Raw genomic sequence first — 71772 nt, forward strand, 5'->3', positions numbered from 1 at the left:
TTTGATATCTATTTACATCTGTGTTAGTTTCGCTAGCAGGATGGATGTTAACCTGCTGTTTATGATAGTTTAACTTGTTTCAGGTGCAATATATCAAATGTAACACAGTATTCTTATTTTATATTTCCTGTCAGACAGCAGGTTTGTGTTTAAGATGGCACTTTACAGAAGAATTTCTATTATTTTTGACTTGTAGATCTTCAGTGACTGACCGGTTGTTAGTTTATTTTTTATTTTATCTGGTCACACTGTACAGAGCATCTCTGAATCGTTTTAATAAATGCCAGTGTGGAAATATAATTTAAGTGTATTAGGAATTACAGTTTAAAGGTCTACTGAAACAGCAGAGACAGGTCAGTTGTGCCTGTAGCACCATGAATTATTTATTTATAAACTAGGAGGACTTTGTTTAAGAGCCTTTAAAGAAGAAAGAGCGATTGTGCTTTTTAAATAAAAGCACATAATAGTTTTTTTTAAATAAAAACTATTAAATAAGCAAAAAAAAAAAAAAAAAAAATCACTTTTTGCATTTGTGCAACTTTAACCTTAACCTTCTGTTAAAATCAGAGCAAATGCTTTCAGTTTCTCCTTTGTCTTTTTTCAGAAAGGTAAGAACCGACCTGCTGTCTGTTCTAGTTAATTGTGCAATAGTTGAGAAATCATCAACAGAAGAGGAGTAACAGTTGATAGTCTCAAGATGTAGCCCATTAAATACTTACACGTGTTTAGCTCTTTTTATCACCACATGGTGTGCTGTTGTCCGCTAACAACTGTCTTTCTTCATCTTTCTTCAAAAAGGGAACATTATGAGGCATCTTGTTTTCTCTGCGCCTCAGATAAAGGGATCTCTGGCATTCTTGAATTTATGGGAGGAGGGTGATGGTTTTTTTTTTTTTTTTTTTGGACCCTCCCATCATGTATACAACCCTATTTTTAGAAGAACAACAAAAAAAAAAAAAGGTCTGGGCTCCAATTTGCTTTTGTTTTGGAGCTAGGCCTCCTTTTGTATACTTGTATGGTCTTGTAAATGAAGTCATTTTATGTATCTTATTGATCTATTTTTGTGGACAGCTGGCATGATGTAAAAAAAAAAAAAACTTTTTAACTCTTGGTATTTGCACACATTCTCTTCCGTGCGCGCCTTTTGTGAAGACAACAAAAGTTTGTCTGAGTTAAACATAAAGAACACGAACTTATAAAAAAAAATGACTCAACATGTATAACATCCCTGCTAAATGTTTAATCCCTGGTAAACTATAAAAATACTTTAAATCTTTTTTCCACGTGATTCCAAATGTTATCAAGCTTGTTTGAGACTGTACCGTACTTGTCCCTTCGCTTTAGATCGAGTAACCTAAAACATGAGCAGTTCTTATTATAGGAAGCAGGAAATTAGACAAAGCAACGAAATGCGTCATTATTATATGAAGTGATTTATAGAAGGGAGCTGTTTTTATTCCCCCAAACGTTTCCAAAACCTTTGCGTCTTGCAACCAAAAAGAAAAAGTTAAAAATGCTGCCTTCAAAGTGTAGTGTGGCTGTACGTCTCTCGGTGATGTGCGTTTGTTGCAGTGTATGGTGTGTAATGAGTGGCAGGGCAGCAAGATGAGAGCAAGCGAGAGAGACTGAGATGTGTAGATATTTCTTAACAAGCCACGCGCACACTGCTGCTGGCAGTGCACCACAGTAAAGAGAATTGAGGCTTCAGATTAATTAGAAGCATCCATGATTTCCTCTCGTCACGGCATTTACCACAGATGAAAAACTTCCGCTGTCACACGGTTCCCACGCATTGTCTCACCACGTGATCGCTTTATTTATCTGGGAGTGAGTGAGTTAAAGTGAATTATCATACACTATGGGTGTTTTTTTTTTTAAAAAAAGAAAAAGCTTAGGAAGAGATTGAAAAGGCAGGGAAGTTGTAGCAGGTTGTCAAGAGAGATTTTCTGTGGATGGCAATGATGCTCTGTTTTTTTTTGTTTTTGAAGGTAGATGCATGAGAGGATGTGGAAACAGCGCAAAGCATGTGGAGCTTGGTAAGCTGCGTTTCAGATAGTTATATATAGTACTAGCTTGAATCAAACAGGACATACAGCACATGTCTGAGCTGAGATTTGAATGTAAACCCATGCGCTTGCTTGCTTCCCCTCCACGCCGAGCGTCCTCTAACCCCATTTTATCGCGTGCGAGGCTTTTCTAACGTATCTTCAGTCAACCTGAATTGTGCTATGTTAAAAAAAAAAAGTATTTTATTTTTGTAAGGAGAGCGGTATTATTCAGTCAAGGCGGAGGTCGAGTCAGAGAGGCGGTGTGGGCACAACCTGCCTTTAGATTTTCGGGAAAAATGAGGGCTTGTTCAGTTTACAATGGCCTTATTTCGTGCAGGAGATGTCGCTTCACTGTTGTAGCACACAACTGAAAGTTTTGACAAATGTATTTTGCTTGAAATATTGTACTGAAGTCATATATGTGTATATGTATAGTTTTATGAATGTATTTCTTAATCCTTACACCAGAACTGAGTGTAATTTTTCTTTTTTTTTTTTGTCATCTTGTTTGCTATACTGTCTCTTTGAAGACTTTTTTCCAGGGACCTCACCTGCATTGGTTCAGGTGGCCCCAACTTTTACTGTACTGTATACTGTACGTCTTACTCTTTGTGTGTTCATTTAAACGAACAGCGCTGTGGTTGAAACAAGCATGGATTCCGTCTGGCGACATGCATTTTTATTTATTTAAATCGCCACGATGGGTTTCAAGCAGAATGGAGCGCGATCCCCCACCCCCGACCCCCCGCACCGATTGATTACCTACCCACTTATCTTATCAAGCTGATGAAAGTGGTATGATTTTTGTACTTTGAACTAGAAGATATTTGCCGCATGGTTACTCTGATGACTTCTGTTGTATTTAATCTCTCTGATGGTGATTCTGAAAATATCTTAATAATGATAGTAACAAGTTATGAGGTGAACTCAGTTAGACTGCGATTTCAGAGGGAACTCTGTGTGGCGAGGCAAGACGTTTATCAAAAATGCTGTATCTTTACGTAGCATAGACTTAGCCTTCCGTTTTCTGAAATACATCTTCTGGCAATAACAATTGGCTGTAGCCTCTTACTTTTGCTGGGGCCTTTAATCGTGGGCTCTACCTTGCTCTTAAGAGTTTGAGATGGGGTGTATCATGATGACAAATGAAAAGTGAAATCCCATTTTCAAACACTAGAAGCAATTTAGACTCACCAGAGCATGCAATGCATTGTGAACAACTGATATTCTACAATAGCCCCCATGAACAACAATTCTTAGTTAATTTTTTAGTTTTATTTTCACTTTTCTGATGAAGCATGCATTCCATATGTCTGTTTGCCAATGTAGCAGCTGCCACTAGGAGAACAAAACAGAAACCACTGCTGAGTTGATGGGCAAATTGGAGCTTTTGCCGCTGATTAACGCCAGTTTGTATTCATCCTCTATAAATGTTGGTAATCACAGCACAAGTTTCCTGAGTAGCCATTATTGTCCTTTTTAGATGTCTGTCAGATATGTTAAGGCCACTGTAGCTCCCCTCCCCATCACGTTGTCAAGACAACCTCTATCTTATCAGGCCCAGCAAAGCACAAACTCCACACATACAACATGAGCTAATGGAACCTCATAGGTTTCTAGTGTTTGATGATATTTAAAAGACCACAATAGCATTATCTAGCTCATGTTGCAAATGTATGCCTTGGAATCAAATGTAAAAGTGAGTGGGAGCATCAAAACATTCAGCCCAGTTAAATTGGATTTCTGGTCCTGGTAGATGAGAGGTTGTCTTTTCTTAACTGGCCTTAACGTTTCCACCAAGGAGTGTTCACAGAGTACATTCTAAAGGGCAAAGCATAGCAGACTGTCTGATGTAAGGCTGTGGTTTATGGAAGTGAAGAAAAAGGGAGCTGTAATTTTATACCTGTGCTTTGTAAATGTTTTCTATGTGCAGTATTTGATAATGTAAAACTGGTATTTTTGTGGTTTGTACGCTGCAGAATTGATTACTTAAGGTGCACGTAGTTTTGTAAGAAAATAGAACCAAATTGAGGAAGAGAAAAAAAAAAAAAAAGCGCAATTTCGGATTCAGAAGCCTGTATTTGCATGCCCTGGACGCAAAGTCAATAAAGTTTATTTGAATCACAAACATATCTCAAATGTGTATTTTATTGTCTTCAGTTCTACATGTAACTTGTGTCTTTATATTGTTCACTTAATTAGATTTTAATTATGTTTAGACATTCTTACTGATCAATACTTTACTTGACACTAGGCAAAAATGAGTGGTTCAAATCTTTAGCATAGCATTTAATCAAAATGGTGTTTATTTTGTATGTTTTCAGAGAGACAAATATGAGATACACATTCTCAAATTCAATTAACTAGCCTGTGAGAGCATGAACTCCAAAGGGGCAAAACATAGAATGTAGAACTAATACAAAGTACATGTTCATCAATCTTGTTTAAGAAACGTACATATATTCTGATAAAGAATAAAATACACAATGGCTTGATTGACAACTACATAAAAAGATATATTCCTTTATTTGCTTTAAAAAAAAAATGAACTCATTACAAGCAACTTCAAATTAATCACAAAAGAAAAAGCCCAGGTGAGGCTTTTCACCCACAAAAAAAATCTTCACTGCTTTTCCAAAGACTCCTCATTTCAAGCTGATAAATCTGCTGCTACAGTGCAGAGACGATACATTCTCCCGTGGTAATATTGCTCTCGGCAGAGGAGGTGACTGCTGCTGTCACACTGTTGCCTCAAATGCCACCAAGAGAGAAGAAACAACTGTAAGGAATAGATGCGCTGTGGTTTCTGAGTTGTGAAGACTGTACTGCCTGTTTGTTGGCAACACTTGGAAAGAATTTTCTTATGCCAGAGAATTTTAATTTATTTCTCTCTTAGCGGCACTTTTTTTAAAATGTTTTTTTTACATTCTTAAACCTCACATTCAAAGTGGCAACAGCAAAGTGCTTTTAATAAACAAAAAAATAAGATTATTTGCACAAATGGCATGCATTTAGAAGAATTAATATATTTAGAAACACTTCCAGAGAAGCCAGCACTGAGTGATGCCGGGCTTGTGTATGAGAAATGTGCTGAAGAAAACATGAAGAGGTGACATATTATGGTTGTAGAATCACGTTTTTTGCTTCACAATGTGGAATTAGAAAACTCCCCACAGCGACCTGGCAATGCCTCAGCCTGTATGGTCACAGCTTGGTCCTGTCTTGAAGGTAAGACATTCATGGTAGAACTCGGATGAGCTGAACAATTCACCACACTGACCACAGAAAAGACACAAGTGCACACTGCTTGACGCAGTCAAAGAATATCAAAAAGGAACGAACGCACCCCCGACAACACTCAGGTGCATGCATTCAAAACCGAGTCCACATTCGTCGATCTTGGTCAAAGGCTGATCCACATGTACAGCAAGAGAGAAAGATTCAGAATTTAAATAATCCAGAGACACATTCAGGTATCGTAATAAACATACAGTACATACAGTCAGAGCTAGATAAACATTCCTCCTCATGCAGTTCAGTGGAAGCATTTCAAATGTGACACATCTTAAAGTTAAGTTTTCTGTGTCTTCATCTCTCTCTCAACTTCTCCATTATTTACAGACATTCAACATTATTTGAGGCCTCTAATTGTACAAGGTAGTTTCTTAACTTGAGGTGCGTGAGCGCTTACAGTGATGACATTGCATGCAAGTCACTTTTTTTTTTAAAGTGTCCCCCCCCCCCCCTTGCTGAGTATATATATGTAGGTAGCACAGTGGATTGTAAGACCACGAACGCCCAAACATACTGTTAAAGGACTGCTGAGTTAATTCGTCACTAGTCACTCGTTAAGTGGATATATAGTAAAGCATACTGGAACACTGTACAACTGTAATAAAGCTAGTTTTGATCTTTGGTCTTCCAAAATCCAATTCAGGACTTACACCATTTAAAGTCCAGATTCATTCTGTAAAAAGCCCTCTGTTAATGAAGTAGAAGACATCGTAATTAAGGACTGTCTAGGTTGTTTTTGAGACAGTGAAGATCTAGGAACTTATCTTAACATAAAGGGATCTCTTAAATTTTAATATCGTTGGACAACATTTTAAGGGACACACAGTTTTTATGGACTTTTACTCATTTCCCGACTTACACGGAGACAAATCCCTTAACTCTCGCTTTTAAGTGCAGCTTAAAGGTGTAATGAAAGGGTTGATAAGCATAGCATAGCTTGATTCCTGGGTGTTTATATTTGAATAATTAGCAGGGAAATAAATTTAAAATGACACTCCAGTGCAAATATGGTAAATCAGGAATGAGTACTTTCTAATGTCATTAAGAATGATATCATATTGTAGCTATCAGGTGAACACAAAGAGTTCTTATTGTAAAATTTAAAACGCAACATTAAAAACATTTTTAAACAGCTGCTAGTTTTTAAAAGCTGTCACTATTATTATTGTTAGAAGTCTACATCCAATGCAAAGATAAATGAGATAAATGATGTAGCACCAGTAACTAAGGAGGACATTTATGAGAAATTATAAATGATTAAAGTACAAGCGAAAATGCGCTACTGACAACCGAAACAACAAATTATTTTAAGCACACCATCCAATGAAGCAATGCTAGGCTGACCTTCAAACTACACAAAGATAAAGAAAATGCGACCTTGTATGTTTCTGATTGCGACCGATTAAGAAAAACGCTAAGATTCTTAAAAACAACAAAAAAAAACAAAAAACGAATTGTTCTTTTAAGTCCAGCGGTTAGTGAACACTCACATACAGCAGAAACTCACATAAAGGCTAGGTACAAAGAAACGTGTGTAGCCCTAACCTGTGGCCTCTCAACCCTGTTGTCTAGGTTGTCGTACAAAAATGTTCTGAAGGCAAGCATGGAAATCTGCGAAACATGGCCATGGATGACACAAGAAGAGGAAGCTGAGAGGAGAGAGAAAGAGAGGTAATAGTGGTTTCCAAACCATCCTTTTCACACCTGTCTCCTCCTCCTCCCTTGCATTAGAAAAGGTCTTATGGAGAGTCTAATCCACAGATTCCTACCACTCCGGTTCACCTCTTATTGTCGCTTTATTGGCGTCACATCACTTCTTGATTGAATGAGTTCATTTCCAGATGTTTGCTGTCATGTGCGCTGCACTCTGAGTTGTTGAACCTCCCGTGTGTTGACTGTTGTATCCCATCATGCCACTGGTGTTGTAGAGATTAATGCCGGCCATGTGCTGAGTCATCTGCAAGCCACAAAACACACATTCCTGAGAACCGTTTCCATTTTCAACACTGATAGAGTCCAAAACAAATATACACACACCTGGGCAATGTTCCACTGCATCTGATGAGCCTCCTGCACTCCATACACCTGCTGGTGGGGTAATGTGGCCAAACCTCCAACCTGTTGCTGTGGAGTCATCCCACTCTGTTGCTGTCCCATAATGCTGTTTTGCTGATGTGCCATCATTCTGCTTTGCTGCTGTCCCGTCATGCCCTGGGTCATCCCTGCCATGTAGGGTGAAGCCCCGATGCCGCTAGGCTGAGCCATGACACCCTGGGTGGCCATTAAGCCATTCTGCTGTCCCATCATGGTGTTCTGTTGAACTCTCATCATGTTGTTTTGTTGAATCCCCATCATGCCGCTCTGTTGCTGTCCCATCATGGCCATGTGTGATGGCATCATGGGCCCACCCATTCCTCCTGCCTGGGCTAAGGAATGGTACGGACCGTATGGGTGTGTCGGGTATCCTACTTGGTTCATGTACAACCCTATAATCAATCAGATTGAAAAACAATCAGAAAAAATAACTCTGAATTCACACTTAGTCGTTTGATTACTGACAAAGAAAATATTGAAACGCAAAAAGAGAAGTCTATGTAGATCTCACCGTGAGTAGCCATACTGCTAGCATGCACAGATGGGGTGGAAGCATACAAGGAGAGTATAGAATCCTTGGACAGTTTTTTAACAGCGCCCTCCTCTGTTTTGGGCACTGGATCCAGGAAAAGACTGAGGTTTTCAGGTACAGAGGCAGTCACCCTGCTCTGAGTCATGGAGCTAGAAACAGGCTAGAGAAAAGGGTGGCAGTGTGGCAGGGACGCAAAGAAATAAGACGGAAGGTTATCAATGGCAGGATGTGGGAAAGTGCATGCATAGAGTGTACAGTATGTACAGTGTATTATCTCCTACTGTTGTTTTAGTGGAGGAAACAGAGGAGGATGTTGGCAGAGAGCTGAAGAGATCCAGTGCAGAATGTGCCAGAGGTGGATTATAGACTGCTGGGCTCCCATTACTGTCTGGAACACATCCTCCCCCATTAAACACGGCAGGACTAGGAGCAGGAGCATCTAATAGAGAAGAAAGAGGAGCTTGGTTATCTGTTTCAACAATAACCCGTGAATTTTTACAGCAGTTAGCTGTCTGCAAACAAGCAAGATACTTTAAGAGTATCTCTACTATGATACGAGGCAACAATAACTGACATAAATTGAAAGTAATAAGACAATCCAAAAGCAAATGTTGCCATCTGGAAAAGAACATTCATAATGCTGACAGTGTAATGTAAACTGATTTAATCTCTGTCTGTACGCTGTTCAGTAGCCAACTGGCTGTATTAATAATAATCCATGCAGGCCTTCCAGCATTATATTTCAAATGAGTGTTAGTGTGTGCATGTTGTTTAGGTGGAATACCTAATCCAAGCAGATCCGTAACAGACTGGGTATCTGCCTTCGGACTGATGTCTTTTTTCTGTCACAATAGAGAAAATCAATAGCATTAATTCAACATGTCTTTAGAGATGAATGAGCCTGAATCCAGAAAGTGTTTTTCTCTGGATTCCTCGGTGGTGAAAAGACTGTCCCCCCTTGAGTCAGAAAAGCAAAAAAGCAAAGTTACATTCAATTTCCCTCAGCTGGCTGAAAACTCACACCTTGTGCCAACATACCTTATCAATTCTGACAATATAAGGACAGGACGAGGTCAGTTCTACTCTCCTAATGTTGTCATAAAACAAATATGAACATGTACTCACCAGTTTCATCTTTTCAAACACAACCGGCTCCTTGGGTATATTGTCACAACTCTTCTCTTTCTGCACAAAGAAAACAAATCTTCCGAGTCTGTGATCGACCCAAACATATATTTTTGTTTACAGCTGTATGTGTGCAGACTCACCCTGAGCATCTGGATGTCAATCACTTTATCCATGTACTTCTTCTTGTCATACTTATCCCTGATGAAGATCTCTGCAGACTGATCTGTCTCGGGGCGCTGGAAGCACTCAGGTAAAAAAGCCTCATAGAGACGCTTGGCCTTGGCATTTCCCATCTCTTGAACACACTGGGGACGCCAACACACACAGTAACAAATCAAGTAGTTTTGATAAAGCTACAATATTTAAGCTTGCACCAGCATTAGATCAAATGTCGCTTATCCGACAAAGATGATATGAACTGCAGAGATTAGAAAAGTTTGTAGTCTAAAACCAAAACTCAAACGTAGAAGTAACAGTCCAAATACATTTTCTCCTTTTTTATCTCTATGCTGAACTAATCAGCCGCTGGGTAAAGTTTCATATTTACGGAGAGACATGAGAGTGGTATTGATCTTCTTTAGACTATTCCATTAATGTTCTGAATACCTAGAAGTGCAGATTCCTTAGGTGCAAAGAGCATCAACTGGATTTAATTGCTGTCACATGACACATTTTGGAATTGGTCCATGACATTGAGGGCTGTCGGGTTTTGAAACACGATATGTACAGGTAATTTTGTACTGTAATCAGAGTTGGTTGTTATAAAATTTGACAATCCAGTCATTATATAATCCTTTAACGTCTGTTTTGTGGGATATCATATCCTATTTCACACAATAACATGTACCAAATGTCCCTATCTTATGTTTGTATCTGTAGTGTGACCTCTGACCTGGACCTGCTCCTGTGTCCACTGATCCAGGTTGACGGATTTGACCTTGGAGATGTGGACCCCCAGATTTCGATGGATACCAGCACAGCGGATGCAGATGAAAATGCCCAGATTCCAGGAAGCCCATCTTGGACCTGGTACGCGAAAACACAATGAGAAAATAAACAAAAGGGAGTAAAAACACACAAATGTTTGATAGCTAGAGAACGTGGGAGAAAGACTGGGCAATGAACATGAAGAATGAAAGCACAACTCTTCGTCATTTTAAGTCCAATTATAGAGAGACAAGCCTGAAACCTCAATTAGGAGTTTGAATTCAGTTGGGAACACGTCTAATCCTATGAAAGGATCCAGAAGGAGAGTTAGCCTACATAACTGAGAGGAGAGAGGGAAAGAAGTCACTCAAACACACACACACACACACACACACACACACACACACACACACGAAGAGCTTGGATACCTGCAGGGTATGATTACTCATTTGATCATGAGCCTGTGTGTGTGTGGGTGCAATGTTATCTGAGTGGGCCATTTTGTCCATCTCACTGCCGTGCGTATCTTAACGGATGCGCCGAAGTACTGTATACTCCACATTCACGTTCATGCTGTGTTGGTTTAAGCTTATTGTGTTGCGGTTGCCTCCTTCTGCAGCTGTCAGGGACCTGGTCAGGGGCCAATATAAACTCAACTGTCAGGCTATTTTTTGGCTCAAATTATGCAGCCATCCTCTTCAGAGAGTACTGTTAGCTACAAAGAGACTCCTGGTCCTTGCCTTGCTCATTCCAACCGGCCATATTGCTCAGTCTTCACCTTTCTAATGCCTTATAAGTCCTTACTTACAACCTTCCTAGCACAAGTTGATGCACTGCGGCTTTTCCACCACTAGGTGGAAGAGCAGCTTTTGATTTGGCTTTTTCTCTCCCGTGCAGCATTTTGCAAAGGCCATTCTATGCAAATGATAAGAGGAAGTGGAGTTTCAGATGCGAAAACATTCGAAACCTTCCTCTATGTGGCAGCTGCGGAAACGCGGTGTCTGGGTGCAGAGTCAAATAATAGACTCTTGACTTGTTTGCATCCTGAACTGTGAATGCCAAAAGAAAAGGTCATACTTGTTTGCAGTTTTAGGAGGCAAATATTGGACTGGGTGTAAGGTTTTCCCCCTGTTTCTGGTTTGGAGTCCATCATCCCGACTGTCTGTCTGCAGCATTAGTTGTTATGCCAGCTAATAACAGTAGAAACACGAAAGCCTGTTAACAGCTGTAAACACTGATACTGACTCAGAGAATGAATGCCATTTGTGTTGAACTCCCCCAATGCTGGAATTAGTTTGTCCTTCTCATCCTCTTTCTAGTACTCCCCCCCCTGTCTGGTCACCATTTCTTATCTCTCTCCTTCCCCTCAGTTGCCTCCCTTCTTTTCTCCCCTGTCAGTCCATAATCTTACTCTTTCAGTTGTGACTCTCCCTTTTTTCTCCACCCTTATTTTCTGGGGTTTCACCCAGTCGCTGCTTTTTTCTTCGACCTTTTTTGTTTTTAAAGGTCAAGAACAATGTTAGTGGTGAGGCTTGGGGAATGGCAGTGTTGGTCTATCACGCTATCGGATGGTTGGTTGAGACTATTGCATGGATTGCCATGACATTTTATACAGTTGTCCGTGGTTCCTGGGGGATGAATTCAACTGACTATGGTGATTCCCTGGCAGTTCATTTAGCACCACCACCATCTCTTTTCTATCTATTTATCAAGCACTAATTAACTAATGTCAGCATGCTAACACACTAGGGTGGTACCAAATTAAGCACCATCTAATTTGCATGCAGTGGGGTATTATCACTGTTTTAAATCCTGCACCATAGCATCCTCTTTGTTTCCAATCCTTGCAGTGCTTGAGTAAGAGCCCATATACAATATGTCTGTCCAGCAGCAGTCCACACCTCCGGGTACTTTGAATAGATATAGTAGGACGAGAGTAGGAGGACTAGACATCTAAAAAAGGAAGGAAAGATTGAGCAACTGAGATTCTCTGTGTTACAACATGTGCATTGCTCATTGTCCATTTCTCCACTGTGGAGTGGTGAAGACGCTTCCCTCTTTCTGTTTGTAATCAAAGAACAAATGGCAATACCCTTCTCGAAGTATTAAAAACAACTCCTCCAGGTGTGAATAATAAATCTGTCCTTAGTTTTTATAGGACAAACTATCCAAAAGCAGAGGATTTACAACAGACGACTGATGAATCATCCTGGCAATAAATTACTGTGGTTGTGGTTGTCAAACATGCAGTCTGAGGCACATCAGGAAAGCTGGGGCACAAGCCAAAAACAGAGACAAACAAGAGGGGATTTTATAGTCATAAAATGTTGGGCCTTAGCTGTTTGATGACCTGCTGGGATGTACAGGATCTATGATGAACCTTTCTGTCACTTAGCCACGCAGACATTTACATTGTTCATGAGAACAAGCATTATTTACCACTTTACCCAAAAATACAATATGTTATACTACACATCCAACTTCAGGACTACTGTCATCCTAATGTTCTAGTAGTACATGCTCATCAGTGTCCATCAACGTTATGGTACTCAACTGTCCACTGAGACCCCTGGAAAAGACCATGCCTTCCTCACTTTGTGATGCTTCTGCCGCAAATTAATTCCTCTGCTTCCTCCTTGTCGAACAGAGTTTCAGGTTGCATTTCTGGATGAACTGGCACTGTGTGTTGTGACAACAGTTTTCCAAAGTACGCTCAAGCCCATGTGGCTATATTCATCATTGTAGCATGAAGGTTTCTCATGCAGTGTCGCCTGAGGGCTTGAAGGTATCACACAGTCAAGGGTGGTTTGTGACGTTGGCCTTGATGCACTGAGATTTCTCCGGATTGCCTGGATCTTTTCACAATATTATGTACAATAGATGGTGAAAGACCTAAAGCCATTGCAGTGTTGAACTGACTAATATTTCTTTTGAATTGACAGTTCTCTAACGAAGTTTGGTACAAAAGCTTTGGTTATTTTTCCCAGCAGCTCTGGGCTTTTGCAAGAAAAGCTAACTCACTTGATGGAAGAAATGTTATGACTCTCCTGATTTGATTTCACTGGTTGACTTCACGGTTCGAAAGTCTGTGAAATAAAGCAGCTCGGCTCAGTCTTTAGCTCTAACAACTGTGTCCTTGACTATTTCAAAGACACAGGAACACACAAATTTGAACATTTACCTTCCCACAGGTGGTTTTCTTGATAAGCACCTACCCACGTATGCTTAGGCGCAAAAGTGCACGTCACACACACACACACACACATTTGTGCATGACTTGCGCACACACGTGCACAAGCAGGTGCATATGGCTCATTAGCCTATATCCCACAAGGATGAAAGGTGCTCTCTGCGTGCACCCAGTTAATCCCACAGAGCCTCAGTCATCAGTGGATCCTACACCCTCCTACACTACCACCATCACACAAACGCAACATTTATGTATACAAACTTGTGCTACCCCCCCAGGTCCATTAAACCGATCCAGAACCCTGAAGCCACCCGGTGACCCAGTCCCGTTCTACAGTATACAGATGGACGCCTATTGATAATTTACTAAAGCACGCCTACCATCTGCTGGCAAGTATCAAACTAATCAAAAGATGAATGAGACAACCATCACTAAAACACGTTTGAACATTTTCTGACTTGTTGTTTTGCTTACTGATACTATTATTTGTACCCTCTGTAGTCAGTGTGACTATTATTTATGTAAGGTTTGAGTGTCTTCTTGTTTGGAGCATGAGATTAGAGATTTATAAACTTTCAAGATCTGCCATGCCCACCTACAGCATTGCACATAAACTCATCATTGCACCCTATAATTTACTTGAGAGCCTCTGCTGGTGATGTGATGGTGTGGTGGTGGTGGAGGAAAATAGGCATGACATCTCCAGGTTATATCTCCACGGCAACAGGGACCCAGTGTGTACGTAAACACAAGTACAATGGAGACAATAAACGAGGTTGGGTTTTATGCAAGTGCAAACACACACACACACACACAAACACACACACACACACACACACACACTCACACAAACGCAAATGCAGCCCCTTGAGACTGAAACCAGAGGTGGAAGTGTGCACTACATTATGCACTTGCCTCACTCTCTCTCCTCTGTGTCTTCAGTTTTTCCTGACAGCATTAGGGATCTACAGCAGAAGTGTCACATTGTGAGGACATGGTAACAAAAATAAAATAAAATAAAGAACACAGCTCTGTACAGTAGGTATAGATAAGGATTGGCCAATGGTATTGTTCATATTTCTTTTAATGGGCTGGTGTAAGCATCTCGTAGCTCCATACATTTTGCCACTTCCTCTTCAATCATCCAGTGACTTTGATGTAATCTGCATCAAAGCAAACAAGATTAGACCAAACATTGAGCACGAGCCATATGGCCACAAGCCTAAACTGAGACAAGGAAGGACAAGGGACAAATGCATTTAAGGTGTGCACACATGTGAGTGCACGTGGTTTAAAAGTGCATGCTTACATAGAAAGATGGGAAACAAGCATGGAGTCTTATGGAGCCACATATTATTACGTAATTAAATATACGATGATCATGTTGAGGTTGTAGTATTAGACAACTAAATGATACAGGAAAAAATCCCCTTTTAGTGAGTTTAACGTGACAGCTTCAGCGTCCTTGATGTGTGTCTGTAGCTGCTAATCTCATGTTAAGTCTAATTAGACCAATCTGTTGCACAAAAAAAAAAAAAAAAAAACACACAAAGCAGCAAATCATGCCTGATGACCACGTGAGAATTGTGAGAAGTGAATTGTGACAAGTATCAAATCAAAGAAGGTTCATGCCACAGCAATCCAAGTTCTGATTTAAATAAACTTTGCCTCCGCACATGTCCCTGACTTCAGATCAGAAAGATCAACTGCATCACAAATGTAAAAATTCTGCTTCATAATTCATTTTCTGCGCGCATCGACTGCAATCTAGTGCTAAAGAACAATCACATCTTCAGAAAAGTAGCAAGAGCCTGATCAAACTGTGCTTTTTAAAAACTGACTTCTGAACAGTCACAAGTGTGTTTGCCTCAAGACTCACAACATCTGCCGCTCTATTTATATCTTATTAAAAGACCATCCAAAGGCCTTTAGACATGCAACAATACACCTTGTATTATAAAACGCAGCATTTAGAGTACCCCGATGTACTGAATGAAACCAAAACTTTGACAATTTATGTTAATTTAACAAAGTACGGCGCAATCTTTACCACTCTGTCCATGTCTATGTACCCTGTATATACGTTTGACTAGATGTGATCAAGTGTTGTTTCTTCTGGGAAAGCTGAATTTTTTATTTTTTTTTTTATTGTCTACCTTCTTTACTTCCACCATCTGTTTGTCAGGAAATATTTGCCACGGCAGCATCTGCATCATCATTTTTACCTGCATTTAGCAGCTAAATTACCAGCTGCAGAGTCAGCAGTAAAATAAAAAAAAAAAAACAGAACAGTGACACAGGCAGACAGAGAGTGAGAAATATAAAAAGAAACCCACATATAAAAACCTTAATAGTAATGTCCTTCATCTGCATGAGCAATAAACATCAACTGAGTGGGAGCCTTGACATTAAGGTCAGCCCACTCAAAAAGTGCCTGTTGCACCACCTGTGTGAATTGTACCAAACATTAAAAATGTTCCATCCATCCATCCAAAAGGGCAACAATAGTTTATTAATTTTAACGTATTCCCTCCAGTCATGAATCAGAGACCCACATACCGATCAGAGGGGAATATGTAAGATGTGACAGAACACTTTTGCACGTCTACTATGTGTTGTCAAGCGCTGGAGCTGCACATTAACTGCTTACTCAGTTCACATTTAAAGCTTTCAGAAGGAATCCTAATGGTGTCTCTATCATGACGGTGTGCGATGACGTGTGCATTCAGGGACCTCACGTAAGAATTTATGACTGACGTAGGAGCGTCACCAGCAGTGTGGAAGTACACGCTGAGTGGCACGCAGCTGCCCCCGTTGAATCATTTCTCGGACAAAGTATGGCGTCACGACTCGCAAGGACAATTTCATCCGATCTCCAACAACAAGTTACAAAATACAGATGGTCCATATGATATGCGTGGGCAAGGGTAGCAACGAAAATGTGAAAAAATACTAACCCTAACCCATTACCTATCAAACCACTCACAAGCTGCAAAACATGTAATCATTTTTCACTCTGCGCTGAGATTTGTGCCCAGGAGCACGGACGCACCAGTGAGGTGATTTTACAGTCATACATGATATCAACTTATTGACAATTTATCCTAAAACTAAATGAACACGATAATAATAGATTATAATATCATATGAATCATGCTTTCCCAGATCTAGTAACATGATTTTCTGGAGTATTGGTTTGTTGATTCCAACTCAGTGTATTTGTAACCAAAATAGCCGTGTTTACCCCCCAGTATGGCAAAACAGGTTCAGCAAATATCTGATGACACAGTTCAAGGCCTCACTGAGGCCCAAAGTAGACAGAAGAGCAAGTAGACAAACAGAAACACACAACACTACTGGGCTGGCTATTGGGGATTTGTATGAAACAGTTCTATAGTAAATGATAGATTGTGTTAAACTATCCCCCCCCAAAAAACAAACAAACAAAAAAAAAAGAATGAGGGACCATAGTAAAGTTGAGACATTACTCTAGATCTAGTCATACACATCTACATTATAACTTATATTGAGAGGACATAAAGATTCATATCATACATATCATAAGGTCATAGTTGGAAATAATGCAGTGTCTTTTGTTGGGCTTTAGGGTTCTCTGTGTCCCCCATCTGCACTGAGGCTCCAAGAACAGTCTGTTCAGAATAAGACAAAGTCAGTAGATGTCTATCTGCTACTCCAGCGGTTTCCAAACTGAGGTTCACAGTGAACTCACAGTTAAAAGGCTCAGGACAGATACATGAATTCTACACTGATCATCACCTGGGCTCGTTTCCCCCTTCGATAGAGTTTGTCCAAAACCTCTTGAGAGACATTTCCCATCACCCCCCCCCCCCCTCCTCCTCCTCCTCCTGTACCATACCTACACAGTAATTGGTCGAGGTGATGATAAATGCAACGCCGGATTTTCCAGCGTAGTAAATGAACAGGAGGGTTGATGCTGCTCTCCATGCTCGGACACTGACTCAGGACGAGCGACCTACCTTTTGATTCGCAGTCGGCGCAGTATTTGTTCTCCTCCAGCGCCAGTAAAGAGTTGAGGACAGCCTGGTATCTGTCAACGTCTTTCACAGATTTGCCCGTCATCATTGCACTTGTCCTCCTCCTCCACAGCCCCCCTACGGGTCCCGCTGTCAAACGAGCCTCTTTATTAGACGAAATGAAAGCAAGTGCGTTTGCAGAGGCGATGCGCTGCTGTTCCTCTTCCTCCTCGGCGTGGAGCGCGGCGAGTTTTGCGCCTCGGCACGGTGGGGTGACTGCCTGCTTCTCAGCCAGCCAGCCAGCCAGCCAGCCAGCCAGCAGAGGTGCAAATGTCCTAATGGGCACGCGTAAACGTGGAGGACAACGAGCATGTGATCACTAAGATTTCAAATCTAACGTCGACTCTGAAGCCCAGCTGGAATCTATCACTGGCTGGTACTGAAGCTCTCAGCAGACTGTCTCTCTCTCTCTCTCTCTCTCTCTCTCTCAATCACACACACACACACACACACACACACACACACACACACACAGTGCAAACAGTGTTGGCATTGAAGCACGCAGCACAGATGCACAGGCAATGAATATTCATTAATAAAACAAAAAATGAAAAACTGTGCTCGTCCTGCATTATAAAGTAAAGTCGTCACGATACATTAACGCTTAGATTGCTGTCAAAATCTTACATATAGCGCCATCCTGTGGCCAATCGTGAGATTTTTTTATTTTTATTTTTATTTTGTGCCCCTGTTGCCCTCCAGGACGCTGGACGGCGTAAAACCTCTCACCGCAGAAACAGCTGACTGACGACTGCAGCAAGGCAGATCAAATGTACAGCAGCACTGCCGGAAGGTGGACGAGCAGAGCTTCAAAATAAAACAAATAAATACACATCAAACTAATTCTTTTTATATGCTTTATGAATGTTTTATCTGCTGACTTATTTCCATTTGTCATTTCATTTGTCATTTGTCTTTTATCTATGTTCTTTGTAATATATCATTTCCTTAGTAATTGGTTTTTTGTCTAAAGTAATACCGGAAGTTTGCTTTATTCTCATTAGCTTGATAATAGTGGATGTGTGTGACTACTCTGGCGATTGCGGAAATAACTGCCTAGCCAGAAATCAAATAAATAAAGGATTAACATCGAGTCACCACCTGTGTAAGCTTGTAACACTGTCCACAATGTCCAGGCAATCCAACCGAACAACAGACAGCAAGAAGATGGTAAGCGACTTCCGCAGGATTAACTAAGCTAGCGTTAGCTTGCCTAGCTGCCAGTATGCTAACCAGTAGCCACAAAACAGTGTCAATAAGTAGTTGGTTGTAATATACCTCTGAGAGCTACTTGTCAGTCGTGAATATTTGATCGACAATCGTGCTAGGATTGCTCATATAAACATTCAAATCGGTCGAATAAGTATTCATTTACAGTTGTAATATAGTGACTTTGAAAGGGAGTCTAATTCATTCTACTGCATAAGCTAAGTAGTTAGCTTCCGCAGCTGTGTTGCTAATAGCACGTTCAATCCTGACACCTATTCCAAATAAAATGTGTGATTTAGTAAAACAGTGCAACATTTATTGTCAGCATGCATTTTTATGTGGACAAATTGAGAAAAAAACAAGAAAAGAAGCAGCGTGACCTGTGACCTGTGACCTGAACCACAATGCATGTTATAATAATATAACAATTTAAGCATTATACAGTTAAACACTTTATAAGTTTATGGAATAAAGAGATCAGCACCATCTATAACGTCAGAGATTTGTAATTAATTTCAGTTTAGGGACATGTGACACTGGAGTATAAAGTGTACATCATGTATCGTAATATCATTAATTTCACTTGTTGTCTGCCTGCATGTGGAGATTCTCAGTCATCCAGGTCATGGTTACCCCAAAGATGCTGTTCAGTGGCAACTGGACTTGCTGTATGTCCCTAAAGGCGTTTCACCTCTCACCTGAACTGATGAAATGCCGTCATTTCGCTGGGTTGCTTTCTACATGCTTGGAATATTTCCGTGGGTGGTTTGGTGAATGCTGTGAAAGGAGATGTAAAAATGTACTAGACTTCGGCTTCACTAGAATTTTATTGCTTTTATCCGCAGAACTCGGAGCTGTTTACACTGACCTATGGGGCTTTGGTCACCCAGCTTTGTAAAGACTATGAGAATGACGAGGAAGTCAATAAACAACTGGACAAAATGTAAGTTGCTTGTCTATTTTCATTCCATATGTCCATATCCAATTGTAGCATGCTCAGACCTGCTGGTGTGAAAACACCAATTAGTTTGAAGCAGTGCTGCTTTAGTAATAAATTACTAACTTTTGAATCATGCATGTCCCTGACTGCAGCACATCTGACCTGCAGCAAACAGACAGACCATGTTATTATTTCTGTATAGATAGTAAATGGTTTTATATAGCGTTTTCTACCTGACATCCACACACACACACACACACACACACACACACTCACAGAGCGATGGCAGAGGAGGCAACTTGGGGTTCAGTATCTTGCCCAGGACACCGATCCCATGATTGGCAGACAACTACTCCACCTCTTGAGCAACACAAGCTGCTCCTTCAATGTGAAAATGTGACGTTCCCTCTCTAGAGCCAGTGTTTGGTTTGCCCTTTCTGGAAACATGGCGACCTCTGCATATATAACGGGCTCAACCTCAGATAAACAAGATACAGCAGTTCTATTTTAAAGTGATCAGTAATAAAAACATAGTTCATTCTAGTGTAATTCACTTTAATGGTAGCTAGCTGGTAAAATTTGTTAACATTACATTATATAACTATATACTGTACTTTCAACATCACACTGAACCAATCATTTTCTCCAGCATGTTTTGCTTGTCTAACCCAGGAAATGGGAAGGATTTTTACGACCTCCTTGGTGTCTCACTTCATCTCACACTTTCACACTACTCCCGACAGAATTTGGTTTTATTTCCTCCCTGTACTCCTGCAATGTTATACAATGTGTGGGACCTGTGAAGAGGAGGATGGGAACAAAATGTCTCGAAGGCAACACTGGATAACATTCTGTCAGAAAACGAAGATGAAGAGAAAATGATGGGTTTATGACTCAAAAATTCAAACTTTGGAGCGTATGTACTTTGCTTTCCTGGTCGTGTAGCAACCATAATCTGTGTGAGATGGGACTTGTCTCTTGTAGCCATAGAAGGCAGCGAGTGTACACTGCCCACTCTGGCCAACTGGTCAGAGACGGACCATTTTAGGACTGGGCTTCATACACTGTAGTTGGATGAGATGACTTGACCTTTTAATCGGAATCATTTTCCAAATGACCAAAGATGTCTTGGAGGATTTGAAACCATCTTCACCTTTTTGCGGTGCATTACTGTTTAACCTGTTGCTTTTTTTTTCCCTCAGTAACTTCAGTTTACAATAAAGAGGAAGAATAACATTTTCTCCCCTTTCTCTTGCTTCTCTTACCGTCTTTCTCTCTTTCTCAGGGGTTATAACATCGGAGTGCGTCTCATCGAGGACTTTCTGGCACGCTCCAGCATCGGAAGGTGTCAGGATTTCCGAGAAACGGCTGACGTCATTGCTAAGGTAACTGAAAGGTTTCAGGCCAATCAGAGCGTGACTGCACACTTCTTCTCTTAAGATTCTGGGAAGAAGCGGGAGAAGAAGAAAAGACAGAAGCGATAGATGATTGATGATTGATGAAACCTTTTGTAAAACGATGAGCAAAAGATAGAGGATTGTTGTACATTGTAAATTCATGGCTTCTTGCAGCTGCTTCACAAGTCAAGCTTTCCAGTGGCAGCCTGAGTGATAGTCACTGTATTTGGTTGGAGGATCAGTCACCTGGTTTGGCTGTGATCAGCAACTTTGATGTTCAGAGACAACAGCAAGCAGTAAAACCTTTGAAAAAATGTTGACACTGCACCCTATTTGAACAAGAAATCATGTTGGGGCTGTCAGACACACTTGGTTTGTGTTTTTTATGTTATCATTCTTTGTAGCTGTTATTCTTCTATTTTTTGTTTTCAACAACCATGAAGCTGATTCTGATTGTGACATGTCGGAGTAGAGAGTTTGGCCTGGAACGCCGTTTCATCTTTTCATTTTTATTTTTTTTTTTGGTGCTCATACATTTCCTTTGGAGTCATAGTAATTAGTAAAAAGTTGCTGAGTTATCCTGCATTGTTTCCTTATTTGTCCACTTCTAAGTGTATTATGGTTGTTGTCGTTAGGTTGCATTCAAGATGTACCTGGGAGTCACCCCCAGTGTGACCAACTGGAGCCCAGCAGGAGATGAATTCTCCCTCATCCTAGAAAACAACCCACTTGTAGACTTTGTGGAGCTGCCTGATAACCACAGCACACTGATCTACTCCAATCTGTTGTGTGGGGTCCTCAGAGGAGCCCTGGAGATGGTGAGGTCAAAGCACCAATATTTACACTGCTGATATGCTATACATAGACGTGATTTTCTGAAGGTTATTGGAAATACACTAAACACAGTAAAAGTGCTATAAATGAATACGTTTCTTTCCACTAAAAACTTTTTGCACATTGAATTGGAACTGAATATGAATGTGCTTTAGGTCCAGATGGCGGTGGACGTCAGATTTGTCCAGGACACACTGCGAGGTGACAATGTGACAGAAATTCGCATGAAGTTCATCAAGAGGATTGAAGAAAATCTCCCAGCTGGAGACGAGTAACTGAAAATGAAGGAAAGCCTTTGTTTACAGACTGAGAGGGTGAATAAACTGGACTCGAAACATCCAGCTGAGCGGGGGACATCCCAGTTGCTCAGAGCGTGTTTCTTCTTTGTATTAACACAACACTCTGGATTTCTTACCGTAAAAGTTTAAAAGGGATCATGGCTGGAGTTATTTAAAAAAAAAATCGAGCGTCATTCTCCAGACTTTTACCCTTCGTGTTGTTAAAAGAAGAATGGTTGAGTTCAGAGAGACTATTGAGAACTATCGCAGATCAAAGAAACACTGTACACTATTAAAACACAAGATCATAACACAGCCCTTCTACTTTAAATATCATAGGGATGGGAAAAAAATCTAAAAAAGCTCATTTGGAGGGGGGTGTAGACGGGCAAAAATATGCATCAGTCCATTTATCTGCCACCATCCCTCATGAAAAATCCATCTTTACTTCAGTGTCACCTTAATCGACGTGAGCCCCTACATTGTAATGTATGTTTTTATGTTTGTTTGTTTTTTTTTGTTTTTTAACACAATCACATTGTATATTGCTGCCAGTTGTTTGGCATGATAATTTATGTAGACGCCATATGTTAAATAAATGTGACATATTTGATATGGCACTTGTGTTTGTAATAATGTGGCTGTTCGGAGACCTTGGACACATATGCGCAACATACTGCACCACACCACCTTGTCAGCATGCTGTGTGGGTGTTAGACTGCAGCCGCCCTGCAAATGCAAATAATAACTGAGCCTGTGTGTGTGTGTGTGTATGCGCTTGGTTCTTGTTGTCACACCTGTGAATGGCTTTACATCATCGAGCAGTAATGAACAGAACTTTTCATTTAGGCCTGCTGCACACCTCGTCAATAAGTGAAAACACAGACGGCCGTTCACACACATACCCACACACACACACGCACACACACAGATACTAATCATCCCTGGTTGATTTATAAAAAGTAAGGATCTGGTCTTGATAATACATTAGCCATGTTTTTGTTTTATTCTTTGCCTTTTTTTTTTTTTTTTCTTTTATTGTGTAGAAGAACAAAAACGGCACTAAACTCATGAGTCTGCTGAAACCACTTAAAGGATGAGATTGTCAGATAGGGCTTTCCTTTTTGGAGAAATCTGTCAGCTATTAGCTGCTGGAAACCTTCAGGCTCTACACACATCCTATTTTATAGCTGCTATTACATGAGCCCATTTCTTGTTTTACAGAGTGAATATTTAGGGTCTTGACGTTGTGTTCTCCAACTGGCCACCAGAGGTCGCTGTGGGCATTGCTTTCCTCACATGCAGGCAGTATTGCACCAAAGTACGTGGCTTAAGTTATGTACATTTAGCATTCTTTGGCCAAAGATGGGTATTGTGGGAGAAATATATTTCCTTATTGGTAGGAGGAGAGGCGAGATGGGCCAGAGAGCATAAAAAAATAAGAATAAAATAAAGAAATTCACATTGCGAACATGGAAACGAGAGAAAATTTGCACTAGCAGATGCCAGTTTGTTGACTCTAGTTTAGATTTGGCTCTAGATTAGACAAACAATGACATCATGCAGTCTTTGTTCTTTCTAATCCAGAAGAAGATGTATTGGGATGGGATTTCTCAGTGTTATTTACTATCTTAGGCCTTTGCCCACTCTTGTCTCGGGGTAGTGCTCATATAAAAGGATGAAGAGTGGAAAGTGGAAGCGCGGCGAGGGCATTGAGCATGCACTAAGCCTGGCGGGCCATTAATCGAGCTCTCAACGCGTTGCGTTCACATATCTATGCGCCCCGTAGGGCCTGCGTCGCACAGAAAGCCGAGCAGGAAATAGCTTTTGTGCAGAAGCTCAATGTTAATGACTTGGCAGAATTAGAGCTGTGTACCTGGGGGACGGATGGCCAGCTGGGTTTGTGAAAACCTGTATTACTCTGCCATATGCTTGCAGGGATTAAACCTGACAAAAGGCCAACACGTATGCACACATACTGCACATCGAGGGAGAAGTGAGGATGAATTTATTACCACCATCCTATTCATAAATAGGAGTTAATACATACTAGAAGGATCGTGTCCAAACACGTAAATCTGCGCTTTTGTGTTTCCCAGTTTGGCCAGTGTGAGAGTTTTACGTTGTTTCCACCGTTTTTACCCATTAGAAACACGTGAAGGCTAAAAACCAAGCCTCCGTCATGACTTCACTCCTCATAATCTATGCATCTGCAATTTCTATTCCCCTTTCGAGACGACTGATGTTGTCACATAATAAAAACACGTGGAGAGAGAGAGAGAGAGAGAGAAAGGAGATTTGTTGCTGAGGCACTTAAGAGTCTCCCTGAGCCATGAGGAACTGCTTCGAAGATGCTATTTTTATCTATTGTTTTCTCCCCCCCCTCCCCTTTCTTGGTCTCATAGTTGTTTAAACCACACATGTGCACATTGCACTCTGTCATATCCTTGACAGTTTGTTCACGGTCTCCCATGTCCAAACACACAGTTTTTCTTTTATGTGTTGTTTTATGTTGTAATTATTAGTAGGTTATTTATTGCAGACGACTGTATTTTATTATTATTATTTTTTTAAATCTTTATTAGGACAGAGCTGGAAAACAAGTAGCAAATGTTAAGGGACCGAGACAACGTGCGCCGATCTGCTTTGAGCCAGCTAAACGCTTCCATGTGGTCTTGATGGGAAACAAATGGTGAAAGGCACGCTGTGACAGTAAAGCCCAGTGCACAGCCTGGTATTGACCTGCGCTCACTGCATACTGCATCCCTTTCTCCAACCTCTACACTATCCATTTCCAACCTGTTTCTCAGAGTTTTCCCCCCTCAGTCTTTAGTCCTCTTTCATTTTTTTTTAAACTAATGTTTTGCTCATGTGCGCAACGTAAGCCAGTACTCTCTAAATCAATGACAGGATGTGTGATAGTCAACCTGTTGGGAATGTCCTCTGTCTGATGGGAAATGTGCTGTCTACAGGTGACGTAAGGGCCGACTGGAGATGCGGTCACCCAGGATTTGCAGAGGTTTCCGGAGCGTGTGCTTTTTTTTTTTTGCGGCTGGTCAGCAGAAACAGGATGGGCAGCACTTCTTTTTAAAAAAAGAGAATGCAGTGAGTCAGAAAACAAGTGTGTTTGTGATAAAATATAAAAAAAAACACACACACACACACACACACACACACAACTCCAGACAGCCTGAATAATGTTCCCAGGCAGTGGAGCGGTGGGAAGACACGCTTGATTTAATGAGCATGTCCCCACTGTGCACCTGAAAGGATGCTCACATGAACAGAAAGGCTTGTTGTTACATAATTTGCAAGGCTCTCCACTTGTCTTTACTAAAACACACCCTGTTACAGTGGGTAACAGTGTGATTTATGCAGCTCGAGAGGATGTTTCTCTTGGATTTACATATAGAAACACCTCAGTAAATAAACGCGGATGTGGTTTTTGGGAGACAATTATGAGTTAATTTGGTGCTCATTCACAGTACATACCCACTGGAGTCTGCTACGGCATCTGCAAGCCATTTGGAATATGAATCATCACCCACTTCCAGATAAACTGTTGAGCACTTCCTATAAATCAAATAACTCATGCTTCGCTCAGCCGTTTAGCAATGACTGTACATCCAGTAGAACATTTCAGAAGGATTTTTAGGCCTTTCCAAATCTGTGTTTGGGTCATCGAGAGGGTTGGAAAGGAAGAGCGAAATGACAAAAAAAACTAGTAAAACCTCTCCACAATTTAAACCATGGATCACATCCAGTTAACTAATAGAAAAATCTGGATCACCAAGTGTCACAAGGAATTTGTGTTACCAAAAGAAAACACATTTTCAGCAGGAAGACATGTCAGGTTGACATCAGGCCAAAGCTGGGTCTCCTTTTTCTGTACAAGCGTTTTCTCCACGAGGAGAAAACGCTGGACGACTCCGAGCCATTTAATGCCTTGTTTTGAGTTTTCCCTCCTTCCTTTTCTTCCAGGCTTTTTGGATGGGAGCTGCTAAAGCTGCCTTCACTCTGCTTCCAATTTCCTCCTGCTCTTTTGTTCTTCCTCTTCTCTCCGGGATCTGATGAAGAGGAGGTTTTTAGACCGATGATACCGGTTTTACTCGATCCAGATCCTTTTTGCACCTCATTTTCCCACAATATGCTCAGCTTTTGTTTTGTTTCTCTCCCTTCTTTCTCTCCCCCCCCCCCCCCCCCCCCCCTGCCCGCCCCCTCCCCCCTTTTTTTTTTCTCTGACCCCGCAGATGCTTAAGCTTGAGTTTATGTAACAGTGGCAGAACTTTCCAGCTTGGAAAGGCCTCACTTGAAGACTGAGTGAAGAGAATCGGTGGGAGAGAAAGAAAAAAACAGTGTCATGTGTAATTTTCTGTTGGCTAGCCCGGAGGATGAACGGCACCTCACCTTAGACTTCATCATTCCAGGGCCTTTTCCGCCTCATGCACGTATGTAAGCATATATTTATATCAGTCTCCCAAGCAGTAACAAATATGTTAATTCCAATTGAAAAGCAGGAATGTGAAAGTCCTGGTTTGCCCTGGACTAAAATCAAACCAGGCTTCCCTCCCAGAGCACAGGGCTGCCTAGAGGCTGCACACCAGCTGCACTTGATGGGATATCACCGCTCACCACTGCCAAAGCTGAACAAACGGTGTGTGTGTGTGTATGTATGTGTGTGTGTGTGTGTCACATAAAAATCTAAGTGGCAAAATACACACCCTTGATTAGAGCAAAGCACTTCTGATGATGCATGTCTCCCTAACAGGCCATCTATCCACCTTTTAAAGCAGGATGGGCGAGATATTATCACAGGCTCGTACCAGGCGCCAACTCCGAGCTTTATGTCTTTAGCAAGTCATTCATAATCTGCCCACTTCAAGCATCTCTCACGCCAGTTAGTACGATTGTAAGGGGTCTGGATGTCCTATTATTCTGGTTAGATGTTCAGGTCTTTGAGCATGACTTTCCACATAAAACACCTCAGGCTGTCACACTGGAAACTGAGACTGAGTGGAATTTGAAGGGTGGACTGGGATCTATGGCAAATCTCCAACATAGGAGACCGATGATGAGGCATTATTTCGATCCAAATATTGAATGAAATTTATAGAATCTTGAAAAGTTGCAAAAAATAAAAATACAGTAGTTAGGAAGCGTGTTTCCATTGAATCCTACCAACGCTAAATCAAACACACATAAATGTAATACATAAATGTAATACATAAATGTAATACAATACTCACAATATGACTACACACATGAATTCTTGCCCGTCAACTAGTCAGCACTGCCTGCTAATTTCCTAATTGCAAAGGCAGCAATAGAACTGTCTGTTGGGCATATAGTTAGTAGACAGTCTGGTCTGATCACCACAGGCTGATTTTATCTTTCCACCTTCCCAGTTTTCGACCTGATTGTGGTGCCACGTGAAAAGTCTGGAAATGATTATCATTCATCCTGCGAGAATGATATATTTCTTTACTAATGCTCATTCGTGGTAAATAGTCTAATAGTTCTTTAACGTGTTAAAACGTGTAACTTCACTGTTTATAATCTTAAACATTTTGTCATTATACTGACGATGCCAGACAACTGTTCAATACATTTTCGAGGGATCTGGTGTTTCCCAATTTCAATTTTGCTGGGGTCTGTGGTGGTACGTCAGCCCAGCTGTCAAAGTCTTTCTGTTGTTGCCAACTTGAAGACCTCTTGTTCAGCCGCTTGTCAGAGACACAAAGGCCTCTGGGTGATGAGAGATTTATGAAATGGGTCATATTTATCGGACATGCCGGCATTTGCAGAGCATACCTCTTCGCTGATCCATGATGGTTCCAAGGGTCAAATGAGAGTAGAGACAGTGGACTTTAAATTGATTGGAGAAGATGTAGTACTCACACATCCAATAAAGCTAAAGAGGTTTAACATGGAAGTTTTGTGTTTCCAGGTCCAAAAACATGCAGTCATAAAGAGATGTTAACAATGTTGCTTGTAAAATTGAACTTAGTTCCACATGTGTCTGCAGGAGACAGTATTTACTGTCCTTCAAATGCAACACATGCATACATATATTTGGGATGCCTAATGTGAGAGTATTATTCTCAAATGGCAACATTCAGGCCAAACTCGTAGCTAAATGTTCAGCGCTTTCTTTTCCAATTTCCTCACTCGTGTCATTCAGTAAATGTGAGCGCTGGGCCACAGTTTTTATAGCCTTGAATATGTGCTGTTTGTATCTGTGTTTGTGCAGCACACACTACACTGTAGATGATTTATCCCAGCACACATGTGTACTGTATGTGTGTATTTGCTTCACCTCTTCGCCTCCCTGTGTGATTTTGGTTCGCATTCATCGCAGAGGTGCTGAAAGCACCGTCGGCGGGCCTCATACTGTACAAACCTTTTTCCAATTAGCTGACCAGGTTGGACTCAGTGGTGCTTAGATGTAAATCTGCCGCTGCTCCAAAGGGACACGCAGAGATAGGAAGAGGGAGGAAGCTGTCAAAAGCTGCGTAGCATTTTGTGGGATGGTTTCCGGGCCCCTCATGCAGCAGGTCAGTGTCTGGCCCTGTAACTGTCAGCATCCACATCAGTTAGCCGGTTACAGGACAGTCATATGGTTTCATGCAGGAAAAAAAAAAATAAAAAAATTAAAGAGCCAGACAGATTTTGATCTCTGTGGCCAAGTTGCAACCACTCACACGGCCACAAACAGCCCCACGCGTAAATATCAAGTCTGTTCCCTCTGGACTAACTGGACGAGAAGCATGGATCATTTCTTATTTTACTATAAACAGTGAGTAGATGATTGCCACCAAGTGAGATTCTCTTTGTGTTGTTTAGCCTTTCAAGCCGCTGTCATGCGAGCTGCGGTTAACGTTTCACGGTAAGTATGAATCAGTTTTGTTGCTAATGTGTTGTGAGACCATGTATTTATTTTCCACCCCCACACCCCAACCCCCTATAATTCCCTTGAACGTGTTTCTTTGATTCAGAAATTCTACCATATCATCAGTTAAACCAAAACTGTATGAAACAAAAGAAAGTGAAACATAATCACTGAACTCGAGCTGGGGGAATGAGAAAACCTGGATGTCCTCGGGAGATGTGCTCTGGAAGACAAATGCATAAGTCAGACTGTGAGCATCCAGTCTTTCTCTCTCTCCCCTGTCCTTCTCTGCCTTGTTTCTTTGCAGGAGAGAATGAGTGCAGGTAGAAAATGCTGCGTGAAAAATGAGAACACACTCCATAAATTGCTTTTACAACCATTATCAAAGTGCTCCTGATGCATCTAGCTAATTATATATCATTTGAACCATTTTTGGGTCAAAACATTAAGTCTGCGCTAACACCTGAGGCCAGAGGCACCAATCATCCTGGCGACACCCCTTGCCATGAATGCTTGATCTGCTGGCGTGGGCCTGGTTATAGAAGCTGAAAGAGTGGACTGTTCACAGGCACAAAGGCCATTCACAGCCAGCTGTGGGGCTGTGGAGGTCTGGTTCGACTTTACAACATAAAGGGGGGGTCTTTAAAAAACATGCCCTGTCGCTACTCAACCTCCAAAAAATGTCATCGATTTGCTTTTTTTTTTTTTTTACGCACACCTGCCCACGGCTCGCCAATCTTTTGACATGTGCCCGGAGATAGGTGGAACCGCAGAGGTAGCAGGATATTTGGGATACTATGACATCATCAGACCAGGTGATGAAGTGCTGTGTCATACTTTGTTTGGTTTTCCAGCACTAACCATATTACCAATCATACCGGCTCTGGCAAAACACATTATACGAGGATGTGACTGAAAGTGTAGTAGTGAGGAAAGTAACACACCTTAATGACCCCTGACCCTACCTCATGATCATGTGTTTATGTGTGTGTACCGGCCCCTTTGCTTTGCTTATCCAGATTAAAACCTAGTGAATCCTGTTTACTTTATTTTTCTTGAGATGTGTCTAGAACTGAATTGGAGATCATCAATAGCAAACTGAATTGATTCAACATAGTTTACAAAGCTGTGTCTCTGCTCTGCTCTGCTGTTTTTGTGTTCAGCCCTCTGTCCTTTCTGCACCTCACACTGATCCACAGCCTGCTCTGCTACACACCTGCCTCTTGTTGTAATTAAGCTCTCTGAGTACAAATCCAGCGTCTTCCCAAGCGCGGGTTTCTGGTTTGTCATCGCTCTTCTCTGCCACGCTCATCCTCTGTCTTCCCTCTGGATCGGTGTGGTATGCTGGTTTGATTCTCCCTTGGTGATTTTCTCATAAGTTGAGGACTTAAAGCTTAAAGTTCAGTTTGTTTTGAGTTACTCTGTTATGTTACAGCACTCACGGAGCTGGTTGGGAAAGGCCTGCAAAAATTTTGAACTAAGTAAAATAACCTGAAAGCCCCCTCTGTCTGCATTTTGATCCAATTAAAAACCCTGTGTGATACCAAACCAAATTTTTTTCTTACATTAACCGAGTGCAGTGCATGCCTAAACACAACCATAAACAGCTTTAATAATGCTGTGGAAAGACAAACTGGATGATGTAATGGAAGGTTGTCTGAACACATTTTATTGCTATGTTAAAAGGAAATCCGGATAATCCGGTATAAAATTGCATTCCCTACAAAACCTAATTGGCAATTGCAGTTTACCTGCATAGGAATTTCATGTTTTGGTGAAGGGGTTGGATTCAATACAGTACATTTAAACGTCAATGAACTGGATTCATAAAAAAAACTCAACAAAACTGAGAAATGCATCAAGCAAGTTTAATCATTTTGCAGTTTACAGCAATGAATAATAAAACAGAGGCTGTCTAGAAGGTAGCTATTTAACGTGATTTGTAGCTGATGCAAACACCCTCCAAGCCACTGGTATGTCCTAAGTCCATGAACAGGATTTATAGTAAGAGAGTGCAACAGGAGGATGTGAAAGGCTGTTGTGGGGAGCGAATGAATGAATGGATGGGTGAATGTAACCCAGTGAGCTTTTACAGTCATTATATTATGTCTTCATTGCATAATAAAAGCAAGGTAGAAATTAGGACGCTGAGCATGAACATCAATATTTATGGTTGTGATTGAAACAGAACGTCTGCTGTCAGTGGTCATTGGTGCAAGGTTTGGATACTGGAACCAGCAGGGAAAGAATGACGGGCGTGTTGGAGGGTTCAAGAAATGTGAGTCATTCGTTAGCAGCTTATTTTTCAAAAGGTACACAGTGACTAAAAATAGAAGAAAGTAGCAGGCTAGGATGTGATGTTTCCATTTTCACATCTTGGCCACTTGGGTATGTAAACAGAATCTATGTGATTACACACCACACTACCTGTTAATCCACTGTCATTACCTGTGTTCCAAATGCCAAGAAGGCTCTCAGCCCTGACCGGCCGCTCCAAGGAGGTGTATAGTTAATCTGCAGCATTTACCGTATGCAGCCATTTGCCAACATCACTGATCTTTCTATAAGATATTTTAGCCACATTTTGGAAGAGCAGTAGGATGGTAACAATATTTTCCCGTCTGATGTTTCCGTTTCAGGGCACCCGGGGACTTTGACATGAGAAAACTGACAGATGAGGTTACTACAGGAAGAGGATGTGGGATGCACTTGTTTGACCTGCCAGCTGGGCGTAGGAAATGTGAGTAATCATTTAGGGCCATGTTAGCCCATCTCGGTGTGTCTCTATGTTTTACACCTTAAACAGCTTCAGATAAGTGTTGGTCAAATCTGATTCCATGGAGAGCACTTCTCATTAAGCCACGTGAAATATCTCTGAAATGTGTTATAGAACTGAAGAAGAGAGTTTGAGATGGCCTCTAACCTTCTCAACTAACAATTGGTTAGTCGCTTTGGATTGCTGTAGAAATAGTTTGATGTGACTTGTGAGATGTGAAAGTGTGGGGTAAGATAATCCTTCATCCATCAAGCACTTCATTCAACCAATACTATGTAAATCCCTTTTTTCCATTTACAGAAGGCAACAGGTGCATCTACAGTAACCGAGGGTCCTGATTGGTTTCCCTTGACAAGTTAATTTAGGTACCCATCTGTCCTAGAGACTATCAAAGTAATTATGAAGTCAGTGGTGCAGGATAATTGGCTTCTATTATTCTTGTCTGGATGAGTGCAGCAAAACAAAGCTGTCCTGCAGCAGAGGCTCGCAATGGTCATCCGTCTGGCCGTACACCCATATAACCCTAAGCCACTTTTTGGAGAAGACATTACACGCCACGCCACCTTTAGAAATGTAATATTTTACTCTATTTTCCTCTCCTTCTCACTCAGCTTCTCCTATGTATCATTTTCTCTTACGGTCTCGATGTGATAATTCCAGTTTACCTTCACAACATAAATCTTGTTCACTGGGCTCCAGTATGGGCTCACCACAGCATAGCACACCCAGCCCAAACACACTTTCCTTCATAAACCTCTCCATCCTATTTCCCAGACTATTATGCTTGCATATTTCAATCGGCATGGAGCACAAGTGAAGGGTGGAGGAGGAAGCGGAGAAAGGGAGGGTTGGAGAGGGGGAGGAATGAAAAACACAAGGAGGTCAGAGAGAGACTTTTCTTTCTTTCACACCATGTGTTACTGTAAGATATTCATTTCCTCTGCGATTCCTCTGCGCCTCTCCAGCTCTTTGTTTTTCTTCTCCATCACTGTCTGTATGCACTGTCTGAGGTAGTCCAGGTCGCATCAAGTCCTCTGGATCTTGTCTCTATCTTGGATCCATCCCTCCAAATTGGTTTTCCAAATTGTGAACCATAGAGAGCGCAGCTGCGGTGACTCGAGAGCCGTCTGTTGTAGGTCTGAGCCGAGAAAGCCCATTTAAAAATGAGCATGTTTGACTTCTGAGCTTGGGTTTTTTTAACTAAAGCTACACTATTATTTAGTTAATTTAATCTAATGGGAGCGATCGGGTGGCTTCTTTTGAAATTTCAAGTCAGACTTGGATTCATTCCGATTTAGCAGCAGTGAGACCTTTTGTTTTTAAAGGAATGAGATCTCCTTAATAATATGTGTCGTACAATAATTAATAGATTTTTCTGCTTTTCTTTCTGTCTGTTTGAACTCCTTGCCTGGCCTGCACTGCCTCTTCAATGAGCCTGAAGTAATTTAACAGTGCAGTATGGCTAAAATGCATTCTTGTCATAAAATCCTAAAAAACATGATTGCGGTTGTACTTCAAAATGCAAAGTATTCAGACAATCTGAGATTGAATAGAAGTAATTCCCTGTCTGAGGCTGCAAGCATCTCGTGCTTAAGTTGCAGCTTTTTGGTTCCCATGCACAGAAGCTAAAGTCCCCCAGTAAATGTTTTCATTTAAGATTTAATGTGCTGTTGCTGACTTATTACATCATTGAAACACATCAAAATAAGGAACTGGATGTTTTTGACATTAAACCTATTCCAAACATGAGCCATCTTTTCACCAGATGTGCAACCTGTGATAAAACTGACAAAACAAAAACAAATCGCCGTTTGAATTCGCAACTCAAACCCCTGAACGCAGCAACTGGGCTTAGCAACCTTAACTTTGGCACATGAGCATAGTCAAACCTTTGGATTTCTCAGCAGGGTACCTGCACAGTTTACAACCCATAATGGTAACCAAGTGTTACTTTGCAGGGCCAACAGGCACAACATTAACTAGCCATATTAGCTTGTGGCACAAAAGTCCTATTAAGCACATCCAATGTGCGGTGTGTTGAAGCCGGTTTTGGCAGCATGTGTTAGGGATCTCTTCTTTTGCTCTTTACTTTGAGAGATTTTATACTAAGCAATGGCCAAATGTAATGCTCAAATCAGAAGAATGAGGGTTATGTCAAAATAACAGATGTTTTGTTGTTGTCATACAGTACTTTTAATACTTCTGAAGCATGAGAACATACTTTTCTTTTCTTCCTTATGTCTTGGACATGGATCATCACATGGTAAAGATGCTGATGTGGAACACGCAGCTATAGCCTGTGGAGGTTTCAGACTCCTTTTACAGGCATGGTGTTCATGTTTTAAAATGACTGTGGAATGTGGAAACATTGAAAACCGTCATCAAAGGTGGTGAATACCGTCATGTTTTCTAAGGACGTCACCAAAGCGTTGCAGATATTATATTTAGCCATGTGCCAAATGCGGATCGGGAGACGTTTATAGAGCTGAGTGCTTTATGGAATCCATATCCTTTCTCAGCGGGCCCTCTTCAGGATCAGAGGAGGATTATGGAGGCCTGTCTGCACAATGTGCCCCAAAGACGGGCAGAAAAAGAGTAATGGGGGAAAATGCAGTGAAGAGGAAAAGGAGTAAGACGCAGTGATGGAGAGAGCGGAAAGAAAGTGAAGAGCAGAAATGGACAGCGACAAATACCCCTGTGTTTGATGGTGACGGTCAAATCCAATAATCTAAAGCAGTGCTGTAGATGAATTTGTAAAGGAGATAATCACATTTTGGATACAGAGAGCTCCATGCTGCGGTGAAATAGAACTGAAGAGCTCTGCTTGGCCATTCCTGACTTTGGAATTTGAATTCCTGTGTTTAGAGACATATGCTTTATATACGAGCCTGGGCAGGGCCCATGCGCTGCTTTATTTTCTTAACCAGACACCCTCGGACACGTAATGTAGCTGTAGTAAAAAAAAAAAAAAAAACAGGGAGAGGATTTTGCAATGTCCAGACCCCACCCCAGCAACTGTCCACGCACCGCGCCTCATCCCACATGCTAAGCTTGTTCATATGTGCCCGTGAAAGTGAGAGAGAGTTTTTAGGAAGGTGAACAAGTAAGATTTGGGCCCTAGCAGAGGGCCACCTCGGCGGCTAGGGTTACCTTCGTTTATTCTTCCCTCCTTTTTTTCCACATGAGCATGAAAAAAACCCTGGCTCCCCCCTTCGTCTGAATAGTTGTGTGTAACTTGTGTCTATGAGAGGAAGGTGGGCCAGGCTGCGTTTGCTTGGCCTTGGGGAAACCACACTACAGCGTAGCCGGCCTCGAACATTGCTTCCCACTGAGAAACACACATCTATAGTCCCTTCATAAAATCGGCACCTCACTTTCATCTCAGCTGTTTTTCTTTGTTTCTTTGTGTATCCCTCCCGTTCTGTCTTTTATTGGTTCCCTTAGGTTTCACCAAATTTAGCATTCTTTCTTTTCTTCCTTCCTTTTCAAATGTGCAAACATGTCAGTGGTAATTCATGCTGATAGCGGCCTTTTGTCCAAATATTTCCACTGTAACTTTAACCAAGAAATCAATGGTAAATCCTTTTAATCGAGCTGTTTGCTGAGGTGGCCACAAAATCCTGCTTTCCTTGGCTAGCTGGCATAAACACACGCCCATTTCTCTGTTTAGAGTGGAGTTTTGGATTTAACCCCTCAGCCCAGCAGTCATCACACCTGATGGGAACAGGCTGAATCTGCGGAAGCTGTCAGTCACCCACTTGAACTTGCCTGCATGTGTGGGTGGCATGTATGCACAGTGGATCTACAGTGTGTCAGTGTGGGTATGGTATGTAGGCAGGGGCAGACTAGGACTGACTTTATCTCCCATACAGGCCCACAAAAATCTGTATACATCTTTTTTTAATTGCCCAGTTATTAGTCAGTGTTGGTAACTCTCTGTCAACAATGATGTTACCTTTCTGTATTTGGAAAGCTTTCTTCGCAGTGATCATTTTTCTCTCTGCACTTTGGTCCGGACAGCCGTGACCTGTTCACCTGCCCGTGCACCATCTGGAAGTACAGTGATTACAGTGTTAACATCCATTGTTTAAAGACACATAATGACAGATGAATTGAATGCAGCAGAATATATGCACAAAAATCTAACTCATAAAAAGTTTGGAAAAAATTTCCAACATCATTTTGAAATCCCTCGGCTGCATGAACAGATCTATCAATCAATTAGCTGTGTCAATTCGGTTGTTGCTGTGTCAGTGTTAATTAACCGTCCAGTCTGCTGATGATGCGAAACACACGCCTTCTTTTGCTCTCTTCACAGCATATGATCTCAATTACAGAATTCCTTACTTTCCCCCAGTGACTGATGACTGCGGGATTTCAGGCAGTCAGAGCTGTACTACTTGATGGCACACACAGATACAGCGACAGTAGTAATGCTAGTAATTAGGTGTCCACAGTAGGACGTATGCATGTTGCACGTACATGAACTTAAACACTGTTTGACATAAATCATAACCGACCCACCTATTCGTTCAACCACGCACGACCACAACTTCTCCCTCACACACAGCGCAATCTGTTCTCATCTGCAGGCTGCCTCAGTCCACAGATGTTCCCTCTCAGGGTGATCTCCAGGATTTGTGGAGTGTTTTGAAGCGCCGGGCCAATGACGCGCTGCAAAGCCCACGGAGATTTCTGTGGCGGGCCCAAAAAAAGTATTTGCCCTACCTGCTCAACCCCTCAGGGATACTGAGCTGGTGCTGAGCATGGTATGAGAAAGGGCACAAATGAGCCTGCGTGTGTTTGTACGTATGACTCTAAAGACACATGAATTTTCAGCCTGCTTTCTTTGGAAACGTGCACAGCACAGCAGTCCTGTGAGCTTTCACTCATGAGGTCTGTCCACATTTTTTGGATTATACCTGGCAGCTTAATTCTGATACACATTTGCCGTTCCCTAATTGGAGAGGCTATAAAAAGGCGCTATATGCATGCTCCCGCCAATAGCAGTTACATTTTGTGAAGTTAGCCTCTCAAAAGTCAGGGAGCGCTCCCAATAAAAACCTTCAAAACCAGAGCTGTGACCCAAAGGTTCGTTTTGGTTTTGCTGCAAACTTTTTCTCATATTTGAATGTTTTTATGATAATTTCCTGACAAGTCACCATGACGGTAGCCAGACTTGTCCTTTGTTATTATTCTAGTGTATAACAAACAATGTGACTGTTGCCTGACCTAAGAGTTCTGAATAAAAACATTTAACTAGGCACAATTTGCACCATTTTAACTATTTTTTTAAATGACATCATGTCTGCACATCCAAATCGTTTTGTTTGATAGATACCACACACGAATACAGATGTCGCTTAAATCGACTTCTAAAAGGAAAATCTGTAAATGATCTTACAAATCGTTGCAACACAGATTCTTAAGAACCATTCAACTGCTGTTGAGAAATTTGATTAGAAATATTAACTTTGTGATGGTGAAAAGCAAATGTTCAACTGGCTCTCAATAGTCTTTAGGCTTAATTGATGAGATTTGCTTTTATTGATCCAGATAGGGGGAAAATTCACAAGTGATAGAACATAAACATGTACGTAGATGATGTAGATGTTTTACAGGATAAGTGAAAAATCATGACTGTGCAATATTTCAGATGATCCAACCAGTAGTTGTTGAGTTATTTAGGTCCAATTGGACCAATCGAGTGTGTTTCGGTGAGACATAATGTTTGGAGAGTTTTTTACTGATCCCCTACTGACTGCAACATAGACTCTCATGATGGATGGTGATGTAAAAATGAAGCATGTTCAGTGTCACTGTGGTTCTGCCGTGTGGTAAAATCATTTCTGCTCAGCATGTATGGTTTGATTTTTAATCGGAGGCGAGCAAAATATGCTTGAATGCGATCCCATGTTGGGGTCGCGCAGTCTGTGGTTAATTTGGCTCGCTCCTCTGCTGAACTGAATGTTTGAATGCGGAGGACTGTAACGGTTTGATCATTCCCACCATTACCATGGGAAGGCAGCAAGCGGTGGCTGTTTTCCAACTGTGGCTGTGGGCTGAGAGAGCCAAACTGGCGGTGCAGGGCCCAATCCAGAGCCTGATTACGCACTGTGAGCTCTCTAAAGAAGCGAAAATATCAAGTCAGATAATCAACTCGAAAGCGAAGCCGTCACACAACTGGGACAACTAGGAGAGTTTTGTTACCCCGAGTCTTAAAGTTTCGCAATTCCTCTTACGGAAGTTTGCCTATGAAGAATGTACACAACTACAAGAAAGCTGGATCCGTACCGAGGTTTCAATATGTTTCCATTTTTGATCCTTAGAACCCACACTGGAAACACACGACTCTGGCCAAGACCTTTTTTTTTTTTTTTGAAACAAGCTCATATGGGTGAATGTTACAACTTACAAACACATTTTCCTTTTTGGTGCATACAGAATGGAAAAGGAAAGAGCGGAGCACTTTGAGACTTATCACTAATGACTTGTCTTTAAATAGATCAGCTTGAAGAAGGACCAGAATTTGCCGTCATGAGAACGGCGATACTGCACACTAGCGCAATTTCCTCAAATGTGTTCTGGTGTTTTGGTTATTAATTGCGCAAAAATCCCCTCTGGGGTTAATGCATATTAACACAAAACAATGAATGGGCTCATCATCATATGTGAAGCTGATTGAGCTGATTTGTACAATATGCGTTGCGATTACGAAATAATATTGGTCTACTATTTTATGAGCAATAATAACACAAATAAACTTGTCTACATCCCAGCCAAATGAGCCTCTAGCTGGTGTTTGCATGTGTTTATGAATACTCCGCATCACTGACTGTTTAGGGACCAATCACTTGATATACATGAGTCCTATTCTACGAGTCTACCAAATGCCTTTGTTTCTGTGGTTCGGAAATTTTCCACTGAGTCGACACTGAGTTTAACCGTCTCTCCAGGCCATGGCGTGTGTGTGTGTGTGTGTGTGTGTGTGCGCGCGCCTATGTACTTTTAATGGCTGAGGATGGGATTCATTGAGGTTTGAAATAGGAAACAGACAAGTAGAGATTCTTCCAGGGGGTGATTATATCTATGGGACAGCGGGGACCATCCAAATGTGTGCAGCATCTTTGTCTCTGCCTGGCTCCTCATTGCCCCTCAGGAGTCCAGAGGAGTTTGAAACCAGAGGGTCCCGCGTCGCACGGCCTCTCGCGACAGTGGGCCATCGCCATCCTCACTTCGGACTCACCTTTTTCTTCTGGTATTCTGGCATGTCCATGATAAGACGTCTTATTTACAAGAACATTAGAGGATTATTTGCATTTCACTATGCCAAAAAAACAAAACAAAAAAAACGATGACGTACCAAGAAGCACTCCAACAGAAACCATTAAATTATGGCTTCGGGATAGATGTTATCAGCGTAATGTCTGAGAAATGATTTGTTAGTAGACGTACGCTGACCGAGAATATGACGCTAACCATTGTTCCATTGACTTCCTGTCTATTTGTCCGCACGATACTGGCGACTCTTCTCTGGTACGTTATTATTTTTTTTTTTTTGCTTGGCGGCCTGTGGAATTGGGTTTTGTTGTGATGCAGATCAGAAACAGGCGTCGTAATAACCCTCATATACCTGGCTCCTATTAGGAACAAATTCAGAGACTGTTTCACTTTGATAGCTTCAAGATGAGAATTTGTGCCTAGTCGCTGTTACCTGTTCATCGGCGGTGCAGTAAGACCGCAGAAACAACAAATAAATAAATAAATAAACAAAAACAAAAAACGGGGATCATTCGTTCAGGAAGAGGTGTGCTTAGGCCGTGGTCGCTCTTTTTGAAGTCCTGAAAAACCATGCGAGCAAATCTTTCCCTTGCCCAATTGACAGAACCTGATTGCACATGATTAGACGTTGAAACGCTGAATAATTTCTTGTTCTTTTGTTTAGACTGTTTGCAAACGACAGCTGGCTTTTTCCAAACAGTTTATTTTAAAGTCAGATGCACGCTGACCTTGTGCTATACAACCGGGAAATGAAAGGGCCAGCGGGGGGAGTAAACAGGTTTTGTTTGAGCGTGTAAATGTTGTTTGTGCAAGATGGTCGCCCTGCAGGAAACAAATGTCCCTCCTCTAGACTGCTGGATTGATGCAGCATGATGTTGTGTTTAATAAATGAACCTTTTTTTTTTCCCCCTTTCATTTATTTATTTTTTTCTTCCTCCTGCCTCTTCACTTCCTTTTCTCTCTCCTTCCCAATGCCGTAACCCTCTATCTCCCCGCTCTCCCACTCCCACTCCCGAGCCCGTGTCTCGTACTGTCTGTTCCATTCTCTGATTCTCTTTTCTGTTTTGAATTGAAATTAAAAAAAAAAAAGGGGAAAATTTGCCCGAGACATGAACAAAATAAATCAATGAATCTATTCTATAGCGCTTGTGACCCCCTATCAAATACCTCCAGCCGCACATTTCCAGTGTTCTTGGACTGACACACGAGCTCCTCTTTTTAGGATTGTTCATGGCATCGAGGCATAATCTGAACCGCATGTCGGCGTCTCTCGCTCCCATTCGCTGCCATGCTCGTTCCTTTTCTCTTTCATTCCAACTTCCTCTCACTCTCTCTTCCTGACCCTGCAGCCATTGGGGGGGGGGGGGGGAATTTTTTCTTTTCCCTCAGTTTCTTTCATTTTCTGTTTGATCAGAGTGTCTTAATATTACCTGGTTGAAGAGGGTGTGCGATGCTTATCTCTTGCCCTCTGAACTTCTACGTTGTCTAAAACCCTGCTCATCTCTGCTGGCAAGCATAAGTATGCATGTGGATATGTGCATGTGTGTATGTTGCATAGCCCGTCCGTCCACTCTATTCAGCACATCTGCACCGCAGCTGAACGCTCCTTCAGGCAACGTCTGCACTGTTTGGTTTTCAACATCTTGTGTGTGTGTGTGTGTGTGTAAGGTGTGTGTGTGTGTAAGGGTGTGTGTGTGTGTGTGTGTGTGTTTGTGTATGCTCTATAAGATAAGATGGAGCTGAACAGGCTGAGTGATTTAGAAAAAGGATGGATGGATGTCTTTTATGTCTCAGCATGCTCAGCACTTTGACTTTTCCCCCCAAAACTTAAACAATCATGACTACAGTGTGTGTGTGTGTGTGTGGGTGTGTGTGTGCATGTATAACCTGCATGCATCTACAGTAGTGCGTGTAGAATACAGGTGGATATCACTGCTTTATGAACCTAGTTACCTCTACGTCTGTACAGTTTCCAGTCTCTGCCATGCAGACCTACTTCAATAGATTACAAACACAGCCAATATGGGATAACTGTACATTGCAGCCCTTTTTATTTTTAGCTCAAGGATCAAACCATGAGCAACAGACGCTGGTGATGGCTTTTATAGAATGACTTATACACACCGCAGCTTTAAGACTCCCATGCAAGCCTTTGGCTGGCGTCAAGGCCTGTGTTGGTCGAGCCGGGTGATTGTCTTTCTGCCTGTGTATTTTCTCTGTATTCAGGTATAAATATTTATTATTGTGAAACAGAACAGCAAGGGCCCCCAGATGATTTTTCTCATTCATGTGTTATGGATTTTGGTCGATAATTCAAATTTGTTAACATAAATTTACAATCGTAGTAGCGGTAGAGAACCTTGAGGTTTTTTTTTTTTTTTTGCTTCTTATATGAAATTATATTTAAAAAAAAAAAATGCAGAAATGTTCAGGCTGATTTAGGATTCTGTTTTGAAAACTTGGCTGGCTCATGCAAACACACAAGTGCTTTGTTTGCTAAGGTCATTGTGGGATGTTTCTGGCTGAAGTAAGATAAATGTTTTGCACATGAACCTCCAATGCGTGATTTGCTGTGATTTGTCTCAATTTTAACACTTTTATATTGTGTTGTGAGTAAACAGTATGAATGGGCAAGCAAAACAAAGCTGCGGCAAATATGGGGAAATGTTTTCAGCCATGATTCGCCTCTGTCCAAAGGATGCCAACACTTCTCTTTCAGTACAGTTTAACTGAACACAATTTAATGTCATCTGGCCCTGAGACCAAAAGCTCATTTTACTTCTGTGTGATTAACGCCCCTCTTAACCCCATCCCACTCTGTTCTGATTGGCCAGCCTGTGGAAGTCCTGCTGGCTGAAAGTCCTGCCGTGTGCTTGGGCTGATTGTGAAAAAAGGTGCTGTGAACAGATAAAGCATGAACCCCATGTATGTAAGACATATTGACCTCTGCATTAACACTCGCACGAGTGCTAGCCCTGATTGGTTGCACGGAGTGACACAGCGTGCATGGGTGTTGAAACCCTAAACGGATGGCCGGTTATGGACTTCCATGTCACGTGAGTTTACTTGAAGGAAAAAAAAAAAACTATTTGAGAACTGAAGACTGAGACTGAAAATGACTGTTTTAATGAACACACCTCAGGCATTGAAGAATTAACAGGTTCACCACTGGAGCCCCATTCTCTTGAAAGTTTAGAGCAGGTTCACATCGAGCACATGTGACAGAGTCTGGAGGCCTATCCTTGGTTGGGTGTACAGACCTCCATGTTACAACGGTACCCTGAGTGCAGTGAAGACCTTACAATGGTGCAGTGTCACCAAGGACCACATAATATATAAGAACCTTATCAGGAGCATGCTCAGATGTTGTCAGGAGCACATGCATCATAATACACTGGGGCTTTACATGCCTGTGATTAAAAGAATAATAATAAAAAATAATAAAAACATGCACAAAAAGTACAAATCATAAATAATATCATTATTAATTAATAAAAAAATATGAGATAATTAACATTTATTTACTGAATTTTGATTTTAAGGAATAAAGATTAGTAACAACAACCCTATAGAACAAAAACTGTTCTATATTGTGACATGCCAGACCAAGTTAGCATGAAGTTTCTAGTTTTTAGCATTAGAAGCGTTTTTGTGCATGGCAGGGCGTTTATTACCGACTACACAATGGGCACATGTTTTCAATTTGCTGCTACAGTAGTGTCTTGTTTCTTAACATGTCGTGTTGACTGTTATTCCTCGATCCAGCATTTCTTGCTCCTGTGGCAATGCAAACTGTGGAGTGACGGACGGGAATGAAACGCAGCTAGAAGAAGAACAAGAGACGGAGCTTAAATGGAGGGAAAAATGCCGTGGATTTCCTGAAATGATCCCTTACGCTTTCTGCACATGATTTCCAGTGATTAATGGGCAGTGAGCACGGTGATTTGGTGTAATCGACTTGGCATGGACTGGTGCCACAGACATCCAAATTGAAAAATAAATAGAGAGCCCTCTACGTACTGAAATGGAGGCCTTCTCTACCTCAGGATGAGTGAATATGTAATGTGCAACTCTCTTATTTTGACATTCATTGATGTATATTATTTATATCTAAAGTGGACACCTAGCATTTAGAGTATTTGAGCAGTTCTAATGATGTTGACTCCCTTTTTATTGTTCATAAATGACTTCCCAGCTATAATTTAAACATGCTTCTCAATGGTCCATTTCACAGATTTACTGTAAATCACCTCCTCTCAAACATGTACTGGTTTAACCTTTCAAAACCGTGGGAAGCTGGAGATGGATGAATGAGTTATTGACCTCTGAGGCAGACAAACGCACACATTTCCTTTTTCCTTATTACTGTCGACATTTTTGTTGATGCCCTGCATGATAACATGAGCTCAGTAAATGTTGTACGCCACTAAATCCAGAATAAGGACAACCCAAAATTTACAACACACTGGGTTTACTCTCACCATATCAGTCAGCACCTGGTGTCAGGCATTCGTCACAATGAATGTCACAGTGCCAGGCACACTCACACACACACACACACACACATATGCATGCACAGTAAACTTTCAACGCAGAGAGCGGCCATAACATGGGAACGCAAAAAACAAATTAAAAAGAGGAATTCTTGGAACAAAAGGGGAAACAAGCCAACAATGCACTAAACTGTAAATCAAGACTGTGTTCTGACCACTGGATGATGGATACTTGCTGCAGTGTTTGTGTTTACTGGGGTATCGAGTGCTGTTTATGAGCGAGATGAGATCAGAGCTCAGGGGTTACTGTGGGAGCAGACCGACCATCGGGGGGTCGTGTCACAGAGGCCTGGGGCGCTCTGTCATCACCAAGTGGAGCTCTCTGCGTTGATTTCCTAAGTGTCTGTGTGTGTGTGTGTGTGTGTGTGTGTGTGTCAATTCGCTTCGTGGGCTCTTGCGTCTGCGATGACTAATTCAACAGTGGAATGTTAACATGCCACTCAATAAAAATTGAGTGGCATGTTAACGTGTCGTTAAGCTCTTTCAGTCGCAGCACTCTGGTATCTTGTAGATGCTTTGTGACAGGATGCTAAGCAGAGCATCCAAGACTCTAAATTTAAATATGGCTCCAGAGAGATGCTTACTACCCTACGCAGTGCAGGAGAAGTGTAAAGATAGAGAGATGTCATCCAATAATTGAGCACTTCCTAAATTTGCTAATTAGCTACTCTACAGTATGACTCTTTGGCTCCGCCTCAACATCTTTTTCCTCCAGAGCAACTTTGCTTCGGAGATGTTTGTTGAACTCAACGTCCAATCTGCTGTTTGCGTCTGAGTGCAGACAGGATATTATGATAGGCCCACTTTAACAAAGTGGAAGCATTTTAACCTAAGCGACAATGCGGTTTATTTTTATTATGATTTGTTTAGACTCCGGCAAAATCTCCCAGAAAAGTACTGTATGCAAATATGCTATTTATTTTGATATGCTCAACGTGATGAAACATGCGTGCTGGATCCATTTAATGTGCTGAAAGCTTTTTTTATTTTTTTTCAAACTTCATTATCACTTGATGTTTGGGTTTTACTAGTTGATGCTGAATATGTAAAGCTCATTGTTTTGCCACGTCAATCAAGCAAACTAAAGCAAAAATTGAATGAACACTGTTGTATCTGCTTTAAAGTAATGCAGCAAAATTGTTTTCCTTACACAGCGAGAGCAGGAAGCAGGAAGTGCTTGTTGCCATGGTGCAACATGAATGCTTTGCTCGGACAAACACTGCCCAGTGACACTTGGCAAGGAGCACTGTTGCTGTCGGACCACCCTGCAAATGAATGTACAGACGTGTGTGAATGTGTTTGTGTCTGTGCGGGTTTTCCTGCCTCTTAATGTGTCGCTTCCTCCGTCTTATTTGTCTTCTCGCAGACAGCTGATTTTGCACACGGGACTCACGGGATGATAAGCTTCAGGGGTTGTCGACTGTTGTGTGGTTGATAAGCTTCAGAGGTTGTCGACTGCTCATTAAGTTATCCCCTCATTGACCTCATTCAGCTCAGAGGTTTTCAGGATCAGTCCAACTAATAACAGAAATAAATTTGGCACAAATAACAAGACTGAATAAAATGTATGATGTTTCTGACCTGTAGAAGTGTAATCATTGATCCTCAATCAGTAGGACCTCTACTGGAAGCCTGTTAGGAAGGTTATCTGATTTACAGCATTACTCAGCCATTAGCCAATGGAGCTGAATTTAGGAGGCTTTTGTTAGAAAGATGGACGCAGTGTGGGCTCTCACCTTTGCCTCCCTCTCTGGAAACCCCTGCTTCTTATCCTTGGAAGTCACCTTGACAAAGACCCTGTTTGTTCAGTTCACATTTGCTCGTAGTCAAAAATGAAAAAGAATGATGGGATGAAGGACAGCCCAGAGAGAGAGAGGGGGAGAGAGAGAGGGAGAGAGAGAGAGTGTGTGTGTTATGTAACAGCACTTTGATATCTACACCCACGACTCCAACAAACTGGTGAATGCTGAGGAACGCCTGCAGCGAAATGTCAAAAAGTGCCTTTGATTGCACCAAGCCTGGCTAGTGTCGTGTACCCCATCGCAGGTCTGTGTAAAGGCTCCAGAATAACGGCTCACGGGGGAATAGAGACCTTTATAAATGGCATGTAATCACCTGTCACGCAACCATCCTCTAACTACCTCTGAGGTCATGCAAGCAAGTGTGTGGGTTCAAGTCTGAGGAGTCGCATATGAAGAAATAAATGCATTAACAACACACTGAACGTCAGCAAATTTGTAGATAGAATTAACATTAGCTTGTAATTTCGAGCTGGATAGCAGCAAAGTACTCTAAGTAGGAGTCTTTAAAAGCATTTAAAATGTCTAACAAATGTTTCAGGCACCATTTTCCAATGTTTTTACATTCCAGACACACAGTGATGAGGGCCATTTGTCTTATATGTCCAAAAGTGTGAGTGCCTGCGAGTACGTATGTGTGTGTGTAAATGAGTGTGGGCGGGGAATGAAAAGAATGGGAAACAAAACGATTTTGGCCAAGGGATTAGGTATAAATGGGTGTACTGCGAAAGACAGGAAAAACAAAGTGAAGATAGATAAAGTGAGAGGGTGGAGTGAGGCTGAGAAAATTAAAGGAAAATAAATGGGAGGGTAGAGAGACCAGTAGATGCAGTGGAATGGAATAGTATGGAAAATAGTGGAAAAAAGAAGGAGGGCAGGAGGGAGGGATGAGGGCCTGAGGGAGTGGCAGCGAGGGTCGTTTGAGTTGGAGCAAGAGGAGAAGGGGCTTTGGGAGGGGAGAGGGGGAGAGGGACACTGTTAAATGTTGAAAAACCTCACAATTGATGGTGTTTGATTTCCACAGTAATTACCATTCCTCTGGCTCCGTGCATTCCCAATCTGGGCCTATCTTATATCCACGCCACATTCCGCAAATGATTAGCTGGCCCACTGCTTCTCCCTGCTACCCACAGACCGAGTCTGCGAGAAAGACGGGGGAGACATGGAGTTTAGATAGACTTCGGTGGAGCAAAAATGGAGAAAAGTCGCAAAAGTACCTCAGTCGTCGTCATACAAGCCAGTAACAAGTAGGTGCAGAACCATTCTTAACATCACCTTAGTGTAGTAAGGTCCTTGCTGTATATTGAGAAAAGAAAGTATATATAGGAGGTTAAAGAAATAGGCAAGCAAAGAACACAAGAGCTGATCGGCACACAGCTCCATCAGCATCAACAACAACAAAAAAAAAAAAGGTACCTCCAGTCATTTAGAAAACGTCCACGTCACTTTTCTCTGCTGATAATTCGTCAACCAACGAGAGTTGGTGTGCAGGGCCACACTACATGTACATTCAGACCATTAGATGAGTTTGTTTGCATGCGGTCGTGTATACGAGCTCTTGGAGCATATATCTTCTCATGTCTGCTTGTGGTTGTTTGTGTGTTTGGGTTTATGTGTTGGTGAGTGTGTAGAATGCTGCTACATGCAGACAAGCAAGTTGTACATTATATAGTAGATTGTAGGTCGGCCCCCATAGTCCTGAGTACCTGGAGGCCTTGGGGGTCCAGCTGCTATTCCATAATACCTCTCATCAATCACTGTCCAGTTGCACAGCGAGGGGGTTTCACTGTATGTCCCTGAAGCCTGCAAAGCAATAAAGTCGCCCTCATGCTTTCCAAAATTGCACAGGGCAGCATGTGAACCAGCACACATGTAAAGGCTCCTGTACACTGAGCCAAGTGAGGCCATTAAACAGACATACACGCACTCATGCAGACTTGGATATCGCATGGATATTTCAGCTAGGTTGATGTAACGATGACTTTACTGTATAGCAATGCTCTGCGTCCGTGGTTTAGACACCATGAGGTGCCCTGTTCTGTTACTTTTCCACTTCACTGTCCTTGCTGATTATGGCTAGGGGACTGGAATTGAATTATTATCTAATAGATCCTAATGGCTTACCATATAGTATAGTGAATTTCTGGGGCAACACTTTTATTTTGAATGACTGCTGCTACAGGATGAGTAGCTGAGCCAGGACACAGAACTTTTTAACCAATCAGTGCTGTTTCTATCATGTGATTCCTGCTATGACGTTACAGGCTCACATAATGCTTGTATCAGACGCAAAAGCAAACAAGCAAACAGCATTAGCCAAATAAAAGTATCACACAGCGTGACATACTGACCTTAAAACCCAGCTGATTTATTACCCCGTTCTCATGATCAGAGCTGTTGTTAAGCAGCATGTTTTACTGCCAGAACAATTCTAGCTGCCTACGCAAGCCTTAATTAAATGATAGCTGCTCTTACAATACTTTGAAAGTTATTTAAAAGATGTTTCAACCCTGTAATTGTAATCTTTTTTGCAATACTTTTTGCATCTTACTGCAAATACTTAAACAGGCAGCACAGTAGTTTGGAGGCCTCCCTTGCTGTAACCAATGCGTCTGTTAATGCAGCCCTCTAAAGACTGTGCAGCCGATTATGAATGTGATTTGGTGGCAATGACATGTTTAGACCTAGATGCTTCGTTTGATATTTATAACAGACATCGGCAACTAATGTCACAACTGGAAGGGACGTGAGACCTGAAATCAGCTTTTTGTCTTTTTGTTTTCATTGCAAAAATAGCTAATTATGGAAAGTACAAGCCACCGGTTGGTGTTCATGTCTGTTTGGCTGTCAAATGCTGGAAATCTGGGATTTGTGGTTTTTTAGTGTTTGAGACTTTCAAACTCTTAGCCAGTCTTTAGGTATGTGCAGGCCTTTGGTTCCCTACTGTACTACTGTATGTGAATGACCAAGGCCAAACCCAAAAAGGTTTATCTGCAGATAATTTAAAGTTTCGAGTTTCAAATAAGTCACATTCCAGTGCAACACCTTGTTGTGTCACAGAGGGAAATTCACTCTAAAAAGACTTTAACTTTGGAAGATATTCACTTGATTTAATAACTTCTGCCTGTTTAAGCCTCATGTTAGCTTTAGATACACATCTCAACACATACTCGCACAGAACCGGGATTGTGGAAGTTGGCCTCCCGTCACTTCCATAACCCTTCCATTGTAAAAGGGCTTCAGGAAGTTATCTCTCTGTGATTAGTAAGAACATTAGGAACAGCATAAACATTTCAAGACAGACTCAAACAGGTCTATTCATACCATCACTGTAACATAACATTTCCAACAGGTTTAATGAGAAAGTTGTACGATTTGTTTCTTTCTTAAATGGAACATTTGTGGAGTAACCAGCACTGTACATTTTGTTTGACAGTAGCTGCTAGAGTCTCCCTAGCATTTCAATTTGGGTTCTGTTCCTTTGCCAAAACTAAAGACATCACTGTGGTAGGAAAATATTTTGGTTTGTCCCTGAAAGAGAAGTCATGTGAATTTCTTCATTAAGTAAAGATGGAAACACATTTCATGACTGCACTTCTATTTCCATTGCCGGTCAAAGCACACCAAACTCACATTGCATTGTTTTGCTACATGTTTATGTGAAATTGCCTGCGTAGTTGGATGGGAACATGATTACAGATAGCTTCCACCCAGACCTAAACATTTTTGCAATGACTTTTGTGTTGTTTCTAATTTCTGACTGGAAAAAAAGCTCATTTGTGTTTATTTGACTTAAAAGAATTGCACAATAGAACCAACTCAAATATGTTTAAACAGGCCCAGTTAAACCCGTAGCTGTTGATTCCTGTATAAATGGGAAGTGACGGATGAAAGAGATGGGGTTGCTGCTGTTGGAGGACTCTTGGGAAGATTATCAACATTTCCTCTCCCTGAGACGTTGAATATTTGAGGAAGTGACAGTTGTGTATTTGGGTAAGGATGAGAAAATAAGTTAAAGTCAAAATAGAGGAAGGAAAATGAAAGCGAGAAAACACACTCCAGTTGTGCAATAATTATGAATATGACATGCATATACCCGTTCTTTGTTGTTTCTTTGTGTATTTTTCTCATCCCTAGATTTGTCTTTCTTTTTCCCTCTTTTATAATGCTTGCTTAAACCCTTTAGAGCCATTTGTTCCACCACAATATTTACTATTTCCCAGTTTCAAGCTGGTGTCCCCGTGTCACATTTCTTTTTTTTCTGCAAATGGTCACAGGTGTGTAGCTGCGCTCACAGCTTTGGAACCTCTACGAGGTTTGATGGATACATCCGGAATAAGCTTGAAGCGATGCCACGGTGTGGGATTTCGAAGGATTTTGGAATTATCCACTGATGGGTTGCAAAGGGTCTGGTGAAACGCTCCTCAGCAACAGGCTTTGATCAGGCCTGCTGGGAGAGAAGAGGAGTGACACTGACCGTATATGTTTTGACTGGCCCAAGTGGGGGGGGGGAGGGATAAAAACGGCTGGCATGGAGGGTTAGGACTGGTAAAGCAAATGAGAAACAGTGAAACCGAATTTGTCAGACTCAAAGGGACATTTCAGTTTCACTCAGTCTGTGCCTTTGTAGTTTGGACCACAATTCTCGTACATATTCCCAACACTGTACTCGCCAAATTAATAGCCTGGGTCCAGAAACATTGCTACAAAATTAAGTTAGTTTCGGTAATAACATCTGACTGATGTTCTTTGCGGTTTTTGTTGTTGCACACAGGATTCGTTTTTCTTATCTCTGCAGCTTATGCAGCGTGCTTGGTATATAACAATAAATGAGCTTTACTTGTAAGGCAGATGTGTTCCTGGAGACAAATGTACAGCCTTACTCATGAACATGGAAACACACTGGCCAACACGTCTTGGTGTCTCACTCCCAGCATGCAGTAGCAGTTTCATTAAGGAAACTAAAATACTAGTGCAGTGATGATCTCCTGTATTGCTCAGTTAGAGCAGCTTCAACACGCTGGAGCAAAAACCTCTCTCTTCAAGTCTTCAACTCGATGACGGCAGCCTAATGAAGGGTGATGAATGACTACGTTTATTGCATCAGACAAACATAGCGTTCTTTTTACACTTGTCTTTTCACGTGCCATCGCACATGCACCTCATAATCCCGTCTCTTACAAAAACTATCCATCATAGTCTCTCAGGTTTCTCTTCTCCATTAGAAACTATGGCAAAAATGTGTCTGCGCGTTCCCTTTTTAGGAATGCTCTCATCGTTTTCTCGCTCCCCCTCACCACCTTTCATTTACAAAAGAATCAGCCATGATGAGGTGCATGTCTAGACTTTTGTGCTGATATAGTAGTCAAAATAAATGTGGGGGAGATGCGCTGGACTACATGGAGTATGAATTGCTCTGTTGTGAAAGGAATGGGCAGTGTGGTAGTTGAAATAGTTGGCATTGTTGAGAGACCTCAGGGGATTCTGGGATGATAAAATAACCAGCCACCACTCATCTATTTCTTTTTCTCGAGCAACAACTGTCATCTCCCTGAGACCGAACTGGTTAAGCAATGGTATGTGATGGATTTCTTTGGAAATTTTCCCTTCCTGATCATCATATTGTACAAAGAAATAACAGCATGAAAGAACAGGACAGAACCAAAGAGTCAGGGAGAGGACATGAAGATGAGGCAACTAATGTCTGCTAACTGTTCGTTTATCTAGCCCAGGGATGGAGAAAAAGAAAGCCGTCTGGGGAGCAATGAGTGTATTTGTTTTAACTGTCAGGTCAAATACAGGGCAAGGGTCAGATGTATTTTAGTAGCTGCAGGCTGTTCTAAGTGCAGCGGGAGATGAGGAGAGATGTGTGATTGCGGTGGAACAGCACCCACAGTGATCTAGTATTGCTGGATCCTCTGCCAAAATGTTTGACCTGGGGCCATCCATCAACATCTTTAATAGGTTGCCCAGAGGACACAGAGATGAGGAGGAGGTCGGACAACTGTGAAAACGAAATGGGCCATTTCGTCTCCACGACTGCATGACCACGTCTTACAGTTTTAAAAACGCGAACTGTGAGGTGTTTAGTGTCCTTTCTATCTGATTTACATTAGGTGTGTTCATCCACTGCACTCCGAGCCCGATGATATCAATGGCAATGAATTCCAGTTGCGGGCCACTGTACTCTCTGATCCGATCTTAGCGATTCCCCCACATTTTCAGCATTCCTCGCCCACAGTGGCATACTTCTTGAAACTTGTCCCTTTGACACGGACAACAAGGGGGGGGTCACCCAAAGTGGGAACGACAAGTAAGATATTCAACAGAGGCAGTGCGCCTGGATATTACAAAATAATGGCACAAGTTGCAGCAAAAGTTATATGAGGCCCCCGATGCACAGGCTCAGACTTATAAGCCGCAGGCCTCAAATAAAGAGTGTAAGGATATGGACATTTTTTCCAAAATGATCACATGTCTAGCATGTCATTTTGTGCCTCTGAGCAGGAAGGTATTTGCCATAGAAGGGGTCACAGTTTATATTAGCTAAGGGCCAATAAAATGTGGCCTAAGGTGTATTATTCCCCCTGACTGGATACACCTGGCTGTGAATTTGCCAATGTGTGTTTGCGTCCACAGAACAGCTAATGTGCTTTATTTGAGTTTCTTCCTCTTGCCTGTGCCTGAGCCGCCGGTCGTTTGACTAAGTAAAGACGCTGTGTGTGTGTCAGTTTAGTCTCAGTTTTGACATTTTTGACATTAAAACTAATCACCTCTTACGGAGACCAGGCTTGTTGCCACACTTCATTAAAAGAGCATTAAAGCAATAGCCACTCAAAACGTCACTGGACACAGTCATTTAATGCCTGTAGTTTGAAAGTAGCCTTTTCAGTTTGATGGTCTATATGCACATTTCCATTTAAGACTACTACGTATTCTATATGACTGCTGTCAACAGTAATAAAATGGTGTTAAATGAAGCATCCTGATCGCCTAAGCATTGAAGAAGCTTTCAACGTCTACAGTGACCTAGTGCCCACTGTTGGAATTGATCTCCCCAGCCCACGATGTTTCTTGATACATCCACGAGCACAATCTGCAAAGTATAAAATTTAAATAAAAGAAAAAAAGGTTCAGCTCAAGTGAATTTAATCATTTTAGGGAGAAACATCCTCTTCTATTTTGAAGAAGTTGATAAAATACTTAACAGAGGTAGCTTGAAGTTCAGCTGACCTCAAGTAAACAGCCCTCTAAATGCCCTTTCAGCTTTCAACTCCCAAGGCTTTAAGTCCATTCAAACTCTTTTCATATCCCCCTCTGACGTTCTTCTTCTTTTTTTTTTTTTTTTTTTACCTGTTTCTCAGTGAGGTGATGATATGTGTGTCAGTAAAACTTGACATGCTTGGAAATGTTTTCTCTCACTCTCCCAAGCGCTGCAGTTTGATGAACTTCCAGCTCCTTCTCATGTTCGGAGGCAACGATACACCACGATCGCAAATGTTTTTGTTCAGCGTTGGCCTTTTGCAGTGACCTGACAAGCATGAAAATAAGGATAAGATTGGGGGATTTACTTTGGACTTTGCAATTTGAAGACTGTTTTTCTGCCTTTGTAATGGAAGACATGCACGGAAAGGGTAAAGAGGACATATGATGAGAATCCCATTTTCCTTTATTGGGACTTGGCTTCTGAAGGATCAACAAAGCTTCTTTTTAGACTCTTTTGCATTCTGTTGAGTTCAAGTCAGTTGCTGGCTGATCAGGACAAGATCGACTGTCGGTCTCACAAGTCAGACATATGACTTTTATTTTCCTCTCAAAAATGGAATTCATCCAGCACGCAGAGTAACACCTAAACCGCTGCGTCTTTGGCACTCGGTCTGTTTCCTGTTATATTTTAAAATTGATGATGAGTCTTTTTTCTTGCTTTGAACAGCTTGACAGAGGGAAGTGCTTCACGGTTTGTCATGTCTGAATTGTGTGCTTGCGTGTGTTTTTATTATCCCTTAGACAATATGAAGAGATGGAGGCAGAGGCGAAAGGGCCCCCCACAACAAAGAACTGACAAGAAACTGCGGGCTTCTAACTCAGATTATGGTGTCAACTGTCCTCTTGGTGGCTTTTGATCAGATGCATTAGATTGTACTTTTAGCTCCTCTCTTTTTAAATTCCAGTTGTGTGACTCTACCCATACTGTCTCCTTTAATAATTTCACACATCCAGACACATACACACACAGTCTTTCTCATATGCACTTAGCAAATTAAGGAGACGTAGGATACAGATATTTGCACACACTTGGCTTTGTATTTCGTCAGTTTAGTGGCTCTTTGTCCTTTTTACTGCTAATCAGAAGTGATGCATAAATCACATGAAGAGGAAAGTCTTGCCACTTGCTCCCGCAGCCTGGGTAGCTTTGATGGTCCCATCCAAGTACACTCGAGCCAAGTTTTCAGCACATCTTCATCATGAGAACCTGACATCTCCTTTGTGATTTCACCTCATGGGAACCCACGAAACACCTGGAACATTCCTTAGAAACTATGTATACGCAGACTACATGAAGAACGTATGAAGGTGCTGTAACCGCTCAGGCTGCAGCTGCACGCTGTTTTTCTTGCTATGATACTGTGCCGTACCTCATATTCCACTCACTTGGTGTTTCCTTGTGTAACAATACACCAATCTCACTAATTAGCTGGCTGAAGACGACATGATGCTGCTGCTTAAGAATAACTTTACTTTTGATTCATATGTAATAGGTATGTCTATGTAATCCACTGTATGTACAGTATTTCAGCTTTTGGCAGCATGTCTGTGTGATTAATTCATTTTTTATGACCTTGCACTTATGTGCTTTGTGCTTTTGCAAGTGGGTGAACTCTAATTTATGTATATGTCAGTGTTCATGTGTGGTCTTTCAAAGCACCATGTGGCCGTGGCTTATTTTTATTATTCAAAAATTAGGAAATATTCTTACCGCCCCTACCTTCCATCTCCTTGTCACCTTCAGAGAAAACAAAACAGTCTAATGGCATTCTTTGAATTCTTTTTGCACGGAGCTGCTGTTTCCGTACTTCGCAGATCTGAATGGTGTGGCCCAGGCAGTCTGGAATTCCTGGCTTGGAGATCAGAAGCACTTGATTTATCAGGATGTACTCTCTGTAAAATGTGTGCAGGATCAGGGAAAAACTCTGAGAAACACACCTGCTCATACATGATTTGGGAAAATGTGAATTAGAGCAAAGATCCTGTTGATAAGAGTGTCAAAAACAGGGTTGTTGTGGCATCAATTAGCATTTGCTGAAAAGTTGGGACATACTTTAGACTGTGTTACGTTTGGATGCACACTGTATACTAAGGGTACCCATGGCAACACGGTGTGACAACAGCTTCCCTCATCTCGGACCAATCAGTGTATAAACCCTGGCATTTGCCATCTTAAACTATGCCCGTGCCATCTAGGAAGAATACAGCCATTGATGGAATAACCTGGTCATTCAGTACATTCAGGTAGTGAGCTGACCTCACTGTGTTGCCAACTGAAACATATTAGTCACCGTAGTAATTATCCAGTGGAAGGCTCTTACTTATTTTCTTAAAGAATTCCAGGTGGTGTTTCTTTTTTTAGCCATGCGTTTAATTTGATATTATACTGATTAAAGTGCATTAACCTGTACATGCTTACAAACGTCAACCCTACTGAGGCAACTTCAGAGAGAAAACAGCACTGTGCAAAACCCAAACCCCCTCATTATTATTTAGTGGGACCACTGAAACACAGTAGGGGTGTAGATGGTTTTGGCAAAACAAATGCAGCGCACTTTAATATAATACAACAGCCGTCGGCAACGAAAGGTGTATTTTTCATGCTTACTTAGGCGTCCTTCCAAGATATGAAATAATTGCCACCTTAACTTTCCAGAGATATAAAAGTCTTCATCTGAATGTGATTAGCACTATGTATCTAACATAAAATGCAATTTGTTTAGGCTAAAGCATAGGTCCACCTACAAATACTGAACATCATTAGGTTCATCAGAGCAGATAACCAAATATGCTTAATTAAACTGATAAAAATAATTACGGCTAAAGCACTTTGGCTCTATTACTCTTAACTATGCAGTAAATGGATTCATAAACACACTGTGTATATATAGATGGTAATGATGTGTGATTTTACCTGATTATTTCTTTAGACTAGTTCTACCAGATGCTGTTAATTTGAGTTACGTGTTAATGCTCCCAACAAGTTCACCGTTACCTGAGTGTGGATATATGATGAGGAGTTTATTTTTTCACATTACAAGCAAGGAAATGAACTACCAGTGCAGTCAAAGGATACTGCAATCCCAACGGAGCACTTGACATCAATAAAGCACACCCTGTGTAACATTTCATTAAAGAAAAGCTTTCAGTTTGTTTGAGGGTGACATAACAGTTTTCAGAGAAGCCTGTTTGCAGCGGGAGTGTCCAGCGGTTGATTTAGACCATGCCAACTTGAATATATGTCTCTGGAGGGTGAATACAATCAGCGCAGTTATCATGCAGGGGCAGAATTAATCACCACGTTTTCCACTCAGGAAGTCTTCAAATTCACAGAAGTGATGAGGTAAATGTTGAAAATGTTCAGGCTTGTTATTTTGGGAAAGAACAAGCCCTTAACCTTTCAGGACTGACGCAGACGAAAACGATGAGGGTAGCAGGTTGCCGAGCTGTTGCTCAAAATAACAAGAACATTAGGGTGAAGTGGGTTGAGCAGAGTCGCAAATGTCATTTTGGGAAATCTGCTGGTGTTCGCTCTTAATGTCAGCAACAGCCGGGCATGTGTTTGGGTTGTTGAACACATGCCCCATCTGACAGCTTCATCGGGGCGAGTGGTGTTTTTCCTTCTCTGGAGTGGAAGCGGTGAGAGGCAGGACAGCTGAGTCACGGCTTCGAGGCCACCGAAAGTCTGTTAAAATCACTTGTTCACCTGGATTGCTCACATCCAAAAGCCAGCACTTTAACTTGGTGAGCTGTCCGCATGTATGAAAACTCACCAAGCCACAAAATTTTGTTAAAATAAAGAGTACACTTGCTTTAAAAGCCCCAGATGTATTGCTGCCTGCTGTTTTTTTGCTAGAGCACTGGATCCATTACAGAAACACCTGGAGCTGTTCGGTAAAGAGTACTCCTCTGAGGCCTCTTAGCGTGTGTGTACTCTTAGTGTGTACTTAGTAATGGCGCCTTTTAGTGGCTGTAAAATACCTTTAAGTATTGTGTTATTTGTGTTAAATGTATGACAAATGTACAAAATGGCAAGGTCATGTGTTGAAATGTCAACTTCCATCAATCTAGAAATTCTGTTTTCACTCACTGCTTTATGTCATAGAACAACTGATGTCTTCACTGGTTTTTCCCTTGCAGGTCTTTTCACACAAAACAAATGCAGTTCTATCAAGCCTGAGCCCAAACACTTTAACGTCTCAAAAACTCAGTCCGTGTCCCACAAATGGCACTATTAAAATACGCCTTACGTAGATGCACTCACAGAAAGGTTGGGGACAGAACATTGTCTGTTTTAATACAGACTTCAAACACAAACTATCTGTTTAAATTTAACCCTAACCATTAGGTTTTCCTATTCTTAACCAAAGAGCATTTGTTGCCCAAAGTTAACCACAGACTGTACATGTGAACTACAGTCACCAGTCTTTGGTGGACAGTCGGGCGCTTTGTGCACTCTCCACCCACTCCAGTCCCCTACTAGTGACTCCGCTGCTATTAATAAAAGTAGCACCTCAGTGATTAACATTAAATAATAAAAACTTGCCTCCTAATGCAGCCAGTGCTGCAACTATAATGTAGAGTGACTGGGAAAACAGTTCAGTACCATATGAACACTATTTCTAGGAGACACGGTTGGTCGGAATTTTCCTTTGCAAATCCACAGCGACATCAGAACCCTATTCTTAGTAGCATATGGTTGGGAAGCAACAATAATGGATGCAGTGTGAGATTGTAGTACCATTGCAGTAAATGTAACAAGGTGATTAATACACAGCCTCAAAGGCATCATTCACATACTGTAATAGCCGTAACATGTAGAATACAGACTGAGGGTTTTAAGTGAAAGTACATTAAGTAAAATATCCTACAAGTTTTATTAGTTTAATGACCTAGCTCTTGAGTTGAGTTAGTTATTGATGACGATATAACATTTCTGACAAGCCACACACATGCTTAAGCATGAGAGTAACTCAGACAGAGGTTCTTACAGAAATACAGTCAGGCAGTCAGTTATACAGTGAAACGCACATGCACACACAAACCATTCCACAAGTGAAACTCACTAGCTAACTCAGCAATTACTTTTAAATGGTTTCCTTATTGTCCCTAAAGCAAATGGGGATTACTGTAAAAAAAAAAAAAAAAGTTAGTTAAATATACATGTATTTTATGGCTTGCTATTGGATCCACATGCCAGGGGTACAGTAATTTAGGAGAGAACACACTTCTACATGTGTATCCCCATGGCTTTTTGATTGTTACAATTACATGTGCATGGCTCTTGTTAAGACTGCTGGCCGTTTATGGTTTCCGGCTGAGTACACAGGTTCAAATATTTTTTTTTATCCTCATTTAAGGGGTAACATTAAAGACCACCTCTGAGGTCTTGCTGCAGATGGTGTGATGATCTGTACGCCAAGGACCCCACATTGAAATATTTGTACCCTTTTTTCATTCCTCTCCTCTTTCCTCTTTGTTCCTTCTCTGCAATTTGTCATTACTCGTTCCAAACTAGCAAAGCTTAGCTCCCGGAAAGCCATAAAACGAGTGTTTTAACAAAAAATACTGGCATGTCTTTGCACTCCTTCAAAGGGGACTTTTTTTGGTGTTGGAGACAGTACAGAGACTACGCTCATGTCTCGTTGGATATTCTCAGACACATTCTCAACTGACAAACACAGAGGGGAGGGACATTCGCGTGGCAATTCCAAGCATCACCGCAAACTTCAGACACATGGCATCAAAAAGACAAAAGACAACTTATTAAAGAGCGAAAATCAAAACATAACGATCTTTATTACATTATACCTGAAAGGTCTTGAGTGTGAACGTTCCCAGGATGAATCCTGCACTCTGGTGCTGCGGTTCCCAGGAGGTTGGGCGCTGCAATCTCTCTCTAATGAGAGAACCTTCCAGGCTAGACATTGTGGGCTCTGGCTCCAGCCTCCAGCCCATGCTGTTCTCACCACAAAGAAACAAGCCAAGTTATTCACTGATTCCTCTCTGACACCCCTGGCCAAAATGTCTCCAATCCTCCTACTGCCACCACTCTCCACTTTCCCTCTAGCCCTTATTCTCATCTTTCTCTTTCTCCTATTTTTTTCTTAAAAAAAATTGTACTTGCTCGTCCAAAATGTGGCTGTTATTATGACTCGGAGACAACATACTCTTCTATTATCAAGGGCATGAACTAACTCACACATTCAAACTCTTACAAGACCACTAATGTGATTGGCGTATTCAGTGAGCGTCTGCGTTTACACGGCGTGTCATAGCTCAGGCAAAGGTAAGAGGAAAAAAAAAACATGACGATGGAAAACGTTCATGATAACTCAAGCGACAACGTCACAGGAGGACACACCACCACCTAAGCAGAGAGGAGATGTTCTGACTAATTAAAGTCCGACTGAGAAATAGCGTACACTGCAAAGTGTGTCAAATCCTGTTTGTGATTTACTGTATATCAGTATGGACTGATGCGAAGAAAATTATCATGATCGAAATTTGCCCATCCCTATAGCAGAAGCTAAATTACAGTGTACATTCTTCATTTGTTTTTATTAACAGAAATAAAAAAACAGCCAGAATAACAGGAATGTCAGCTAAGTAAGTTGTAAACATCATTGCATTGTGTGGAACACCTTGTCCTGTTGCACAAATACCCACACCGAAACATTTTCTTTCACTTGCCCACTCGCTTCTCTCTTTCTAAACTTCATTTATCTTTATCGTAAATTTGAGAGACGGGGGTCAGTGGTTCATTTTTTACCTCTCCTTTCTTCTTTCAGGAATGTCTGCAATGCTTCCCAGGAATCCTGCCTTGTTGACTTTGGTTTGGGATAAAAGGTACAGCCTTCCCCTTCTACACAGCTGAGCCGAAAGGTGATTAGGTCGAGCTCAACACGCGCTCGCTCCTAGCCGAGCTTGTTGGCCGTGACAGATTACCCCACGTTCCTGCGCGCCCCTGTTGTTCGGGTGACCCGGGTGAAAAGTTAGATGAGAGGGGAGAAATGGGGATGAACAATGTTAGTAGCTTGGTGGTGGCAGAATGGATGCATTTCCTGTGAGGGGGAGGGAAAGTTTACTGTATTAACAGACACCCTCCATCATTCCCTGTTGTTGTTGTTGTCATGCTGAGCCATGAATCGGATTTACTAATTTCACATTGTGCCTGAAAATGGTTGACTGTCAATCACCTGTCCTCATCTTAGGAACGCCCTGGATGAGTAACGACTTTGGCTGAATGGATTTTTACTTGTTACTGTGATGATCTCAAGTGCTCAACTACTGTACAAGACTTAGCGTATATTCTGGGATGTTTCACATTCCGAGATGGATTCCCTCAACAGGCTTTGAGTTTGCAGGTGGTAGTAGATGTACTTTTTAACTTCAGACACAGCCAGGCTAGTTATTACAGTAGAAACATACATACATACATACATACATACATACTAACCCTAACCCCATAACCACCAACTATTGCACCGACATCAAAATTATAATTAAAGCTGAACCTTAAAAGGTGCATTGATGCTAAGGTGAACCAACATGTATGTCTGGCTTTTTATTCTGATTAGCAGTTGATGTTGGAAATGCATTTTATTTCCCTTGCTGTTTCAGTTTTCCTTTCCTCCATATACTGTTATTACCCTATCCCTCTTTCTAACCCTTCTCCCCCGAAAACTATCATGAAGAAGCTGTAAGTAAAACTGGTATTTTAAAAAAGGGTCCGTTTCAACATGCACCATACTCAGATGCATGGGTGAGAGAAAATTGTGATTGCCTTGCATAGGCCAACAATAATATTGTGTTTAATGTGGATATCATTTCATGCAAAATGAGCAGGAGAAATTCAAGGGCACCATTGTTTCCTTAAGCCAATGTTTCAGGAGTACAGTGTTTCCTTTAGAAATCCAAACTAAGAGAGACATGGAGGTGCCACTTGCAGAACTAGAATAAAATGAAGAGGAGGGAAGAGAGTGAAATAGGAAAGGTGCACAATCAGTTATCTTCTCCACAGCACTGTGTAACACCTTTACGTCATGTATGTGTGTATTCTATGCGACAGCATAGGTATCTTTGTCCATTGACCATTGCTATGTTTGCCCCTGTAAAAAACACTGACAAGGTCAATGGGCTAATTAATCAGTGGGAAAGATGGGAAATAGATTCAGGTATTAGTCAATTACTAATCACTCGTAAAATTAATTTGTGAGACTTTTTATTTAATATTAAGTTGTCCTTAGAAATTAGTGTGGACCTGTTTTTTTTAGGATGTCAGTTGCCAAAGTTCAGGAGAGTGAGAGTGAGAAACCACTTTTTTTTGGCACTTTGTCCTCATTGATGAGTCACAGGGACAGAGACAATCCTCTGGCTCCCTGTTACCTATTGCCTCAACCCAGAAGGATGAATTAAAGCCCATTCGGAGATTGCCTTCTTCCAGTAGGAGTCCTTAGGCAACATCTCCTTATGCTTACCCTGCCTGTCTTTGACTTGCACCTTGTAAGTTTCGTTGGATAAAAGCTTCTTCCAAATTTAAATGTAGAGACACCTCCTTCAGCTCCTCCGGGGGAACCCTGAGGCGTTACAAGGCCAACTGAGAGACGTGGTCCCTCCAATGTTTCTTGAGTCTTCCCCTGGGTCTCCTCAAGGAGGGACATGCGTGAAACACCTTTCCAGGTAAATGTCCCGGAGGCATCTAAAACGGATGCCTAAGCGACCTTACCTGATTCCTCTCGATGTGGAGCATTACTGCTGCCGGTGCACTGTTCCGTCTGAGTTCTCATTTCACATCACCTATGATGGTACGCTCAATAAAAGCTACTCAAGTAAAAAGCCATGAGGAATCATTTATGAAAACACACACAGTCATCAGCTCTCATCCTTCAGTAAGTAACCAGTGGGCTCAACGGTAACTGCTAAGGAACACACTAAACTGATTTTGCATGTACACTATAACTGTTCAACCTAATCTAATTTGACACATAGTATTTTAAAAGTGAGAGTTTTAAGTTTTAAGTCTAAGTCTATTGTCTAAACCCCTTATTTAATTTATTTTTATTAGTCCTACAGTTTCCTCGTTGGACAAGTAAGTTTGGCTATGAAGCAGGTAAAATATCTCAACCACTTCCAAGGACAACTGGCGGAAAAAGTTGTCCAGTCCTTTAATCCTGTACTGTACAGATAAATAATTATTTCTAAGACCACCTTATTTCTGGATCTTGTAAAAGCCAGAAAAAAAACTGCAAAACTGTTGCAAATTGTGTGACCTTAGTAAACTCAGCAGAGGGTATAATCATCCAATGTTAACATGTCTCTCATTATTATTTCTGCAATCATCTAGTAAATAAGTGTGCGATAAAGAGTGAGACGCACATTCCAGCCAATCGCATAAGCAATGCAAGCCGCCTCTCCAACCGGCCGTGACTGTGTTTGTTACACACAGCGTGCATTTTGTGCCGAACGTGTCCCATCTACACCTGAAAGAATAAACACAAATTCCTTAATAAATCTTAATAAATGTGAGCCATTGCTAATATAACACACTGAGAAATGTAGTAATCTGCACGCGCTATGGCTTTCTATCAATTTGCTACTCGGTGTGTTTGCTTTGGCTGAAATAATCTGTCCATGAGGAGCGGGAGAGTCCAAATGTTAATTATATTTTTTTTGAATTCATTACAATATTGAGGGTTTTTATAGAGCCTGATGTTTAAATATTTTCCCTGCTTGATCTTTTGATGAGAACATTCAAAGACACTGGCAGACCCAAGTGACATTTCCAACACCTGACTGCTATAGAAAATACCACATATGCACTTCTTGTAAGTTAGTGACTTGTAGATTTTCTCTTGTAGAGATTCGGTGCACTTAATGTGCAGGAACAGGTTTCTCTTACACATGTAATCTGTTGCAGATAGTCGGCCACTTTTGATTAATCAAACTTTACCCGTAGCCTGTTGAACATGACAATGCAACCCACTTGTTGAGAGAAATTTCGGGTGTGCCTTATAGCAACTGCAAAACAAAACAACAGGCTTGTTATGCATCTAATCCATAACATATTATGTATTTACTTATTGAGTGGAGGCAGCGGATCCGATAACCAAGAATATGTGCCAGCCCCCAGACTCTGATCCGCTCGATTTCCACAAGTGATTTACTCTCTTACATTTACACAGGAAAGGAAATATAGGATCAACTAATGTTCTCGGTCTCCCCATCCCTTTCTTAATAACTCCTTAGAGAGGAGGAGAGGAAGAGGAAGGAGAAAGATGGAGCTCAGAAAGGGCGAGAGTGCCACGGGATGTGATTAGACTGGACCTCCACTTTATGATTTCTGTATTACAGGCGCTCGGTGCCAGACATTCTCTCCATGGAAGGAATGCCTTCATAACCAGCTCCATGTGAATGGTTTAGGAGGGAACCACAGCCCACTGGTAGGGTTGAGGGCTCAGCCTTTAAAACACACTCAGTGAAGGAGAAATATGCAGAGGATGGAGGGCAAGAGGCTGGAGTGGAGAGAGAACAAGAGGACGGAGGGAGAAAGGTGATGAGCAAGAGGTCAGAAACGAGTGGAGGGATTTAACCTGTTGTACATCACATGTATACAATAGATGTATTTCAGTATATATACTGTGATCAGGGCTTAACTCACTTTGTCCCTGACCTAACTCCAAACCCCCATCCACTCAAACTGCCAGAGACATAAATTTAAATGAAATAAAATTACACAATATTAAATGGCGACGGGGATTCAAATAAAGTTACTGATGTGGCTTTAGGTTTCATACAAAACACAGGCTGATAACTTTTCCAGGATAGCACGACTTCAGTGTCATAAGGCAAATAGAAGGAGAGAAGCCAGATTAGCCCTGAGCAAGAAAAGAAAGAATATTTATATAAAACGTGTTGGCTCGTCATGCATGTCAGATATATTGTAGAATGTGTGCTCAAACGGTATTAGATGAGGCAGGATTTACTGTAACATCTATATAAATCAGATCCAAACGTTGTGCAGACGCACATGGAGAGATTTTGTTAGATTTTTTTTCATTAGTTTGGCCTCTTATCACACGGACATCTAGTGCAAACACTAAAACATACTCAGACGTTAAACAGCATCATAAAAGCCCCCGCTCGCTGTACGCGTTCGAAACGTAAGACTTCATAAATTCCACAGACTGCAATTTGTGACAATTTTGCCCAATAGCACCACGATTGTAACACTAACAAGTCATTAATATGTTTTTTCTGCGTCTGCAGTTCACATTCTGCTTCTCGTCCGATGGGAAATTGGCCTGGAAGGAGCACAAGCACAAGCACAGCTCCGTCTCCCTGCAGGTTATTTGCATTTTACAGCCCAAGAGTAGCACGATGTTGGATTCAAAGTGTTAACATTTGTTTGTCCTGGAATTTTTATCCGACTGGAACGCCTGGTGATTTTGGCCACATGAAACAAAACGATAACAGTGGTTTTGTTGAGACCAGCAGTGCGCGCACACACACACACACTCACACACACAAGTAACTAAGAGAAGTCACATCCTTGTCTAGCTGCAAAAATAGTGTTTATTTGTCCGTCTCAGGAAAGAAAAGACAAATCTTCTCCTAAAAACTAGCCAAAGCAGGAAATCTTTAGGAATAAAGCAAGATGTCCTGCACATGTCTAAGCCTACGCCATAAATACATGTAGATGTGTAAACAGACACGAGCAAGCAGCAGGGAAACCTTTAGCCCCAGGCCTGCAGCAAGCAACTGTAATTGAGGAAGGTGCTAATTGGTTAAGTAGTAAGTAAGGGCTCTGTGGAGGCAAATTACTGAAATATGCAACCCTAGTACGTTGACATTAATTGAAAGTGATTTAGCAAAACCCTGGATTTTTGGTGCATGTTTTTTTGCACCCAGTGACAATGCTGTAATGATATCTTTTTTTCCTACAACATCTGCGGAAGACAGATGGCTGTGGTCAGGGAAAGATGAATAATTATTTATAAAATCACTTAAATCTTTGTCATTAATCCTGATGTCATTGTGCTGCTTTTCTGTCACAAGTCTCAACATTATAAAAGCACAGCAGTATGTTGAGTCTGGACCCTTTTCTGATTCCCTCACTGCTCATTCATTGTATATGCAGTACATGTAGCAGATCAGTAGACACACATTTGACACTTTCTCTGAGAATATGGCTTGAAGACTCACATGTTTCACTCAAACAGTAACACGTGGTACTGTGCCCATGCTGCTAACTCACTTATTCTCACTGTCCATTCTTTAAAGAATGACTTTTATTAATTAGAATTGTGTTCTTTGTGTGATGTGAGGCTGATGTTTGTGCGTTTCTGATTTTCTTCTTGCTTACATTTTCTATCATGATAAGTACATAGCTATGTCATTTATATGGACCAGGCATTGGCACTGGCAAAGTCCATTCCCATGCTAGAATCAGTGCTTTCACAGGCACAACCGCTTCACAATGCGATGTCCAGCAATGGTGTTATTGAGTCTTATTAGCCATGCTGTTTACTAAATGTTCTACAAACACTATCAGAGCTCATCCAGCACACATGCATCTGTAACATGCCACTTCCTGTCTTTCATAACAGTGATTCTGCACATGCTGGTGCCACGATAACTATGGTCATTCCCATAGCTCGTTTCTCTTACGTTCGGCTGTTCTTGTGGTGCATCTGCAGCTGACTCTTATCCTTTATGTCTTTATCTAGTAGCACCCTGATCCAAGAAGCTGGTTTTGGTCTTGGTTACTTACTTGCCACCTCCATGGGTGGTCCTTGCTGCTGTTTCTCTGCTGTGGTGTTTGTACAGTTCAGAGGTCTTTGTTCTTTTGGCACGTCTCTCCATGCTAACCAAAGCTGGATGCCGGCTGCCTGTTTTCTTTCTCATAGCTACACATCTGCAGGCTTTTGAGGAGAAACTGGGTAAAAAGCAGAAAAACAGACGGAGGGTGGAGAAGCAGAAAGGCCGAGAAATGCAAACGCGCTGACTTTAAAACTTGAGTTGCCTTTTTCTCCCCGTAGGTATATATGAGAGTTAGTGTTAGTCTAGTTCCCCTGACATAAACTGTGGTTTGCTGGCAAAGGCTTGGCACGCATGTTGACAGGCTCATTATTTATACTCCATTTTGACAGCCTGTTTTTGTATATGCACCCACACACACCCACACACACACACACACACACACACACACACATATTTCCATCCTTGCGCCGCCCTGTCTTCTCGGTTTCACAGGAATAAGTCAACTTAATGAATTTTGTATGAAAAAAACAGTGTTTCCCCAAAGGGTGTGTTATGGATCAAACAGTCACTCAGTCACCAGCGCTTTATGGCTAATTCCCCCCACTCTGAACAAGGTCATATTGTTCCCTATTTATACTCCTAGAATGATCAAAGGAGAAAAATGATCCCTTCCGACAGTTAATATTTCTGAATGTCTCGCTGAGAGCCAGTTTTGTGTTACTCAAACCATTTTCCCAGATACATTTATCGGGACACATTACCCATTCAGCATTTGAAATTCATGATGCGATATCCACGGGCTGTGCATGAACAGCGCTCCGAGATGGTACAGTACAGTGCAAGTTCTGCGTTTCCTTGCGTTTGGAGGATGGGTGGTGGGACACATGGAAACAGCTGTTTAGGGAGGAGGTTCCTGTGAGCATCAAGGTCAGGACACATTCACACAGCAAGACAGGAAGCCAGGTGGGACAGGCCACCAATATACTGGAGATGGATGTGAGTGTGTTTAGCAGGATACATGTGTGTATGTCCATGTCTTCTTACAGATAGCCCCGATGACGGCTCTACAGCCAAAGCTCAACGGGGATATTTGGTTATGAAGGGGCTGTAACACAAAACAAACAGCGCTGGAAAGTTCTCCAGGGTCAACTAGTGGTCAAGTGAGTAAATGAGTTTGTTATAAAAGGGCTAAACTTGCAACAGCAGGTTTGAGAGGCATTTGTAGTGGGAACACAGGAGCCACTTAGTGTGAACACGGAGGCTAAAGGTCAGTGGAACGGACTGCCGCTACTCAAGAGGTCACGACCTAGGTTCTTACAGTGCTTGGGTGAATAGGATCTACAAATGTGACACGGCTGGGATGATTTTTTGCCATCTCAGTGGCTGCAACTTGAGACTTTACACTAAATGTAATGAAGCATTTTGACGTTTGTAGAAACAACATAGGATTGAGATCTGTTCTCACTGTAGGCAGAGACACAGTGTAGACACAACTTGATATATCTTATTAGCTTTTAAACTCGCTGATCTGATTTCCGACTATTATTAAGGAAATAAGTTATTGATATATACAGTACATTAGTTGTCAACAGGTTTTTCATTGGCTACTAGCAGTGATCAATGGTAAAAGCTGAAGTTGCAAACATTCTCTGGTTTAAGCTTCTCAGACATGAAAATCTGCAGCTTTTGCTTTGTTTCTCCAACATATTTGGGTTTTACATTGTTCGTTGGACAAAAACTATGTTTGAAGACGCCACTTTTGGCTTTTGAGCATTTTTTTGATAACTTTTTTTTTTTCCATCATAGACCAAACTATTCTTCGAGAAACGGATGAATAAAGAATGAAAACAACTGTTTCACATTGAGCTTCTAGCCATTATGCCTAAACTCCAAAGTCCCTGACAGTTTTAATACAGTGTAATATCTTCTCAATGTGCTTATCCTGCTTGTTTTTTTAAGCAGAAACTCAGCCGCGGTTACTTATCAAGATCTCTCAAGATCACAAGATTTTGATTCTGGTCAAAAGACACAATATTAATAATTAATGTTTACATAATTATCACGTGGAGATAACAAATTTGTACAGTTTATTCTATTTTGTATATTCTGCCATCCTGACATACTGGCAGGCAAAGACTCATAAAGGCAGAGGCACAAGGTCCAATATCCAGGGGCTAATCTTGTCTGCTGATTTAATGTGTTAATTAATGGGCATGGAAATGGTGCAATCGTGTACAGCACATAAAGATAATGAGTTAATTAGATAATGGTGAGAGAGTTTCTGGTGTGAGTGAATGAGATCATTTAGATTGGATCTCTAGACAGAGGGCCTTAAAACAATTGCAACCAACCTTGTCACTCTAAGGTTCACCTAATTTTACCTCAAATGATAAATCTCATGAGAAGACTTGATGCTTTTGCGTGTTAACACTAATTCCTGAAGGTTAAGACACCCATGAACCAACAGTGACAGCCCATCATATCTAACTGGGGTGGAGTTTTGGATGTGCTGCTGAGATCTCTAAACTCTGGCAGTCGACTTTATTTATTCTAACCTGATTGTTTGGGTTTTGGGGATTCTGTTGCTCCTGCTGAGAAGGAAATTGCTTGTCTTGCCCGATGTTTCAGAAAATGGCTTTTAAAACTATAACTAAAATAAATCAAAATGTTTCTTTGTCTCCCTCTTTTTCTCTCTCTCTCTCTCTCTCTCTGGATGTTTGCGAAAGATCATCGTCCTCATTGCCCTGTTGGGAACGGCTCGCCAAGGCAGGTCTGTCAGCGAGTGGGAGAAAGAAAATGGAACTTGAATTGCTGACTGGCTGATGGAGTGATGAGCTTATCAGCTAGGACACAGTTCAGCTTTGGTGTTTTTAATGTTTGTGTGCAAATGTGTATCTTCCCAGAAGATTTTAGTTAGATTAGTAGCCAGGGGAAATACACTCACTCACTAACTCAAAGCTGAGTCTGCTCATGCACATATCCTCTAACCTTGACTTGTAGGACAGTAGATGTGTTTTTACGTATGCACACACACACAGACACACACACACACACACACACTGCAGTGAAAGTTCCTCCTCCGTTTGAGATACAGCAGGACTGTTGCACTCTGGAAACAATTACAAGGCAATAATCTTCACATTCTTTCATCCCACCACCAGCTCAGCTGATTAGGATCTCCGCTGGTACGCAGGGCTAACCTCAAACATGTTCACACACACTTGCACACTTCACTGTTTCTACCGTGCGGTACAGTGCCCATGGGTGCTCTTGCTCCGTCTTGGGTTACAGACCAACTTTCTCTTTCTCATATGCGCGCACACCTGACATATGATTCTTGACTGATGATTAATGACCCTATGAGTCTTTCACTACGGACCACCCAGGGTCAAAATAACCTGTCGTAAATACAGAAGCAGTAAAATACCATTCAGTCGCCACTCTTCTATTTACACGTGCTCACGGCATCTATGCATGTGTGGCCGCACGCATAGGCGAGGAAGGTGGACTAGTTACTCTGGAAACATTGAAAAATGGGCACCCCCTCCTCCTGTCTTCAGTTATTTGGGCATGTGTTGTAAGGAAAGTGGAGGGAATTTCTCTGCTAACTCTTTTCAAAATGCACAAATATCATCCTGTCATTCTTTCCTGCAACTCCTCTTTGTTCTCTCCTTTTCCTCCATTTTCAACGGATGGAAGAATTACCTCGGCTGTCCTCTAATCTCTCTGGAGAGCTTTTTCCCAGGGTGGAAACACTGCCATCCTTTTTTTCTCTTCACTGTCCCCCCCCCCCTCCTCCTTTTATCAGTGTCAAATGATTACCCTGGGGGAAACTGAGCTCGGCAACAATGTGCGTCAGGTGAGCCAAGGGGACTGTGGCCAAAATCATCTCCTCCTCTACCTGCTCTCTGCCTCCATCCATCCACCTACCCTCCCTCTCCTTCCATGCCCTTCTATCACCCTACCCGGGCTCTTCACCCCTGTACCAGTCGAGTATGGTGGCAAGTCCTCAAGTTCATCTTAAAAGAATTTCCCTGTTAAAATGTATATCAATTTCAGATGCCTCTAGGTATAAAAAACTAAAAGTGAAGCAGCCCTCTCCCTACAGTAGCATTCACTTCCCATTCCTTATTGAAGTCTTTCTATCATTCTCTTTCTGTTTCCTTTACTTCAGTCATGCTCTTCATATACTTTAAATTCGCTATTCTGTTGCTTTTGCCTTTCTCCTTTCCCTTCCACCTTCACCAACTTTTTTTTTTTTTTTTGTTCTCTTTAACAGCCCTGCGTAGGCACAGCCTGGTGAATGCCAGGCATTCCTTTGTAAGGTTAGAACAGACAAAAGTGGACCACATCACCTGAGAGAAAACGGCCTTTTGAATCATCGCCCGAGGGAAACAGGCTGATAGCAAAGAGAAGAGGGAATCTAAAGCCAGAGGAGAAAAGAGAGACAGAACCATCTGTCCTCTGCCGTCCTTGTGTGAACCTTGAACTCTGACCTTCGTTACTTGAAACTTGCTTGATGCCTTGTTTAAAAACCAGGGGCTTAGCTAAAGGGCATTAAGTTTAGGTGCAAACTTCCAATCCGGTGTTGAGAAGTGAAGCTTTTCTGAGCTCTCAATGGGTTTTTGTGCACTATCAAATCATATTAGCTCATGTTATCACTGCAATAACTAAAATACACAACGTTTTACTCAGAGAGCGGTGACTGACTCACAATATAAATAAACATGGTCATATTACAATCCAAAACTCCATTCAAATCAAGCTCACAAACACAAACAACTCCACCCTTTAACACACTCCAGCCATTCACAAAAGTCACTCAAGCAACCCCAAACACGTTCACCTCACCCTGAAAACACCACTTTTGACTACAACAGACCCCCCATTCGTTGAGACACAGCGGGTCTATGTTTGGCGACGCTGGGTGTGGTGTAGGGTGGAGTGTATCAGTGACGCCAACCCTGCCTAACACAGCTTATTTTGGGGCTTTTTGACGAACATCAATGGCAAAGTCTATGTGATGCAATGCAACCGTTTTCCAGTGAGTAAAAGGCTGGTGTTTGTTTTTACTCTTACTAATGGAATGGAGTGAGGGGGAAAAGTGGAGCGAAAGAAGAGAAACGTATGATGACCAGGTGTTTTTTCCCTTTTCTCGGGAATGTTTCACCTTGTAAAAGCAAAGGAGTGGGAGGGGACTTGTGTATTCTGCTGAAGTGAATAGTTTGGGGATTTTTCAAGGGGGTGTGTACTGACCCAAAGGGTACCAGTGAGAATGAATCTGCGCTGTGTGAGAGTATTAGAGGGTGAGCTGAGATTGTTTGAGAAACCGGAGGCAGAATTCTTCAGTACCCATGAGTGGAAGAGGTGGAGGCTTTCTCATGTTTGGTGTCCTGAGCTCCTACCAACCCCTTTTTTCGCCTCAATGAGCTAAAGAAAGCTATTGCTTTACTAATAAGGGTGTGATGAACAACACTCACACACACACACACACACACACCGACACATACACGTGCTTATGCAAAAACACACACCTGGGGGATGAATGAATGGCAGGACTGACTACCACACAGGGCTCCCATTGATGACATCATTGTTGAGCATCTGGTCACTCCACCCTTTCCACGTTCAGAGAACCATTCAGTCGACTCCGGCTGCACATTGGCTCTTTCACAGACGTGACGCCTACTGCTTATTTTTGAGCGATTATTCACTTTAGCCGGCCCCAGTCGTGAACAAAATACTTTTCAGTTGAATCTGATGGTACAATCAACAATCGGTCAAGTATGTTACTGAATCACAGATGTCAGTACAGTGCAGACATCTGTAAAAAAAATAAATTCAATTAGTTCCATGATTTCATTCCCCAATACATCTTTGATCATTTTACTATCTTGATATTAATGGAATTTGCCAAAACAGAGCAAAAAGGAAACACACAAAACTGCATTTGCGTCATAAGCGTTGCCATAATGACACTTCAAAATTAAATATAATAGACATTATCCAAATATGGCCTCATTGACATTGTCGTTCCCATGCAAGGAAAAGTTCCCCCCTGATTTTGGTTCTAATGTCTTCTCTCCAGGGTACATATATTAGTCTTCATGAGCAAAACATGACTGGGAAGAGTGCAACAGGACTGCCAGCTGTTGATAACCTGCTGGAAATATTCAGTGACCGAACTAATGGATCTGTGGTATTTCTGAAATGACACATTTTTAATAAATCAATCCAACCTGGCACATTGTGGTGATGTGTAAAAACGTGGCCAAAAGTCACTCTCTCCCCTCTACTTGGATTCATAGTCTCTATCTGATCCCTAACTCAGCCAATGGCTTAGTCCCAGTAGGTCTTTCAGGAAAAAGGCTAGGCCAGCTTTTCTCTTGGCTTATCCGATCTCAAGCACAGAACATCTTGCTCTTCAAGGTCCAGCTAACACGCTGCCAATTAAACACTGAATGCTAAAAGCCTATACTGCTCCTATGGAACCTCTGCTCTGCTGGACGTCTCTTGGTGA

At 41.7% G+C, this 71772-nt stretch overlaps 2 protein-coding genes across 2 annotated transcripts; one reads left to right on the forward strand and one right to left on the reverse strand.

Moving 5' to 3' along the window:
• Positions 1-4336: 4336 nt before the first annotated feature.
• smap2 (small ArfGAP2) lies at positions 4337-17675 on the reverse strand. Its single transcript, XM_026347697.1, has 9 exons — positions 17212-17675; positions 9989-10122; positions 9237-9401; positions 9094-9153; positions 8753-8810; positions 8250-8407; positions 7948-8128; positions 7380-7828; positions 4337-7299 (listed from the first exon to the last, which is right to left on the reverse strand). Exons 1-9 carry the CDS (start codon positions 17315-17317, stop codon positions 7174-7176), a joined length of 1437 nt encoding a protein of 478 aa, XP_026203482.1. The 5' UTR covers positions 17318-17675; the 3' UTR covers positions 4337-7173.
• A 581-nt stretch (positions 17676-18256) lies between these two features.
• On the forward strand, positions 18257-22546 carry trappc3 (trafficking protein particle complex 3). The gene is made up of 5 exons (XM_026347740.1): positions 18257-18438; positions 19323-19420; positions 20703-20802; positions 21450-21632; positions 21804-22546. Exons 1-5 carry the CDS (start codon positions 18397-18399, stop codon positions 21921-21923), a joined length of 543 nt encoding a protein of 180 aa, XP_026203525.1. The 5' UTR covers positions 18257-18396; the 3' UTR covers positions 21924-22546.
• The last annotated feature ends 49226 nt before the right edge of the window (positions 22547-71772 follow it).

Source organism: Anabas testudineus, chromosome 11, assembly GCF_900324465.2.
Source record: "Anabas testudineus chromosome 11, fAnaTes1.2, whole genome shotgun sequence".
Taxonomy (NCBI): domain Eukaryota; kingdom Metazoa; phylum Chordata; class Actinopteri; order Anabantiformes; family Anabantidae; genus Anabas; species Anabas testudineus.

What these genes read in the sequence shown, in the direction of transcription:
- smap2 (XM_026347697.1), bottom strand. Translation starts at nt 17,317, where the DNA reads ATGATGACGGGCAAATCTGTGAAAGACGTTGACAGATACCAGGCTGTC. An exon ending in TGTTTGAAAAGATGAAACTG is followed by an intron (nt 8,811 to 9,093) that starts GTGAGTACATGT and finishes CTATTGTGACAG; the next exon opens with AAAAAAGACATCAGTCCGAA. An exon ending in TAGCAGTATGGCTACTCACG is followed by an intron (nt 7,829 to 7,947) that starts GTGAGATCTACA and finishes GATTGATTATAG; the next exon opens with GGTTGTACATGAACCAAGTA.
- trappc3 (XM_026347740.1), top strand. Translation starts at nt 18,397, where the DNA reads ATGTCCAGGCAATCCAACCGAACAACAGACAGCAAGAAGATG. An exon ending in AATAAACAACTGGACAAAAT is followed by an intron (nt 19,421 to 20,702) that starts GTAAGTTGCTTG and finishes TCTCTTTCTCAG; the next exon opens with GGGTTATAACATCGGAGTGC. An exon ending in TCAGAGGAGCCCTGGAGATG is followed by an intron (nt 21,633 to 21,803) that starts GTGAGGTCAAAG and finishes AATGTGCTTTAG; the next exon opens with GTCCAGATGGCGGTGGACGT.